The sequence below is a fragment of the Lynx canadensis genome, chromosome E2 (genome assembly GCF_007474595.2).
Source record: "Lynx canadensis isolate LIC74 chromosome E2, mLynCan4.pri.v2, whole genome shotgun sequence".
Classification (NCBI taxonomy): domain Eukaryota; kingdom Metazoa; phylum Chordata; class Mammalia; order Carnivora; family Felidae; genus Lynx; species Lynx canadensis.
In genome coordinates, this window is record NC_044317.1 from 12,518,547 (window position 1) to 12,579,494 (window position 60,948).

General features: G+C 50.6%; 1 protein-coding gene across 1 annotated transcript; it reads left to right on the forward strand.

Moving 5' to 3' along the window:
* Nucleotides 1–4,854: 4,854 nt before the first annotated feature.
* On the forward strand, nt 4,855–60,079 carry FA2H (fatty acid 2-hydroxylase). Its single transcript, XM_030299237.1, has 7 exons — nt 4,855–5,195; nt 32,421–32,513; nt 44,668–44,810; nt 45,621–45,727; nt 54,020–54,192; nt 55,490–55,742; nt 58,554–60,079. Exons 1-7 carry the CDS (start codon nt 4,926–4,928, stop codon nt 58,631–58,633), a joined length of 1,119 nt encoding a protein of 372 aa, XP_030155097.1. The 5' UTR covers nt 4,855–4,925; the 3' UTR covers nt 58,634–60,079.
* The last annotated feature ends 869 nt before the right edge of the window (nt 60,080–60,948 follow it).

Here is a 60,948-nt window from a genome sequence, read left to right on the forward strand (position 1 = left end):
GGACGCTGTATGCTGAGAATACTCTCTGGAGAGGTGGTCCTGGAATGGCGGGGTCAGGCCAGCCAGGTGGAGAGATAGAAGGATCTCTCCCTCTGAAGGAGAGGGAGGCGAGTTTGAGGAGGTACTTCGGGATTACACCCCAGGTCGAATTCGAATCTCACGGTGTTTGCCAGAGGGAACCTCTGGCAGGTTCTGAGCAGGGCGATGCCATGCACTGAATGAAATGTCCGTTCTTCGTGGTGTTGAAGGTGGACTGGAAGGGCTGGGGCTTGGAGGAAAAGAGACTGTCAGAGCCATTGCAGGAGTCAGCGTGAGGGGAGAATCTGAGTTAGAGAGTGAAGTTCAGTTTCGGCAAATATTTACTATGCGCCTCCAGCGTCAGAAGCTCTGTTCGGAGCAAAGCAACAACCACGTAGGCGAGACGGGGCCTTGAGCTGCTCATGTCTAGTGGCAATGAAAGAATGAGCATTTAACCTTAAAGCGAAAGAGAACTCGGCTCCTAGCTGTACTCCTCATTAGCAGTGTGATTTGGGGTCTCGTTTTCCTCATCTACCAAAGAATTAAGATTGAGCCATGGTCCTTCTCTTGGGCCACTTTTAACTTTAACATTTCTTTGCTTTTTAAAAATTTTTAAGTGTTTACCCATTTAAAAAAAATGTTTTAATGTTTATTTTTGAGAGAGAGAGACAGAGACAGAGACAGAGTATGAGCGGCAGAGGGGCAGAGAGAGGGGGAGACACAGAATCCAAAGCAGGCTCCAGGCTCTGAGCTGTCAGCACAGAGCCCGATGCGGGGCTTGAACTCACAAACCGTGAGATTATGAGTTGAGCCGAAGTTGGATGCTTAATCGACTGAGGCACTCAGGTGCCCCTTAACTTTAACATTTCTAAAATGAAAAGGAAGTGAGAGGCACCTGGCTGGCTCAGTTGGAGCTGTGAGCAACTCTTGATCTCAGGGTCATGACTTCGAGTCCCACATTGGGTATAGAGATTACTTGAATAAAATAAACCAACTTTAAAAAAAAAATAAAAGGAAAAGGAAAAATAGGAGATGCCTTTTAAAGGGGGAGGGTGTGGGGGCGCCTGGGTGGCGCAGTTGGTTAAGCGCCCGACTTCAGCCAGGTCACGATCTCACGGTCCGTGAGTTCGAGCCCCGCGTCGGGCTCTGGGCTGATGGCTCGGAGCCTGGAGCCTGTTTCCGATTCTGTGTCTCCCTCTCTCTCTGCCCCTCCCCCGTTCATGCTCTGTCTCTCCCTGTCCCAAAAATAAATAAGCGTTGAAAAAAAATTAAAAAAAAAAAAAAGGAGGAGGGTGTGGCATAGGTGTTGGGTGACTCTAAGGTTTTGGATGTTGGGGCCAGGTGAGCAGTAATATCATGATCTTGGGTGGCTCAGTTGGTTAATAAGAAGAAATAAGGCAGTCCGGAAGGGGCTGCTGACCTAAGGGAAAGCTGAATTCAACTTTTCCTTTGCAATAATTTTTTTAAGCTTCCCAATCTTTAAAAGACAAAAGCTGTCAGTCAAAAACGTTTTAAAAGCACACTGTTCACTGATTACAAGAGAGAAAGCTAAACATATGATTATGGAAAAAGTAAAAGTAAAAAAAAAAAAAAGAGCACGAACAAATATACTAGACTTGTGCTTGCCAAAATACAGCTGGTTTAGGAATACTAAATAGACAGAAAAGCAGAAATCATTAAAAGAGATGAACAGAGGGGCGCCTGGGTGGCGCAGTCGGTTAAGCATCCGACTTCAGCCAGGTCACGATCTCGCGGTCCGTGAGTTCGAGCCCCGCGTCGGGCTCTGGGCTGATGGCTCAGAGCCTGGAGCCTGTTTCCGATTCTGTGTCCCCCTCTCTCTCTGCCCCTCCCCCGTTCATGCTCTGTCTCTCTCTGTCCCAAAAATAAATAAAAAACGTTGAAAAAAAAAAAAAAAAGAGATGAACAGATTTACTCTGTAATGATAAAAGGTTAAATTCACAGGGAAGGTGTCACAACTTTGCATTTTTTTTGCAACTAATAATAAGGCCATATATATATATATATATATATATATATACACTATATGCATATATTTTTTAATTGAATTTATTTTTTAATTTACATCCAAGTTAGTTAGCATATAGTGCAACAATGATTTCAGGAGTAGATTCCTTGCCCCTCCCCAACTTGTGCTCTGTCTCTCTAAGTCTCTGAAAAAATAAATAAATGTAAAAAAAAAATTTTAAAGAATGCTCATAATAGAAAAGAAAAAGAAAAAAAACTCAAGTAAAGAAAATGGGTAAATAAATTCATATAGTGGAATATGACGCTGCTCTGAAAAACTGGTGAACTACAGTGACCCTAAACAACATGGATAAATCTTTTTTTTTAATTTGTTTAAATTTATTCATTTTTGAGAGACAGAGAGACAGAGCACGAACAGGGAAGGGGCGGAGAGAGAGGGAGACAGAGAATCTGAAGCAGGCTCCAGGCTCTGAGCTGTCAGCACAGAGCCCGACGTGGGGCTCAAACTCACGAACTGTGAGATCATGACCTAAGCCGAAGTTGGACACTCAACCGACTGAGCCACCCAGGCGCCCCCAACATGGATAAATCTTAAAATGATATTGAGTCAAACATGCAAGGCCACATAAAGTAAAATACAGTATCATGTGATTTTCATAAAACTCAAAACTAAGCTAATCTAAATAACATATTGTATAGGCATATACACAGATGTGATAAAATATTTTAAAATATTTTTTAAGTTCATTTATTTATTTTGACAGCGAGAGTGAGGAAGGGGCAGAGAGAGGGAGAGAGAGAGAATCCTAAGCAGGCTCCGCACTGTCAGCGCAGAGCCCTATGTGGGGCTCGAACTCACGAACCACAAGATCATGACCTGAATTGAAGTCAGACGGTTAACCGACTGAGCCACCTAGGTGCCCCAGACGTGATAAAAATATTAAAAATAAAAAGCAACGGAAGGATAAGCACAAAAGCCAGCACCGTGATTACCTCTTGGGGAGAGGCAGAGAGATGAAAGTTTTGGAGTACAGAGGTACGTGCAGGTGTTTTATAATGTCCCAGCTCCCGGGTTGGGAGGCAAATTCACTGAGTTGAATACATTCTTTTTGCTTTGAAATTTACATACACTCTTTTGTTTGCTTTCAGAATATTTTTAAAGATTAAAGAATTAAAAATAGCAAAATAATGTTTAGCCCACCATGCACACTATTTTTTTTTTCCACTGAAAATGTCCTGGAGATTATTCCCTATCAGTACATACAGATCTACCTGGTTCTTCCTAATGGCTACATAGCCTTTCACAGTGGGAATGCATCATCGGTTATTCAGTTAGTCCTCCATTATGATGAACACTGGGGTTGTTTCTAACCTGTAAGCAGTGTTGCAATTAATACTATTACATACACATCCTTATACAGTATATCTGTAAGGTCAAATTTCTATCATTGGAATTACTATGGTAAGTGTGTTACGATTCTGAGTAGATGCCTTAAACTACTTGGTCAACTTCAGGTGTTTAAGGCAATGGTGTAAAATGCAAATGGCGAAGTCCCGCAGACTGCTTTTGCACAGGCAAGGTATTTGGAACAGAAGAGGTGTGGAAATGGGGTGAGGGTGACTATGCATTCACCACTTGAGAAAAACATTTGTGACCTAAGGCCTCCAGGCCTGTTGGACAGCGGTTCCACCCAGGCTAAGCCCAACTCTTGCCTACTCCCTGAGGACGCACCAGGAGAGAAGTAGAAGGGAGAGAAGAAAGGGACAAGTGTCCTGAGCTTGGATGCCTCTACTGTTCGGGTGGCCCCTAAGGCCTCTGGGCCAGGCTTTCTCACAGGGCCAGCTGGGCACAGGTGCCCAGTCCCAGGAGAGCACAAAGGTGACCCTGAAAATAACTTCCTGAGAGAGACAGATGCTAGCTGGATTCTCTGTTCTCCCCTCAGGGTCCTCCTCCCTCTCCCCAGGACAAGATTAGAATGAGGCAGTCACTCTGGGTGCACGATTTATGTCTGTGCCCACAACACTTCACAATCAAGGTAAAGAATATTTTAACGCAGTGTTTTTAAAACTTTGAAATTAATGCAAAAAGTCCACGGTGAACACAATACCAGAAATTTAAATATTGAAGACAAGATCCAATCCTGCACTTAACCAGCTTGCTTCTCTCGCCTCACTAGCCCTGGTTCCAATAAAACTTTATTTACAAAAACATGATTTAAAAAACGATTCTATATTGTTGTGATAAAATATGCACAATGTAAAAGTTACCATCTTAATCATGTTTAAGTGTACAGTGGTATTAAATAGTACATTCACGTTGTTGTGAACATCTTTTAAATATTACGTTAAAATATTATATTGTGATTACCGGCTTCGAGGGCGTCCGAGCCCAGAGCCTCACTCGACTTACTCGAGTCCTCGCCCTGCCTCCCCCACTCCTCGCCCCCTCTAGGAGCCTGAGAATCGAAAGCTGCAAATTTCTCCCAAAAAGACAGCAGCGGAAGAGTTATTCCAGTAGCGATCACGCCACCGAGGATGTCCGTCCAGGCAGCCACCCGCGACAGGAAGAGTTGCTCCGCCTGCATCCGCCCGTCCCCTTCGGTCTCTTGCGACGGGACACACCTGGCCGGCGCGCCCTCTACCTGCCCGGGGCCACCTGCCTGCGCCCCCCTCCTCCCCCCGCAGCGGGTGGCCAGCCCCGCACGCGTCGCCCAAGCTTCCTGCGGGCCAATGGGGAAGAGGGCGCCTCCGGGCTCGAGCAGCGTCCGGCCGAGCGGCCAATAGGAGAGCGGCATGCAAATGAGCAGGTGCGGTGGCGGCCGGCCCGTCAAGGCGGCCGCGGCTCCGGGGATGTTAGAAGCAAGCTGGGCTGCCGCCGAGCAGAAGCCCGGGCTTCCAGCTGCGAGCTCCGCTCTCCCGCCATGGCCCCCGCTCCGCCCCCCGCCGCCTCCTTCTCACCCGCCGAGGTCCAGCGGCGCCTGGCGGCCGGCGACTGCTGGGTCCGCTGCGGGGCCCGCCTCTACGACCTCACTGGCTTCGTGCGGCACCACCCGGGGGGCGAGCAGCTGCTGCGGGCGCGGGCTGGAGAGGATGTTAGCGCCGACCTGGACGGGCCGCCGCACCGGCACTCGGCCAACGCGCGCCGCTGGCTCGAGCAGTACTACGTGGGCGAGCTGCAAGGAGACCCTCAGGTACAGCCCGGCCCGGGGTCGCACCCCTCGACTCGCCTTCCCCCCTCCCCCACTCTCCCCTCGCCGGCAAGCCAGGTTCACCTGCCCTCTAGGAGGACCCAAGGTGACAGCCTCCGCCCTCACCTTCGCTTCCCCCTTCTCTCCAGGTAACAGGTCACGACCGGTCCCCCTCACCAGGACTTGCCCTTGCTCTCCAGCATTTCCCCTGACCGGCTTCTATCTGCTCCCTCCTTCCTACTTGTTCCTTCTGCAGCCCCTGCCATCTGACAGTTTGGATCACCTTTTACCAGCCGCGCACACTCTCAATCTTTCCTTTCTTTCCTGTTCCCTTATCAGCCTCTCCCCCTTTGCATCCGTCCTTCACTTCTGTTGAATAATTGCTTCATCCTCACCTGTGCTCCCCTCCCCACCTCACCCTGCTCCTGCTTCCAAAAGTTACGGGTCCGTTACCCTTCTCAGCCAGTTTGGATTTCCTGGTGCTGCCCTATCGGGCACTAGGGCTTCCCTGGATCGCTAGAGGTTAGGGCAGTGTCCGGGGTGGACTATGTCCTTCCATCCCTCAGCATTGCTTGTCTTGCATGCGGGCATGGGGGTCCAAAAGATCGAAATGACAAGACTAAGCTAGTTTTTTAGAGGAGGGGGGATTAGCACCGTGAACAGCATGCTGCCATGCGGTGCAGCCTCATTACGGTAGTTAAACCTCCAACTGATCCTGGGGTAGATTTGTTATCCCTATTTTACGATGTGGAAACTGAGGCTCGAGCAGGCTCTGTAATTTGCCCAAAGTCAAAGAGCTAGTTAACGCCAAAGCCAAATGTACCTGGCTGCAAAATCGATTCCATCTCCATCCCAAGGATCTCGGGATATGGGAGATGGCCCCTATCCACAGGGCTGCAGGTAGGCCGAGCCAGAGGCAAACTGCCTCCTTGGGCCTTCCCCAGGTTCAGCTGTAGGACTGGTGACAGCGGGGCCGTCATGCTTGGGCATTACGCTGACAGCCCCTCCCTGCCTCTAGCTCTTGCTTTCAGGGTGGGCCCAGCAAATGCTTTTAGATCTTTGGATAAAAGGACTTGCCTCTCACTGTTCCTGGCGGCTCTGCACTGGACCACCTTGTTTAAAACTTCAGTCACTTCTTCACCCACTGGCTTGGTCCCTTGCTGGTTATCAGCATTGAGCTGGGTAGGCCTGGGGAGGCGCCAGTAATCAACACAAATACAGTCTTCGTAGAGCAAACAGGCTAATGAGGGAACATACTAACTGCATAGTAATTAATTACCTAGTGCTATCAGAATATGGATTTGGAGGTGAGAAGTTGAAGGAGAGCTTTCTTGAGAAAGTAACATTTGGACTGAGAGCTAACCATAAATAGGGTATTAGCCTGGTGACGTGTGGTGGGAAGAGCATTCCAGACAGAGGGAACAGCATGTGCCAAGAAGGCTTTGAAGGGTAAGGGCTCAGCAGTCAAGGGACAGAAATAAACCCAGTGTGGCCAGAGGCTGGTGGGCATGGAGAGAGAAGGGGGAGGAGGCCAGAGGTCAGCCAGGGCTACATCATGCAGGGCCTCCTAGGTTGTGGGCAGGATTTGGGACTTGATTCTAAGAAATGACAGAAAGCCAGGGAAGGGATTCAGGAAGGGGTGTGGTGTGGTCAGATTTGCATCTTTGGAAGATCGCCCTGGCTCCAGTGTCAAAAAGGAATGCAGGGAGCCCAAGTGGGTGTGAGGAGGCCAGGCAGGAGGCCACCGCGTGGACTGGGCAAGAGGAGAAGGCACGATGGTGGCTGTGACCAAGGGCAGAACGGGGTTGAATTGGAGAGATTTCATAGGTAAAGCACCAGGGCTCAGCGTTCTGCAATGGGAGCCCAGCTGAATCTTGGAAGTTGGCGTTTGGTGCCAGGTCCTGAATGGGCAGAGGTTTAGCCGTGGATACAACTGAAGGTGAGTACAGGAAATGAGAGGTTGGGACCAGAATACTAGAGACTTCCAGGCTTGTGATGGCTACTGGGAGCCACCCTCCAAACTCCCAACCCCCCCCCTTCCCCAACAGCTGCCCTAGATGGCCCCACCCCCCATGCTTTTGCTTTGCTTTGCCCTACCTCACCCTCAGGGAGGAGTCAGAGAAGACAGCGACCAAATTTGATTCCTACCCCTACACTCCCCTGTTACCCCAAGGGTCCCAATGTGGCCATGTTGCAGGCATCTTTATATCTGGGCCCCAGTCTGAGGATGTGGGAAAAAAACCTAAAAACTAATAACACACTTAAAAACCCATGGCTCAGTTTCCATAGTGTAGTGGTTGTCACGTTCGCATCACAAACCCATGGTCAAACTTGACCAGGAGCCGTACTTACCCCATACTGCAGTGGCCTGTCGGCTTCTGTCTGTAGATTTCTTTTTTTTTTTTTTTATAATTTTTTTTTCAACGTTTATTTATTTTGGGACAGAGAGAGACAGAGCATGAACGGGGGGGGCAGAGAGAGAGGGAGACACAGAATCAGAAACAGGCTCCAGGCTCTGAGCCATCAGCCCAGAGCCCGACGCGGGGCTCGAACCCACGGACCGCGAGATCGTGACCTGGCTGAAGTCGGACGCCCAACCGACTGCGCCACCCAGGCGCCCCTGTCTGTAGATTTCTATCCTGGAGACTAGTATAATGTTGTCTTTAAACTGAGGGAGAAAGGTAGTCAGAGGAGAAATCTGGAACGTACCTGTACCTGTACTGAGAGAAGCCCTCTTCTTAAAGCCTGAACGGAGACTTTCTGTTCTTTTTTCTGGCTAAGCCCTTCAAGCACCCCCTATATCACTTTCTTCACCTCCCTTCTCTCCTCCTGCCAGGCCATGGATGCTGACTTCTGTTGAGCTCAGAGCCTAGCTTCTGTAATGTGAGGACCAGGTGCGGTGATGGGAAAGGAAATGTCATGACCCAGCTGTTTGTTTGGAGTTCATTTCTGAATTGTGCCCCTTGGAGGGGTCCTTGAAGGAGAGTGTCCTGGGGCTCTGCTGTGAAATCTCCAGAGAGAAGTCCCGGTCCCTTTCATTTCCCCTGTTCCCCAATTTGCCACACAGCCCTTCACACACCCGTATGTACTCTGACACACACATTCACACTCACGCAAAGGCACACACACACACACACACACACACACACACACACACACACATAAAACAAGTCAAACTCGTTTGAGCCAACATACTGTGGGGATGAAACAAAGTCTGCTGTGGCCGTGGTCTTGGACTTGAGAAAGCTGAGCTGCCTGCCCTGAGCAAGTGACAGAGCTATGGCTGAGCAGAGAAGTCAGGCCCCCTTCTCCTCCTGGGCCCTCAGGGGCTAACAGGGTCAAGCTGCTCAGTCCAAGCTCAGATACAAGCAGTGCTCTTCCAACTGGAGCTCATGTTGTTAGTGGCACATGAGGTCCATTTACTGAGCTGCCACCAGCATTTAAAAGGAATAAATAGGAAAGGAAGGAACTTTGGGTTCAAATCTCCTCCCAAGATCATAGATACTGTGTTTCCCAGACTTGCATCATCCATGAATCACTGTCAAGTTTTTTTTTTCTGAATTCGTATACCCCTCGAAGTATTATATGTAATATTTAAGTAGACTCACTCTTTATTTTACCATTTACTCACCCTAAGCAATAATACCAGTGAAACCACAAGTTCTACATGCAATTTAAAATAGAGAGCTATTGGGGCGCCTGGGTGGCGCAGTCGGTTAGGTGTCCGACTTTGGCCAGGTCACCATCTCGCGGTCCGTGAGTTCGAGCCCCGCGTCGGGCTCTGGGCTGATGGCTCAGAGCCTGGAGCCTGTTTCTGATTCTGTGTCTCCCTCTCTCTCTGCCCCTCCCCCGTTCATGCTCTGTCTCTCTCTGTCCCAAAAATAAATAAAAACGTTGAAAAAATAAAATAAAATAAAATAGAGAGCTATTAAGGTAGGAAAGGCTCATCCCTTGTATTCCCTAAAACCATCTTGGGTACCATCAGTGGAGTGGATATCATACTTCGGAAAACATCCAAAGAATAGCTTCTCCTTTTTTAAAAAAAATTAATTAATTTATTTTGAGAGACAACAGGGGAAGGGAGAGGGGAAAGAGAATCCCAAGCAGGTTCCGTGCTGTCAGCGCAGAGCCCAACTCAGGACTCGATTTCACAAACCATGAGATCATGACCTGAGCCGAAATCAAGAGTCAGATGTTTAACAGACTGAGCCACCGAGGCACCTGGGGTTCTGTGGGTCATTTTCTGGGACTGGTGAAAGAGATGAATTTGTGTGTAAAGTATATACATGGTTGTGCCTTTTTCTCGTGAGAGAGCTACAGCTTTTATGATAGTCCAGCCAGGGTCCTCCCCTCCCTCTGAACCTGCCGTCAAGAGGCTAATAACTGGGAAAGGGTGGTTCCTACCTCCCCATCTTACACACACGGATGCCCCAGCCACTGTTGTCAGGTAACCCGGATGTCTGAGCATCTCTGGGTGCCGTGTCCTAATGCCACAGGGTGCACCCATCTCTGAGCGGCTGAGAAGTCTTCGGACTCTGCCTTGTGTGGTTCTGCCAGCCTTTGGAGGCTGGCCACTCAGAGCTCCAGGGCTTGAGTAACTCACTGGGTAGGATATCTGAGTGCAGGAGGACTCAGAGTTCCCACCCCGCCGCCGAAACTGCCCTTGTCGAGGTCATGGGGACCTTCGCCTCACTAAAGCCGGTCACCAGTTTGCACCTTGCCTCACCTGGCCTGGCAGCAGCTTTTGATGTGGTCACCAATTTCCTTCCTTGACACGCTTTCTTCATGGGCTTCCCGAGACCACACCCTTTCGTTTTCCACTATCATTTCCTGTGGTTGCTGTAACAAATTGCCATAAACTCCGTGACTTAAAGCAACACGAATGTATTCTGTCACAGTTCTAGAGTTCAGAAGTCAAAAATAAGTCAGTAGGGCAGACTTCCTTCTGAAGGTTCGAGGGAAGAATCCATTTTCTTACCTTTCCCAGCTTTTAGAAGCTGCTGGTATTCCCTGGCTCGTGGCCCCCTCCCAGCAATTGCATTGCCCCAACCTTTGTTCTCATGTCTCTTCTCTGACTCTCGTGCCTCCATATTTTACTTCTAAGGACCCTTGTGATCACACTAAGCCCACCAGAATCATCCAGAAAACCTCCCCATCTCAGGGTCCTAAATTTAATCATATCTGTGAAGTCCCTTTTGCCACGTAAGGTAACATATCCACGGGTTCCAGGTATTGGGACACAGACTGGGGAGGGGGGTTACTCTACCTACCTCGCCACCTGTACCCCCCTCCCTGGTTGTTACTTCTCAGTCTCCGTTGCTCATTTCTCTTGCTCCTCATTTCAAAGAAACATTTGCAAAGTTGAAACGGAATCATACAACGTGCCCTCTGCTGGATGGCTGCTTCCCCTCGACACTATGTCACGGGAGATTATCTGTGTTTTCCTTCCTCTGAACAGCAACTATCCCCATTCTGTCCTGGAGAATCCAGGGCCGTAGAAGGGGGGGAAACGGGGACTAACTAGAAGGACAGAGCGGATGGCTTGCACAGACCACACACTGATCCGCATGAATTTCCTGGTCTTCCTTCCAGGATGTCTCCCCACGACTCCCCTACTTTGGCCAGAGCCCCGCTCTGCTCATTCTTACAGCAAAATCTCCCAGGCAGGTCTCTCCCTGCCAGTACTCCCTACACCCTACCGCCTGGGACCTTTTCATGTTACAGCAGGATTCCTAAGCCCTCGAGGGCTCCTCACTGCCACCCGGTTTAAGTCCGGTTCCAATGCTGCTGCTTCCACAGAGCTCCCCGCACTTTGCCCATACCTGTGTTACAGTGCTCATGATGTTCTTCCTCATTTACTGTATTTTCACTATGTGTCTTATCTCCTCAACTAAACTATATACCCCCATCCCCAGAACTGGACTCGTCTGATTCATCTGGGTTTCTTTAGGACACAGTAGCACACTGACGAATGCCAACAGAAACTAATCAATGTTTGAATAAATGAATGACTGCGCTGCTTGGAAAACTGAGGCATGTGCACTATTGAAAAGGAAAGCGGGTGGTGGGGGCGGGGAGGTGGGGGCGGCGCCTGGGTGACTCAGTCGGTCGACTTTCTGACTCTTGATCTGGGCTCAGGTCATGCATGATTGCGCGGTTCGTGGGCTTGAGCCCCGCATTGGGCTCCATGCTGACAGCATGGCACCTGCTTGAGATTCTCTCTCTCCCTCTCTCTCTGCCCCTCCCCCACTTGTGCATGCTCGTTCTCTCTCTCTCTCTCTCTCTTCTCTCTCTCTCCTCTCTCTCTCTCAAACTAAATAAACTAAAAAAGAAAATGAAAATGAAAGGAAAGTGGTAATATTAGCACACACAAGATACTTCAAGAATTACAAAGTTAAGTCTCTTTCCAGTTCCTCTTTTTGGCTAAAAGAGTTGGGAGTTTGATGGGAAGGATGGAGGGCTATCAAGTGAATCACTCATTTCTGCCTTCGCCCTCAGTTATTCTCAGCCAGAGAGAGTTGACAAAATGTCTTCCGTACCAGGCTACTGCCATTCACCCATGCCCATGAGTCTGCCTACAAGACATGAAGTGAACCATAGACAATGCCAGTCAAGGGGCGCCTGGGTGGCTCAGTCGGTTAAGCATCTGACTCTTAATTTCAGCTCAGGTCATGATCCCGTGGTTTGTGAGTTCATGCCCCACCTGGGGCTCTGCACTGACGGTGCAGAGCCTGCTTGGGATTCTTTCTCTCTCCCTCTCTCTCTGCCCCTCCCCTGCTCACTCTCCCTCTCTCTCAAAAATGAATAAATAAACTTTAAAAAAAAAGAAAAAAGAAAAGAAAATGTCAGTCAAAAGCCTCCTTTGCTGTCAAGGCTGTGACCAGCCCCATGTGGCTGTAAGTGCCTGTACGACGTGCTCAGGCAGGACCTGGGCTGCCTGGATTTCCAGTTCCGTTTACTCTTTCCTGTGTCTTGTCATGCAAATCTCTCTAAAGTGTGTGTCTCGGAACAGTAGTTCCCAATCTTCTCTAATCGCCACTCATCTTGCACGATATGATGTATAAACCTCGGATTCAAGATTTTTTGTTGTAAAGCATAATTCTCCAAATACTTTGTTTTCTTGTCTTGATTGTATATTGCAAAATATTTAAATACTGGTACCAGATAATCAATTTGGGGGGATTTAAAGTATTTGAACTGTGATTCCTATAGATACATCGTAAAGTCCTGTCATAGGAAAACTAGTAGCCAGAAATTCCGTTGATAAAGAACATGTGACTACACACATAGACTAAACCATGCAATCTACAACAAACTTGACTGATAATTACCAACATGAAGTAGTCTTAATTTCTCCTTTAAAGGGAACAGAATTTCAAAGGAGTAGAGTTCTGGTTCTCTACATTTTTTCTGTGCCCATTAGAACCTTCTCAACATTGCTTAGCATTGCATGATGCTCAGATTTCCCCCTGGAAAGTGGAATCAGGGTTTTTAGGGATCTCTAGTAATGGCTAGTTTTAGTTTTATAAGTTCCAGATGTTAATGGTCCATAATAACCCACTTAGTTCCTAAGATCTAGTCCTTAGTCTTATATCATAATGAAAGTCTATGAAACGGGCATCGTTTATCCACAAGGATGAAAGATAGACCTCCAATCTTTAAGTCAATTCAAGGCCCCCACTGTGAGACTGACTGCTATGGAGGAATATTAAGGGTCACTTATATGGGGCTGAATCAAGACTCTGTGATCCTGTACACCACCCCCCACAGGCCAGCAAAAGATCAGACTAACCTGATTTAGTGGTTATCCCAGCAAGACCCATTGGCCTGCCAAGTGTAATGGCTTTTGCAGGTTGGAAAACAGGGTGTCATAAAAAATTCAGTTGTTCCTTAGACCTACATGGGAAAGTCTTTGACTCCTAGGAAGGAAGGTCACTTGAAATGAATCTACTTTTTTTTTTTTTAATGTTTATTTTTGAGAGAGAGAGAGAGAGAGAAGAGTGCAAGCAGGGGAGGTGCAGAGAGAGAGGGAGACACAGAATCTGAAGCAGGCTCCAGGCTCCGAGCAATCAGCACAGAGCCCATCACAGAGCTCAAACCCACGAACAGTGAGATCATGACCTGAGCCGAAGTTGGATGCTTAACCGACTGAGCCACCCAGACACCCCAAAATGAATCTACTTTAAATGAAGACCAAACTTTCATAGAAAACAGAGCAGGGGTTTGGGAGAGGGGAAGCGATTCTTTTTTTAAAATGAAACGGAAGGGGTGCCTGGCTGGCTCAGTTGGTAGAGCGTGCAACTCTTGGTCTCGGGGTCATGAGTTTGAGCCCCACATTGGGTGTGGAGATTACTTTTTTAAAAAGGAAAAATCTAATAACAATTAAAAAATAAAAATGAAACTGAAAATTGTTTTAGTTTATTTTAACCTGACAGCAAAATTAAGATTGCATTCATGGGCAGGTCCTTTAATTGAGCAAATACCGAATCAAGCGGTGTGTTTTTTGTGCACATGTGTGGTTTTTCTGACAAAACTGTATGAAAGTGATAGTGGGACATTCCAAACTTCACATTGACTGTTCACAGCATGATCGTAAAGAGAGTCATTTTAGCTAGAGTATTTAAGAGCTGAGGATCTTTCTTTTTTTTTTTTTTTTAATTTTTTTTTTAATGTTTATTTATTTTTGAGACAGAGAGAGACAGAGCATGAACGGGGGAGGGGCAGAGAGAAAGGGAGACACAGAATAGGAAGCAGGCTCCAGGCTCTGAGCCATCAGCCCAGAGCCCGACGCGGGGCTCGAACTCACAAACCATGAGATCGTGACCTGAGCTGAAGTCGGACGCTCAACCGACTGAGCCACCCAGGCGCCCCCTGAGGATCTTTCTTGATCCTGTGATAAACAGGTCATTCATTCATTCTCTTTTGAAGAGCCTCGTCCTTTGTGGGTTACCTGTGTTTCAGCGTTAAACAGCCCAACTTTGCCAAATCCTTATTTTGCAGTAGAATTGTGAGCAAAACAGTTTTCTTCAGTTTCACTGACTTCATTAAACTCTTTGTATTTTGGCATTAATTTTTTTTAATTTTTTTCATTTTTACCATTTATTTATTTTTGAGAGACAGAGAGACAGAGCATGAGCAGGGGAGGGGCAGAGAGAGGGAGACATAGAGTCTGAAGCAGGCTCCAGGCTCTGAGCTGTCAGCACAGAGCCCAATGCGGGACTTGAACTCACAAACTGCGAGATCATGACCTGAGCTGAAGTCAGACACTTAACTAACTGAGCCACCCAGGCGCCCCTTGGCATTGATTTTCAATTTCACTTTGCAGTGAGCTTGCATTTCGTTACACTGTATATTGTCAGATAGCAACCCCAACCATCACTTTGCCTAGGTAGACTGGGGATTTGGGGGAGGCGGTGGTCAATCTGAGCAGGAATCAAATTCACAAATGGTCAGTTGACTTGTGAATAGCTGTACGTTCAGAGGATTTTTGCCATTCTTTGCAACTTGGATGTTCAGAGACTCAGATAAAGAACACTTGGATAATAACGATGCCTCTAGGACTAATAGTAACACATCCAAATTTGTATAGCGATTTACATTTTTCTAGATATTTCTCATAGATTTCTAGTTGAACCCTCAAGGTAGGTGGGGCAGATATCCATTCTCCCATTTCATAGATGAGAGACCTATAGTTCTGAGAGATCCCGCAATGTGGCTGGTCTCTAGGTGCCCAGTATTTCCAGTGCATACACATTAGGGACAAATTTTAGGCATGAGATTAAACCAAGGGGCATCTTTTTCTTACTGATTGATAATCACTCCTTACATGTAAAGGATATTAACCACTTCCCATCATATGTATTACTATATTTCCTTCAGTTATTTGTCTTTTGACTTGTCTAATGTTTTTTTCTCTATTTAAATCTTTAAAATTAAACCTTTAAAACATAAAACATTGTCTTATCATTCTTAGAAAGGACACCTCTACTTTATGATTTTGTAGTTGCCTAAATTTATTATCTACCTGAAATTTTTTTGATATCAGGAAAAAAATAGAGATTATTTTAGGTTTATATTTTTCAGATGACCAGCCGGTTATCCCAATAGATTTATGAAATAGTTGTTTTTCCCACTGGCTGAAAAAACACCTTTATCACACATCAACCATTCACAGATATACTTCGGTCCATGTGGGGGCTTTATTCTGTTCCAATGAAATCATTCGTTTTTCTTTAGGTTTTAACCATTAGGGTTTCCTCCCTCCACCGCCTTCCTTCTGTTCCATTCCAGCCAGGATTTTGCTGTCACATGTTCCACCAGAGAAAGCAAAGGGCAGGACAGGGGCTGAGCATCATTTCTGGGCCATGTTGCTGGTGCTGGGGAAACAGTCTGACTTTCAGGGGCTGGGGCTGCCTGGCATGCCCTGGACCCTGAGGTCGTGTGGCGAGAGCCCGGAGGGAGTTCAAGGAAGCTCACGCAGGCGACAGGCCCCAGGCACCAATACTGGAAGGGAGGGAGGCGTCCAAAGTGGGTGTCCAAGCGGTCATGGAATGGTAGCGATTTCAGCGGGGAATGCAGGGGCGGGGAGGGGTGTGGTGAAAGCAGCATTGCCGCTGGAGCTCTGCACACGGATGGGTCCTGTGTGCCCACCCTCAGTGTGTCCGCAGCCCGTGGCCGGAGGCTGGAAGAGCAGTGAAACAGCTGTATTTGCTAACAGGGAACCTGGTGTCTTTCTTGCAAAGCGCCGTAAATCTCCAACTCTTGTCCCTCCGGCCAAGGGACATGGATGCTTTTGCCCCCACCTTCCTTCATCAAGATCAAGTGAGAAGCTTATTAAAAAAAGATTCCTGGGTCTTTCTGGACTGATGGAAATGTCCTGCATCTTGACTTGGACATTGGCTGCCAGGAGGCATGTAATTGTCAAAACTTATCAAACTACACGCTGAAGATCAGTAGTTTTTTTGTTGTTTCGTTTTGTTTTGTTTTTGTTTTTACTCTATGAGAATTAGACCCAATTTTTTTAAAGGGAAGTAAATAAATTTAATACTTATTTAGTAACTCACTCCTGTAGATACGACCTCATGATGACAAAAGCTAGTGTTGGTACATACAAAGCTTTAAAGATTGCTTTTACAATAAGACCCTGTGGAATGTAAATGGTAGGACTTTAGGTAGTGGAGATACTACTCGGTGTTCACGGGAGATTCTTTCAGCTGGACTGCAGTTTAAAATGTTTCATTAAGAAAACATTGGAGGGGCGCCTGGGTGGCGCAGTCGGTTAAGCGTCCGACTTCCGCTCAGGTCATGATCTCGCGGTCCGTGAGTTCGAGCCCCACGTTGGGCTCTGTGCTGACAGCCCGGAGCCTGGAGCCTGTTTCGGATTCTGTGTCTCCCTCTCTCTCTGCCCCTCCCCCGTTCATGCTCTCTCTCTCTCTCTCTCTCTCTCTCTCTCTCTGTCTCAAAAATAAATAAACGTTAAAAAAAAAAATTAAAAAAAAAAAAAAGAAAACATTGGAAAAAATACTAAGTAGTTACATTGTAGACATCACACAGAGAAAACTTCTTAAAGGAACAGTGGAAAACTAAAAGAAAAATCCACAGCACATGCACATTTAAGAGCAACAAAACATTACATTTCTAGTAATATTGTATTGCTTTCTCAAGAAGCTGTAACAAAGTACCACAAACTAGGTGGCTTAAAAGGAGACATTAATCATCTCACAGTTCTAGAGACTAGCAGTCTGACTTCAAGGTATGGGCAGAGTCGTTTCCTCCTGGAGGCTCTGAAGGAGAATCTGTTCCTTGCCCCTTTCCTGGCTTCTGGTGGGGCGGGCATGTCTTGGCTTGTAGATTATACCACTCCAATTTCTGCCTCCATCCTCACAAACGCGTCCTTGCCTGTATCTCTGTGTCTGCATCTCCAAATTTCCCCACTTCTTTTGAGGACACCAGTCATATTGGACTCACAGCCCCCTTTAATCCAGTAGGACCTTAAATTAACTGCATGACGGCTGCAGGTACCCTCTTTCCAAATAAAGTCGCATTCACAGGTTCTAGGTAAACATGAATTTGGTTGGGGGTGGGGGGGTGGGGGCGGGGGACACCATTCCACCCGGTACAGATGTCACTAAACAACTCTACCACTCGAACAACCTAGATGGAAGCAAGTGTGGTATGCACTACAGAACTGTGTTAGATTTCAGGAAAATTACTCTAGTAGCAACAGAGGTCCAAAGATTGAAGACTTGGATGACAAGTTTGATGTTTCATTTGAATGAAAAAACATGCATGTAAACTAACTCAAAGATTTACTTAGCATAGTATATTATAATATGTAATTATTATATGTGATATAATTATTATTATTATATATAATATAATAGTATATATACTATATATACTATATATAGTATATATATAATATATAATATAATATAATAGTATATTATAATATGTAATTATTATATGTAATATAATATATATATTATATATATATTTTTTTTCTCCTGGGGGGCACCCCTCAAATCTATAAAATTAAAATCTCTGGAAGCGAGATTCCAGAAATCCGTATTTTTAACAAATACTGTGTGTGGCTCAGAAGCACTGGAAAGTTTGCAGCCCACTGCCCTAGAAGGCTCAGGGCAGAGGGAAAATAGGGATGGAAAACTGGGAACATGAAAGTTTCTCGGTGGGCAGGTCTCTTGGGAGTCCTAAAGAATCGGCATCCCCAGGCTCCTGGTGTGGGGCTTGTCACAGAGCAGTTGTGCAGACAGACCACCCTCTCACCCACCCATCCAGAAAGAGGAGGAGGCTGGGGTCTGCAGTCCAAGACCTGTGCCCTGGCTGTGTGATGCTGTGTGACTCACGCAAACGCTCGTGGCCTCGGTTCCCTTATTCCCTGCGTCCCTACCAGATTTTTGTGGCCACAGTGAAATCACGTGAGATCTGTAAGACAGAAACATGTAGATTAAACCAAAACAGGGTGATAATAAGCCCCTTCGGCCCCAGCTTCTGCCAAGAAAAGGTAGATTTCTCTTAGGCGGCAAGAGATAGATGTTTTCAGAACCCGAGTTGCTACGTAGCTCAGATCCTCTTGGGCAAAGCCATGCACCCCCCAGAGGAGCTGGAGATTGGTGACATCCTAATCTCCCAGTGTGGCCCCTTCCCCCAGCTAGGGCCTGTGGGGTCTGTTCCGACCTGCTGCCCTCATTCTATCTTCACCTGGACAAGTGAACTGGGCCGAGGAACTGACCACGGTTAGGACGGGATGTCTCCAAAGATGAGGCTGGCAAAAGCCTCAAGTGGCCCCGGGGACCTTCAGGCCTGCCTTCCTCTGCCTACCATTCCTTTCCCTGTTCAGGCACAAACATAGATGACGTCTCCTCATGCTCAGACTGAGTTCAGTGCTGAGGATAAAAAGACAACTGATGACTGCCTTCATGGGGTATACCTGCCAGTGGAGGGCAGGAGACAGATAGGACAGTTAGAGGTGGTGACAAGAGCTACAACAGAATACCCTATTTTATATAGACTGTTATAGTCTATGTGTATATACATATACATATGTGCATATATCATACAACAAAATAGATCATGTATTTTAGAACAGGGGCTGTGACAGAGTAACAGCTACAGCTTCTGACAGGAGTAGTCTGGCAAGTCTTCTCTGAAGAACTGATATCTGATGGAAACAAAGGAGTCGTCATAAAGGAGAACTGGGTAAAAAAACAAAAAAAATTCTAAGCAGAAGGAACAGCAAGTGCAAAGGTCCTGGGGTATGTGGCATCAGGAATCCAAAAGGAGGCTCTTCTGCTGCTACAGCATTGCAGGTGAAGAGGAGTGTGGTGTGGGGTGGAGTGGGGAGGGAAGCAGGAGCCCTGCCTCTGTGGAGCTCACAGTCATCGTCGGGGAGGTTCGATTTTATTTCGAGACTAGGCTGGAAGATTTTAAGTGGAAGACCGACAAAGTTGGTCTGTATTTTACTAGATTGTTCCTGCTCCCTTGTGGAGGGTAGGTTGCAGGGGGCCAAGAGGAGGAGCAGGAAGAGAGCTAAGAAGACATCGCTATTGTCCAGATGACAGAGGGAGGTTGCCTGGACTGAGCGGCTATTGAGACAGAGGAAGTGTCTAGGAATTGGAAATGTCTTGGAAGTAGAACCACTACAACTTGCTGATGGACCAAACGCTGAGAGTAAGAGAAAGAGTTGAGGATGATGCCAAGGTGACTTGAGTAACTGGGTGGTTTGATATATGGGAAGTGAATGCTTGGGTGTAAGCCCAGATTTGGGGTGGGGTAATCAAAGTCCCTTGGGGCCACATTGCGTCTGAAATGCCAAGGAAACACTCGGGTAGAGATTTTAAGTGGTAGTTGAATATATGAGTCCAGAGCTATGCTCTCCAATATGGTAGCCCCTTGCCACATGTGGCTTTGTAATTTAAAATTAATTAAAATGCCATAAAATCAAAGTTCAGTACTTCAGTTACATGAGCCACATTTCAAGTGCTCAGTAGACATAGGGGACCATATTGGACAGCACAGATCTAGAACATTTCCATTATTGCAGAAAGCTCTCTGGGGTAGCACTGGTCTAGCTAGAGCTGTGACCCAGAGTTGAAAGGTATTTCTCTCTAGGATAATGGTATCCTAATCTGGTGACTCTTTCCAGGAAGTTGGTATCCCTGTGTTGTTCAACAAATAGTTCCTTCTTGCCCTTGACCACACCAGATTGTGTATTAAGTGATGTCCCTGAGCGGTAGCTATATCAAAGAGGCACTGAATACCCAGAAGGACAGTTTGTCCCAGGACTGTTCAAGGACATCATCCCTTAAAGCACCTTATAGCGACGAGTATAAACATGATGTTTAATGAGCGTAAAACATGGATTACAGGCTGTAGCTCACCAGGAGACACCAGTTCTCGGACTCGCCATGGCAATTTTCTTAGTTTAAGAGACGTGCCCTGAGTTTGGAACTAGGTTAAATGAGAGTGGAAAAGAAGACACAGGCTCAGAACCCAACAGTCTTGTGTTCTAGAACTAATCATACCCCTGGAGACAAGCCAGTCAACCTCTCTGAACATAAACATCCTCGACTGTAAATGGGAGAAGATTCCATGTCCGGGCATGGAGAGAGAGAATAGTTTGCATCAGTAGATTGGAATCCGTAAAAAGTAGCAGGTATAAGGCAGGTTGATTTTTGTCGTTGTTATTGTTTTGTTTTGCTTGCAAAACAGTTCAGTGCCTTCTATTATTTTTGGCAATATAATCATCTGTAACCAACGTTGACAATAGCAGTGAATTATCTCTCTTAAACTAGTAGATCGTAAAAGGAAAATTTGGGAATATTATTTCTGGGATAGCGAGATATGAGGTCATTTGTAAACAGTGGTCTTGTTTCTTCTTTTAAAAACAGCAAAACATAGGGGCACCTGGGGGGCTCAGTCAGTTGAGCGGCCGACTTCAGTTCAAGTCATGAGCTCATGGTTCATGGGTTCGAGCCCCGCAATGAGCTCTGTGCTGACAGCTCAGAGCCTGGAGCCTGCTTCCGATTCTGTGTCTTCTTCTCTCTCTCTCTGCCTCTCCCCCATCTGTGCTCTCTTTCTCAAAAATAAATAAATAAAAAGATTTAAAAAAAAACAGCAAAACATAGGGGCACCTGGGGGGCTCAGTCAGTTGAGCGTTCAACTCTTTATTTCAGCTCAGGTCTTGATCTCACAGTTGTGAGTTAAAGCCCCACATTGGGCTTTGTACTGGGTATGAAGCTTCCTTAAAACAAAACAAACAAAATCAGCAGAATATAGTATTTTCAGCATACTCCTTATAGGACTGGAGCATTCCATGATAAGTCCAAAATGTATTTTAACATAGAAGTTGGGCCAGTGAGGAGATAATGTATGTTAGATGGTTTAAATGTATTTTCCTTGCACATAGCACATTCTATAAGCCTGCCTGAGGTGCTTTGAGGCCTAAGTCTTGAGAAACTACAGTCTAGAAGTGTCCTATCCAGTCCTGCAGGCTGTTGGTGCCGCTCATTGGGGTTAAAAGTCGGGTGCTGTAGTGCCCACCAGGACTTCGTAAGGCGGGACTGAGGAGGTGAGCCTCAGATCTCCTCCTGTCCGCCCTGACCAAGCCCAGGCCCCACCCCCACCCCAACCTCGGGCTCCCAGCTGCCCCAAATCCCAGAGTCAGGCTTCCATTGGAAGAAAAAAAAAAACACGTGTCCACTTGACTCAGTGCGTTCCTGGGTGTGGTGCCCAATCTGAGGTTAGAGGTAGAGAAGAGAGGCTCCCTGTGGATGCAGATGGTCCATGGCAGGCAGAGCCAAGTAGAGAATCAAGTTAATAGCCTGAAAAGTTGTGGGTGTATTCTGGAGAGATCTGAGTAGTGATTTAGTATTTTTAATCCACTGTCTCCCTTTTCTGATGTCCTGGATTGCCCACCTATATAGGCTTCTGCCTCTGGTGACAAGGTGGCTCGTGACGTGCTCCATGGGGGATTGTGTCATCAGGGGAAGCAATACCAGGTCCACAGCGAACCGATGGCAAGGACCCTGGAGGCTGGGGTGGTCTGGTCCATGCCCCCACACCTCCTGAGCGGGATAAGTTGGTCACACCCCAGGCACACGTTTGCCACTCGCTCTCTTTTCCTTTCTTCTTCCTATCGTGAATCCAGGGACAGTGGCCAGCAGAGTTCATCACCTTGCAGCCATCGTGGGTGGCTAACAAGTGGGGGTGTTTGGGGGGTGCCTTGTCACCTGCCAGGTATTATTGTCGTGTTTTAGTTTTGCACAGGGAGGCTTTATTTTAAATGTTTTAAGGAGAGGATGGGCCCCAGGGCTTCTGGTTTGGACCTAGTCTGGCAGAGGGCAGCTCGTTAGAAATGAAAGCAAGCAGATCCTGCTGCCTTCCTTTTAGCCCTAAATTTCTAGCTACTGAAAGCAACCAGTGGTCCCCTACAGGCCTCAGGGGTGGGCTTGTTAACACAGAAGGCTTCCCCCAAGGGAGACTCTTGGTGCAGCTGTGGTTCTGGGTCTGCACCCGCCCCCCACCCCGGCCTACCCCCTCCTACCTTCCCAGGACTGCATCGAGTCCAATGCGGACTGGAGTCCCCACCTTCCTTTGGGCCCCTAGAGGCCGGAGGCAGCTGGACACAGGGCCTGGGCACCATCTCGTTTCAGAGAAAGGGTTTTCAGGCCAAACCCAGGCTGCGGGATAAAAGGCCATCTGTCCATCCCTGGGTGCCCAGCCCCGGCTTTCCTGAACAACATTCCTTTATGCCAGCCCCCGCCTCCTGCGGCCCCCACCCTCAGCACACTGCTTCCTTTCACCGCCTCTGGGTCGGCTTGTTTGTTTACCCTGCAGAGTGCAGGCTTTCTGTTGTTCTTCTCTTTTCTCTCCCCCTTGTGCGCCCTTCAGGCAAGCCCTCCCTGGGGACAGCAGGGTCTGGGGGGCTAAGGCAGAGTCCCCGCCAGGGACCCGGGAGCCTCCCGGTGAGCCCTCCCAGAAGAGGCAGGGGTGGTGCGCGAAGAACCTTAGTGGGACCGCACTCGACGTGGCTTCCTGTCTGGCTGTCCCAGCAACCATTTGAGACTCCTGGAAGCGGTGACTTGGTCCCTCTGTGCCTTTGTTTCCCCCATCCGTGGAATACCTCATGCCAGTCTCTCAGGGACAACCGTGTCGATACCAATGAGATGCCGGCCACACATGTGGGGTGGGAAAGGCGCTCACCATGGAGGTGGCTCGTCTGTCCCAGAGCCACGTGCCCCAGTGGAGGGGGAACGGGGCAAAGCTGGCCACGGTTTCCACTGAAGAAGGCGGCAGTTTGCCCGACACCCGCCCCCCTCCCCAGTTCAGCCTGCCTCTTCCCTGTGGGGAAAACTAGGAGTGACTTTTCAGGCCCCGAGGAAGGGGAACCAGGCCAGCCCTGGCTGCCAGACAGCCAACAGCGGGCTAGGAAGGGGGCGGTGCCTGAACATCTTCCCCGCCGAGGGCTCTCTGTGCCGGCTGCCACGGCAGATCTGGTGGGAAGGCTGGGTTGGGCACGAGACCCTGGTTTTTGCCGCCTCCCCCGCAGAGGATGAGCGACAGACTCTCCACACGTCCCTGGATGCCTCTTCCAGTTGTTTTCTGGCTCAATTCCTTCTCCTTCCGTGGTCTTGTCTCCATCCCGGGGGAACCTGGTTCAGGCCTCGTGCTAGTTTGCTAGGGTCGCAAAGTCCCACAAACTGGGTGGCTTAGGCAACAGGGATTTATTGTCTTGTGGTTCTGCAGGCTAGAAGCTCTAGATCAAGCTGTCGGTAGTAGGGTTAGTCCCCGCTGAGAGCTGGGTGGGAGCACGGGTTCCAGGCCGCTCCCTAGCCCCTGGGGGATTTCTGGCAATCTTTGGAGTTTCTTGGCTTGTAGGTGCTTCACCCCCCGTCCCTGCCTTCACGTGGTGTCCTCCCTGCTCTTCAGATTTCACCTCTTTATAGGGACACAGATCGTATAGGATTAGAACCTCATTTTAACTAATCACCTCTACCATGGCCCTACTTTCAAATAAGGTCACGTTTTGAAATACTGGGGGTTAGCCCTCCAATATATGAATTGGGAGGGGGCATAGTTCAACCCGTACCAGACCTCTGTACTGGGAAAGGAGGCCCCGTAGGTCACACCGTTGGGGCCCGGCCCGTGTCTCCGCTGTGATTCCTTCACACCGTCACAGATTTTGTCTCCTTTCCAGCCACACATGGGGAAAGAGAACCAATAGTTGGCTTCCTCTTGGAGTCCGCTCTGCTAGACTGGAGGCGGGGAGGAGGCTGACGGTCACCCTGCAGTGAACCTTGCTGGGGCCCTGGCACCCAATCCACTCAGGGCCTTGATACAGCTGGCTGTAGGCCTGCCCCACGCGGGTGCAGAGTCCGTGTTCTGGGCCTTGCACGGGAGAACAAAACCCCTGCTCTTGGCTGTCCACGCGCATCCTTCTCTGTGGCTGTACCGTGAGGCGGAGGGCCGCAGCTCGCCCAGCACTTCAACCCGGCAGACCGGGGGCTGCGTTTGCACTCAGGGCGGTTTAGCCCACATCCTTTGTCTGTTGGTTTTAAATGCAAAACAAATCTTAAAATCTGGAAATTTCACACAAATATCTAGTTTTCCAGCTTTTCTTAGAAACGGGGAGGTCTGCAACACTCAGCTCCTTCCTCACCTGACCTGGACCTGAGTCACGGCTGCTCCCCCTTCGGTGGGGCGCACCCCCTCAGGCTTCCTGAGGTCCACTCCATTCAAGACCAAGTGACCATGACCCTTGGTTTCTGCTCCTGCTGCATTTCCCATGTTTCTTTCATCTCTAGCAAAAAGGTGCCTCACGGTTTTGTTTTTTGTTTGTTTGTGTCTCGGCACCTCATGTTTTAAAAATGAGAGTGAGCGTTTTTCCCTGTGGAGGTGAAGAATATCCCCACGTGTTTTTATGCAAACAAAATGAGTCTATGTTACGAACCACACTTTGCCCACTTCACTCATTGGTGTCACCGGCCCAACCTCTAAGGGCAGGGCAGGAACTCGGGATGCCCTGTCAGGCCTAAGCGGTTTCTTGTTGCTAGAGAAGGATCCTCAGGTCACATAGCAAGTTGGTAATGGAGCCTGGTCTAGAACCATGCCCCTTAGTCTAGAGGTGAATCTGCAGCCTCTAGAACTAGAGGCTGGCCCCAGATTGTTCCCCCGGTCCCAGGCTGCCCCCCAGGACTACCTCCCTGAGAGACGGGTGTCGCGGGCACTGGCTGGAACCTTAGGGAGCCGACAGGAGTGACTCCTGGGTCCTCTCTGAGTTGGGGTCTGAGATTGCTGAACTCAGTGTGAGAGAGGACGGAGGAGGATAGAACCCAGGAGGGGCAGTTGTGTCCATAGGACTCTCCACGAGAGGAGAGCCGAGGCTTGGATATAATGCCTCTTGATTAGCCAGGAACTGGCATTGCCCTGGGAGAAGCTAGGGCTGGCACTGCTGTCCCACCGGCTTCTCTCCTTGCAGCTTTGAACAGGGGCTGGAGGATCTGAGGAGATGGAAACGCCCTCCTGCCACTGCCGCCATATTTCCCAACACGTTCAGAGTTTCTCACCTCAGAATGGGCGGGGCCTGCCTACCGGGTCTCCTTGGCCGATCACATCAGCCATTCTTGAGCACGTTGACCATCTCTTGCTAAGTACACACAGGGTTTGGAAGGCATCGGGGAGCTCTCTTTCCACCTGCCCCGCCCACACTTCCGTGGCCTCTTCAGGCCTGGGCCCCTAGAGCCTCAGCAGGCCACCATGTACGCATTAATGTGTCATCCCACAAGCACGAATACTGACCCTGTGCCATCATCTGGGGACCTAGAGGTGAGCGAGACAGCGAACCTCTGCCCTCATGGAGCTCACGTTCTAGCTCGGGAGACCGTTACGGGGAAATGCAGGAGAGTGAGATGCTTTCACCACCGCTGGAGCACCACCCTGCTCCGGCCATCAGGCTCTTCTCAAACAGCCTTGGACCTGGCCATTAAAGTGCCTCTAGCCATGTCTCCTGCCCCCTTCACAGGGGGGGAAGGATGCCAGGACGAGGAGGCGGGTGTTCCACTCCATTCTTGCTGCCCCACAGCCACCCGTGTCCTCCAGGCAGACCCTCCGAGGAAGCTGTCGCCTTCCACAGGTGGGCCGCACACCCCCTGTCAAACTACACTCATTCGCACTTGCGCCGACCACTCTCACAAAAGCCACTGAGAGCCTGACTACCTACCTCTCCCCTCCTTTACCAAAACACTGAAACTTGTTCAGCCCAAAGGCAGAACGGTTTCCAAATACTGGAAAAGAACGCACGTGCTCTTCCCTCTCTGACGCATTTCGGTTTTTAAAGATCTCTCTGGCTTGCTTCCAGGAGCGGGAGAGTCTTTTAAATAATGCATTGTGGAAGTTTCCAAGAAACTTTTTAAAAAAAATATTTTTTAACGCTTCAGCTTGTACCCTAGTTCCCAGGAACGACCTTTACACACTTCTGATTCATGGATGGTGTTTGCCTGTGGAATTCAAGGGTGAGCCCGGCTCAACTATAAAATAAACACTGGGGCACGGAAGGCTGGAAAATGTGGCCCAGACCAGTGCGTGCGGGGCAGCGGCTCCCAGGAGGACCCGTTCCTGGAACCCCCGCGCCCAGGGTCAGATGGGAGCAGCCTCCAGAGTGGGGGTGGAAGCCCTTCTTCGGGAGGGTCTTTGTCCTGTTTGTGGGGGTAAAGGCGCTGAGGCCTTGGAAGTCTCACAGCTGGACTCGAGAAAAATAGTCGACGAAAGACACGCTAGAGGACACTTCCTGCTCCCCAAGTGTATCTGCTCCTGGTGCTACCAGCGTGCTGACTCCCCTTGAAGTCTCCTCCCGGACCAGAGGTGTGTACAGTCTTGTGATTAATAACCTGGGCGTCTGCCAAGGAGGGGTGTGGTCCTGAGGAGGCCACCCAGAGAGCACCTGGCTTATGCGTGGTCAGTCTGGAACTTATTTGCCGAGAGCATGTCACCCATGACATTGCTACCTGGTGGCTCCAGGACTCTCCAGTGGAGAGGAAGCTGGGGTCCCAGAAGGAGGGAGGAGATGGAAAGGAAGAAGGATGCCTGCTCCCTTTCCTCCCTCCCTCTTGCCCTCCTCCTCCATGGGCAGCGCACCCCCCCCCCCCTTGCCAGCCTTCACTGGCCTGATCCAGGGTTCAAGGGACCCATCTTTTTTTTTTTTTTTTTTTTACTTTAGAGAGGGAATGTAAACCAGGGAGAGAGGCAAAGAGGAGAGGGGGAGAAAGAGAGAGGGAATTAGAATGAATGAGAATCTTAAGCAGGCTCTAAGTTCAGCATGGAGCCCTATTCCCATGACCCTGGGATCATGACCTGAGCCGAAATCAAGAGCTGGGCACTCAACCGACTGAGCCACCCAGGCGCCCCTCGAGGGAATCCCCAGCCGCTGTGCTCTGGCCATGCCATGGGCGTGGCTCTCTCCCACTTCCCTATTTTCATCTAGGATTTTTCCAGTTGAATGAAAAAAAAAAAAGTAAAAGTTCTGTTTCCATTGGAAGCCCACACACCTGTCTGTGAAACTGGGTTTTTTCTAATTTTTAAGAAAACCTTGGAAGTGGAACGTGTAGACATTGAGTCTACTTCCTGTCACGTGTAGATGAGAGAGCCCCACACAGGCCAGTTTGAATCAAGAAAATAATTATGCACAATTAGTTCTCACAAAACAAAATTTTAGGTTGTAATTTTTCTGCATTAATAAATATTTATAAATAGGTCCCTTTAAAAAAAAAGTAAATGTAAAGTTGCCAAATGTCCTTCCTTAGGAAGAACTGTCTTTCATTATGAAAGTATGTGTTTCCTACCTATTTGGTGTTGAAATTTTCGTTCATTTATGAAATGCTGCTGATGGTACTTAAAAAAATTTTTTTAATTTTTTTTTTTTTTAACTTTTTTTTTTTTCAACGTTTATTTATTTTTGGGACAGAGAGAGACAGAGCATGAACGGGGGAGGGGCAGAGAGAGAGGGAGACACAGAATCGGAAACAGGCTCCAGGCTCTGAGCCATCAGCCCAGAGCCTGACGGGGGGCTCGAACTCACGGACCGCGAGATCGTGACCTGGCTGAAGTAGGACGCTTAACCGACTGCGCCACCCAGGCGCCCCTTTAATGTTTATTTTTAAGACAGAGAGAGAGAAAGAGAGAGAGCGGGGTAGGGGCAGAGAGACAGGGGACAGAGGATCCAAAGCAGGCTCTGCACTGACAGCACAGAGCCCAATGCTGGGCTTGAACTCACGAACTCTGAGATCATGCCCTGAGCTAAAGTCGGATGCTTAACAGACTGAGCCACCCAGGTACCCCTAAAAAATATTTTTATTTGGCAAAATAAAATGCTAGCACTCCTGTGTAAGTCTGACTCACTTTTAATTCTGCTTAACACGTGTACTTGGCCAAAGAGCGCCAAGAATATATGGCTCGGATTATTGTAATTTTGACCCTTGTATCTGGGCACTGCCCTATCCAGAGTGGCGTTTTAAGAAGGTGTGCTCAGTGTCCCGGGCCACTTGTCTCATCTAAGGTTTATTTTACATTCTCAGGAAGCAGGAGCCCTGTGGAGCCTCGGGACTTTATACCCAGCAGCCACGCCCCCGGCAGCCACGCCCCCGGTGGCCACGCCCCCCTACTGCCTGACCCTCAGGGAACCCTGGCCGTTTCGCAAAGAACATTGAAACGTGGTGCATTCAAGAAATAATGAGTGGAGCACCTAATATTTCCAGGAGCCCATCCTAGGCACCGTAAGAAAGAGGAAATATATCCTGCCCTATTGGGATCCATTGCACAAATGATATAATTGTCCAAACGTACGTTGCCCAAGCAGGAGGCAGGAAATTATAAGTACCGACTGAGGCAGGGGGGACACATCGACAGTATTTTTTTTTTAAATTGACAGATGAGAGGCGCCTGAGTGACTCAGTCTGTTGAGCGTCTGACTTGATTTCGGTTCAGGTCGTGACCTAATGGTGTGTGGGGGTTGAGCCCCGCGTCGGGTTCTGCACTGACAATGTGGAGCCTGCTTGGAATTGTCTCCCTTTCTCTCTCTGCGCTCTCTCTCTCTCTCTCTCTCTCTCTCTCTCTCTCTCTCTCTCTCTCTCAAAAATAAATAAATATTTACAAAAATAAGAAAAAGTTGGCAAATGAGAGATGATATAGTTGTTCATACAGTCGTTTTGAAGATTAAAGGACTGGGCACAGAGGAAGCATTTGTGAATATTCACCTTTGTCATCATCCTGGAAGGATGACATTCGAGAAGGAAAAAGCTGGCTAGAGGGGAAAATTAGAGTTAGATCGAAGGGCGTGACAGCAGAGCAGTTTGGAAATACAGGGGAAAGATTTTAAATATAGGGAAGTCAACCATAAGCCGATTTACAGGGGGTGATTCTCTGTTCGCTTTGGGGAAGTGGTGTCAGAGGGGACAGGGGACAGCAGGGCTTTGGGTTAGACCATAATGTGGGTAGTCGGGAACATCCTCCGGAGGCAAGGAGTGGGGCCAGGGTCAGAGAGATAGAGATGGGGAGTCTTCTGGGCTGACGCTGAGGCACATCGTGGATGCTCAGACGTGTGTGGCCGGATGAATGCATGAAAACGGTGGCTGTGGATGAGAGCCGCGTGGGAGGAAAGACGTGAGGGAAGAGGCAGGGGCCGCGGTGGTGCCGCGCTGAGACCATCAGCCCCGAAGAGGAAGCTGGTGAGGAGCCAGGGCTTCCGGTCCCTGCAAACTCCCCCTTGCAGGTCTTTCTCTGTTTCCTGCTGCCTGCTGCTTTGTCCTTCATTGCTCTTCTGGGCGTCCCGACCCTCATCACGTATCTTTTGGGGCCCTCCAGCGAACAGGTGTGCCGGTCCAAACCACCTCCCGGGCCACACCAGCTCTCCACACGATGCCAGCAGCAGACGTCCATACGAAAGGCTTCAAGGGGGGGTGGAAGCTAAGTGAACGTGTGTGCGTCGCATGGCAGTCCCCAAGGGCCGGCGGGAGCTCAGTCCCCCTCACGTTCCACACCAGGGAGGCGTGAACGCTGCTGGGTTCTGTGCTGGCCCCATCACATCTGCCTTAGACGAGGAACAGCCGGCCAACCCTTACGCTGAGAGACCCTGTTACGTGCTAAGAGGGTCTTGAGGAAAAGCAGATGACAGAGGGCTAGGGCGTTGCGTAGCCTCAAATAGGTGTGAGCCTCGCAGGTGAAAAGGAGAAAGCGTGCACAGTCCTAGAGGGAAGGAACCAGGAGCGACTCCTGGAAAATCGGAGGCAGCCAGTTGGGCAGAAAGAAGACTTCTCCAAGGACTGGAAATCTCAGGAAACAGTCCAGACTTGAGTGAGCAGAAACACGGGTTGGACACGGCCCAGGGCCGTGAGGGGGATGGCCCTTTCTTCTGCTTCCGGTTTGTGTCTGCCATTCAGGGATGTGTGAAAAGCGTAGCACAGAAACATTAAATGATAATACGTGTGCTGACTCGTTCCCTGTTTGAGATGGGCGGGCAGGTCCCCAAGACCAGCATTCTGTTTTATTGAGAGGGACCGATGGGGTTGCAGTGAGTGGATGTGGGGGTGCAGAGAAGGGTCAGATTATACAATTAAGAAAGGATTTGGGGGGGGGGGTGCCTGGGTGGCTCAGTCGGTTGAGCGTCTGACTTCAGCTCAGGTCACGATCTCACGGTCTGTGAGTTTGAGCCCCGCGTCGGGCTCTGGGCTGATGGCTCAGAGCCTGGAGCCTGCTTCCGATTCTGTGTCTCCCTCTCTCTCTGCCCCTCCCCTGTTCATGCTCTGTCTCTCTCTGTCTCAAATATAAATAAATGTTAAAAAAAATTTTAAGAAAGGATTTGGGGTGCCCTGGAGAAAATAACTATCAAGAGGAAGGGAGAATCAATAGCTCGGTGACTGGGGGTGCTCCAGGGTATTTTGAGGGTAGAACAGAACTAGAAGGGACGAGTTTATTATGTGACATTTGTATTGGATATTTAGGGAATTTCATTGTACAATATGCTATGAAATCCACTCTTCCTTGACCTTAAGAGGTCATTCGAGATCCTTTTTTATAATTTTTTAATGTTTATTTTTAAGAGAGAGCAAGTGGGGGAGGGGCAGGGAGAGAGGGAGACAGAGGATATGAAGCAGGCTCTGCACACTCAGCACAGAGCCCAATGGGGGGCTCAAACTCACAAACCGTGAGATCATGACCTGAGCCGAAGTCAGATGCTCAACCAACTGAACCACCCAGGTGCCCCAAGATCCTTTTCTAAGAATTCAAGGGGTGCCTGGGTGGCTCAGTCGGTTAGGCATCTGACTCCTGATTTTGGCTCAGGTCATGATGTCACAGTTCGTGAGTTCAAGCCCCGCATCCGGCTCTGTGCTGACCGCGCAGAGCCTGCTTGGGATTCTCTCTCTCTCCCTCTCTCTCTGCCCCACCACTGTGTGTGCTCTCTCTAAATAAATTAATAAATAAACTTTAAAAACATTGAAGGAAGGAAGGAAAGCAAAGAAAGGAAGGGAGAAATAAAGAGAACAGAAAAGAGAAAAGGAAAGGAAAGGAAAGGAAAGGAAAGGAAAGGAAAGGAAAGGAAAGGAAAGGAAAGGAAAGGAAAGGAAAGGAAAGGAAAGGAAAGGAAAGGAAAGAATTCAGGTATCAGTACGGTGACCCAGACTAAAAACACTGACATATCCACCCCAAGACAGGACCACAGAAGTCTACTTTTACTTGGGTTGATATGGGTTTCCCCAGAGAATTCCAGCTTCGCCGTCACCCCCAGTTTCTCTTGGTTCGTTTGGAAGCAAAAACGTAAGAACTGTGCCAATAGAAACCCCAGAGGGCTGCTTCGGCTCCTCAGTCCTTGCCAAGTACCCTGCTTCCGGGGTCCCCACCACGGTCACCAGCACCACAGTATGCTTTAGTCACAGGGCATCTGAGGGCAGGCCTCCCAGTGGCATTGCTCTCCCCACCTCTCTCCTGCCCTCCCCAGCCTCCTCACCACCACCCCATGACGTCAGGGCCAGCTGCAGCCATGTGACTTTCCTGGTACATTCCACAATTCCATTTCCTTCTGACTTGGCTTCTCTGCGACTTCGATTTCACCTTGAGCCCATCTGGGCACCTCTCTGCCAGTTCTGCCCCATGTACAGCTGCTGACCCACACATGGGAGCTCCTAGAGGGACCGTCTTCTTCTCTGGGCTGCATTTCTTATGGGCATGTGGACCTAGCTGCCCCAGCCTGTGACCCACGGGCTCTGCAATTCCTGGGAAGGGAGGGAGGTGCGGTGGTCACTGGAACGGCACAGTGAGCCTACCAGGTGCCCAGGGTGCCACCCTGTGCCTCCCTCTGCCTGACACCTGCCAGGGACCTAGAGAGAGAGGCTGGCGGGGACTCCCTTGCCCACAGCATACCCACTGATGGCTCTAACTTCCTACAGCCTCTCTGCCAGCTTTTTTTCTCTCCCATACCTTTCTGCCTCTTGTTCTTACAGAAATTATTCTTTAAAAGGAGGAGAAAATTGCGGAGAACGACCGACACAAGTAGCGTCTACCTATTTTCAGATGCACTCGGTGTCCTTGATTTCCGCCCACCCTGCCCCAGCAAGAGGCTCTCGTCACTGTGGGCTGCCTCGCCTTGGGCTGGCTCCCTGCTCCCTTCCCCCCACTCCCACCCCAGCACCATAGATAACCACCTGTATCTTCTCTCCCCAGGGCTCCATGGAGAATGGGACTGTGGCCTCTGTGAACACTCAGAAGACAGACCCTTTGATGGAGCCAAAGTTCAAAGTGGTGGACTGGGACAAGGTAGCTGGCAGAGGGCAGGGCTGGGAGATGATCGGGGGCTCCTGGGGCCGAGGCGGGAGTGTGTGGAGCCAGAGGCTGTGCGCGTTTGTGACATCCTCCCAGGAGGGTTGAGATGGGGAAGCAGACGTTCATAGCGCGAAAGCAAACCAGAGCCGAGGTGGTGGGTGTGGGGAAACTGCGCACACGGGGGTTCTTCAGACCAAACACCCCAGAGGGTGGTCTCCCACAGAGCCTGGGGCTGAGAAGAACACAATGACAAGTTCAGAAGGTCCAGACAAACCCAGCTTGACCGGCCTGCAGGGCAGAGCTGCCCCCAGGCGCTAATAATCACTCTCAGGGGTCACCAGCCCATGCAGGGGAGGGGTGGGGGGGGGAGCCTTGAGGCCCTGGGGGAGACAGCTGCCACCATTTACAACATCCATCTGCGGCACCTGACCTCTCCTGCTGTGATGAAGCGGGTCACACATGCCGGTTTGAGGAATCCTGGATGAGCTGACGGGTCACAGTGGAAGTGAGGTCGTTCAGTGGAACAGGGGTAGAAGCTGTATCACCTGGGAGATCTGGGGGGAACCAGACTTGAGCGCCGTTTCCCTCCAACCTGGGTTGTGGAACTGTCCCAAGCCTGGAATAGACACCACCGTGCACATCCATGAATGTCCCCTACCTGTGCTGGACACCGGGGTCAGGAGACAACAGGACAGGCCCCCGCCCCCAAGGAGCACACAACCTGCTGGGGAGGACCGAGCATCCCGGCCAACAGTTATTACAACTTGGGGAGATGTGAGAAGCACACCCAGAGAACATAGGTGGCCAGAGGTGGGGAGGATCCACAAAGCTGCTTGTTTCCTGGGCCCCTTTCAGGAAGGACCCCGGGAACCCGGAGACAGCAGCTGTCACATGGGAACTGCCACTGCCTCTGGGGGAGCCCCTCAGCCCATGGCAAAGACGCCCCTTGGGTGTCTTCTCTGGAAGTTTTGGGGGCTTGGACTTGTTCTGCACATGGGTAGGACAGATGGAGAGACAGCCAGCTTGAATGGGACAGGGACCCCGGAAGCTGTGGCGTCAGGGCCTCATCCTGGAAAAACAGGAGCAGCTGAAGGGGGGGAGGGTGTGGGGATGAGGGCAGGCCCAGAGAGTGAGCTGCGAGTGTCCAGCTCAGGGCTCAGCGGCCGGGTGGTCTGGAAAGGAGCAGCGAAGAGGGATGCTTGGGAACCGTGAGCTTGGCCTGGAGGGTTGAGTGTAGGAAAGGCAATAAAGAGAGAGCCAACCAGGACTGGATGGATGTGGGCAGCCCAGTGGCACCGCGGCAAGAGAGAATCAGAGAGAATGATCCTGGAAGGGAGGGGACTGCCAAGGGAGGCTGGCTGGGGACAAGGGGTTCTTTTTTTTTTTTTTTTTAAGTTTATTTATTTATTTGAAGAGAGAGCACGCGAGCGAGAGCCGGGGATGGGCAGAGAGAGGAGGAGTCCCGCCCCCCACCCCTACCCCGCCAAGCAGGCTCCACACTGTCAGCACAGAGCCCAACGCAGGCTCAAACTCACGAACCGGACCATGAACACACAACCCAAGGCAAAGTCTGACGCTTAACAGACTGGGCCACCCCGGCACCCCAGGGGACAAGGGGATCTTGTGTTGCCAGCCCCGCCCTGGGGCAGGGCCCTCTCAGTCTCCCCAGGCTGCAGGTTCAAGGCTGACTCCAGCCCTGTCACTGTACGTGGCAGGGGGAGGGGAAATCAAGTCCTGTTCCTCCGTGTGCCCCATGCCCGCTCCCCACCAGCCCCGCTCCCCACCAGCCCCGCTCCCCACCAGCCCCGCTCCCCACCAGAGTGGAAGAGAGGCCTCCCTCCTCCTCCCCTCCCAGGGCCTGCTCCTGGCTCCTGGCAGCCTAGCCTGACTCACCTTCCCTGCCCCTCTGTCATTCTTTCACACACTTTCTCTCTTCCTCCTCCCCCCTCCTCCTGTGTCTCCGGCTGAGAGAGGGCTTGGAGACCTGCCCTGGGAAGGGGCCCCCAGCCCCACTGGGAGCAGTGGGGGTCAGCCTGGAGAGCTGGGCTTCCCAGGGAGAGTGAACAGTGCCTGGCTTGCTTTTTCTTTTTTTTTTTTTTTAAGTTTATTTATTTATTTTGAGAGAGAGAGAAAGAAAAAGAGAACGTGAGCTGAGGAGGGGCAGAGAGAGAGAGAGGGAGAGAGAGAATCCCAAGCAGGCTCAGCGTTGTCACTGCAGAGCCCCACACGGGGCTTAATCTCACGAACCAGGTCAGATCATGACCTGAGCTGACATCAAGAGTCGGACGCTCATCTGACTGAACCAGGTGCCCCGCTTTTCCTTATTTTTGCATTCGTCTACCACAGGTTCAATCCCAGTCCCTTTGGGGGAGTGGAGAGGCTGGGCGAGCCCTTAAGCCCCTGGTCTGATTTAGACCCTACACCTGTTTCTGCCCCAGGCCAGGGGCTTGGGGGCGTCCGTTGGGTCTGGACCTTGAGGAGCTGAGGAGAGAGGCCCACAGGGCAGTCGCTTTGACTTAGCCGGGGTCCCGGGCCTGGCGGGGACTTGGACACCGCTCTTAGGGCAGGACTTGCCAAAGTTAACCCTTCGTGTTTTGCGTTCAAGGGAGCCCCTCTGGGGGGCTGCTAAGGAAGGGCCTGGAAGCTGGAGGACAGAGTGGGCTGTTCTGGAAAGAGTGAGGGGAAACTGAGGTGGGGGTACCTGGGCAAAGGGCGGAAGGTTCTGAAAGGGCCGGGAAGCAAGCCCAGGGTGCCTTGCCCTGCTTACAGGTGCAATATCGGCTGACTTTCAGGCTCTGCATGGGATTTTACTGGAACAATTTCTAAATCATTCACTGGATCACTCAGTCATGCCCAGCTTCCTTGTGGGATGAGAAACCACACTGTAGCTCCTCACCCTACACTAGCCCCTGCATGTCTCTCCCCGTGTTCTGGAACCCAGCCAGCCTGGAGCTTGTCTCCGTATAGACGGCTGGAGCCGCCCACTGCTCCTGGCTTCCAGATGCACCTGTCCTATTTGTTCCACTGCCTCTTTTCACCGCTCGACTGTGTCCATTTCAGTCTCTCTGCACCCCCAGCCTCCTCCACCCTCCCCACTTTGGGGGCCAGCCTCCCAAGAATCAGAACTGGAGGGATTCGAGGGGTTTGCAAAAGTTCCCAGCCCCAGATCCCCCCGGGGAAGCGGAGTTAGCCCTGAATTAACGCTTCTTCATTGAGCTCTTACCAAGTGCCAGATGCCGGGCTGAGCACTTTATATACATTGTCTTTTGTCTGATCCAATCATTTGAACACCAGGACAAGATAAGGATTAGAATGATCCTGCTTTGGAGCACCTGGGTAGCTCAGTCAGGTAAGCTCTGGCTCTTGATTTCAGCTCAGGTCATGATCTCATGGTTCGTGGGTTCGAGCCCTGTGTTGGGCTCTGTGCTGACTAGAGCCTGCTTGGGATTCTGTCTTTCTGACTGTCCCTCCCCTGCTCATGCTGTCTCTCTCTCTCTCTCTCTCTCTCTCTCTCTCTCTCTCTCTCTGTCTTTTTTCCTCTCTCTTTCAAAACAAATAAAGTTTAAAAAAAATGATCCTGGTTTTACTAATGAGGAAGAGCTGAGGGCTCCTGTCCCAAGTGACTCTGCTGGTTGGCTCAGTGGTCCTGCCTGTAACCATAGGGCTGTTGAGCCCCCTCCCCTGACCTGTTCCTTCCATGTGTCCTGGGCCCCTTCCACCCTGACAGCTGGCCAAGAATAAGACCCTGAGGCCTGTACTGGGGGAGGGGAGGGCAGAAGGGAGGGCGGAGGCTGAGGTATAGTCTTCCTTCCCATCTTGCCTTGAGCCGAGCCAGAAGTGCTCTAGCTCCACAGGCTACCAGGGGGTGAGGCCCACTCTCTTCCCCTAAGAAACCGGTAGAACCATCCATCCAGGTGTGTCACGAAGCAATAAGCACTGGGAAGCTCTCTAACCTTAGGTCTATACACACGTCCCCACACACATAACCCTCGGCATCAGGGGCTGCTCCGGGGTGCCCCTGCGCCTACAAAGATGTTGACGTTGGCTGCATGGGTTTAGCTTTTCAGCACACCCGGATATGTCACTGAGAACTGGGGAGAATAGCCCCTGGATCAGACAAGGGCCCCTTGGCCAGCCCACATCTGGGGAAGGGTCAACCTCAACACTGTGGGTGCAGGCCTGGCTCACCACCCAGCATTCTGTCCCCTGGTCACCTTGGGTCTCCTTGGGCCTCCTGTCTCACCTTGACCCTCCCCAGGATAGGTGTCAAGAAAGCCAGGCTGCCCAGAGTGTAGGAAAGGGTATAGAAAGGGTTAAAGAAGAGCCCAACTTGCTTTGGGATGGGGGTGGGGGCAGGGCAGGTCCCCTCTGGGTTCTTCAGCCTTGAGGATTGAGTTCCCATTGGCTTTCTGTATGACATGGCCAAACCTCTCTCCCTGGGGTCTGGCCCTCACCTCCTGCTCCCCAACCACTCTCATCTCTGAACCCTCATGGGGGAAGGCCACCACTTCCCCCGGGGGTATAGGGTGGAGGTGGGTGGTCCACAACTGCCTTTGTGGGTTTGAGCTTGTCCAGCTGGGAACCCCCAGTTAGACTGTACAGGACAGGCCTTCAGGCACCCCGTAAGGCCTCCTGTGGGACCCTCAAAGGCTCTGTGCTGACGAATTCACAGTCACCGCGGCGCCTAGCCAGCTGATAGGAGGCCTCCTGGCCCTTTGAGACCTCGGGCTCTGGAGCTGCGCTGGCTTGGGCGCACGTCCCCCCTGCAGCATATACCACTGAGCATCTGACCTCAGTCTCCTCACCTGTAAAATGGGACCATGTCAGGCTCCAGTTCTCAAAATCGCAACTTATGTAGGATAACGGACATGAAGTCTGAGCCCAGGGGACCTGTGACAAGGATAAAGGAACAGTGGCCAGGATTCTTGTAGAGCTTCTAGCCCTCACTCCCCTCCCCACTGGCCGCTGCTGGTTAGAAGCCCATCCCCCACCTTTCTGGCTCAGAAGCCATCCCTGGAGCTATGAGCTCAGCAGCTCTGTGGTTGGGGTGGACATTTCTTTAAACAATTGCCTTAGGTTATGGCTGCAGAGGTGGGAGGAGCTGCTTGCCGTCCCCTTTCCCCACATGTGCCCTGTCCGGGGAAGAGCAGATTCCCAGTTTGCCACTCCTGAGCTGGGGCTGGCCCTCAGAAGAGTTCTGTGCCAGCAGACCCCTGTGCTGCCTGGGGGGAGGGGGACCTGGGGAGCAGAGAAGGCTCCCTTCCAACCCTGGCAGCATGCAAACCCTTCCAGGCTCCCTCTGGGCAGCAGGCTGCCCTTTCCCCCTGCAGGCCTTGCTGCAGCTGCATTCCAGACATAGCCCGGGAGAGCCCTCCCCCACCCTTGGGTCAAGGGCAGAGCCGGGTGGGGGAGGGGCGTAGGACTCTGGGCCAAATTTATCCCGATTTACATGTGTTTTCCGGGGCCCAGGCTGTAGCTCAGGATTTTTGAGTTCATTAAATGACCACCCCCCTCCCCAACAAACAGTTTCTGGATACATCCTCACCCTCACCCATGCCGTCAGTTTTAGCTGGGCACCCCTGAGTGAACGACTTGCTGTCTCTGAGCATCAGGTTCCGCATTTGAAAAAGGATTTGTTATTGAGAAGGTTGCTATGGAAACCCCCAGATGCCTGGGAACTGGAAGTGTGGTCAGTGGTCTGTTCCCCCCTCCTTTCCCCACTCAGGACCAGACAAAGGCTGCAGATCTTTTTCCTTGTAGTTCCTTGTTTCGCAGAGCCCCAGGACATAGAGGTGGGGAGGGGCCAGGACCTGGGGCCAGCTTGGAAGGGGAAGGAAGAGAGCCATTTGTATGGGAGGATTAAGCGTCCTCTGCCAGGGAGAAGAGGAAGTGAAATTTACTTTGAGACCCTTCCCATCTCCCTGGATTCTGAGCTCTCCTCTCTACCATCCTCCCTTCTCAAGACCAGTTCGCAGCCAGCTGCCATGTTGGAAATGACCCAGTAAGTGAGAAGTGTTGGACGCATTAGCATCCAGCTGACACTTTCTCGGGCAGGGATTGGGGCTGGAAGAGAATTGAGAAAAGACACCCTGTCAGTGCATGTATATCTAACTGAAGGTTGAGCATATGGTGAATGTCCCAGCTCCTAGGAGATTGTGTGGAGGGAAGGGGGGGTGGCGGGGTCACCCCTGCCCCAGGACCAACCAGTCCCATCTCAAGAGTCACTTGTACCCTCTGGGCCACAGTGCCCTTACCCATAAAATGGGGAGGAGGGCAGTGGGCCTGGATTTCTATACTTGCATGGAAGGCTCGCTTTACTTCCCCTGGAATAGTGGCTAATGCTCCAGTAGTGGAAATATAGGTGTTGGCTATTGAGGACTGAGGGCGATGTTTGCAGAGGGGAAAATGAGCCTCCTTGGGATCCTTTCAGGGCAGTGCCTCAGCCCCCAGAGTGACATGGCCCTCCCTGGCACCAAGGAGGGCTCCCTCACAGAAATGTACTGTGGGCTAGACATGGAGCCAGGTTTGAGGTCCTCCAAGGCCAGTGATCAGGTCGGAGGCAGCCTTGTGACCAACTCTAGATAGCAAGTCTTCCATTCGTACATGGCCAGTGCCCACTGGCCTACCCAGGAAGGAACCTAAGTCATGTCCAAAGACCAGGTGGGCCACAGGACATCAAACAAGAGATGCCCATGTTGCGGGGGGGGGGGGGGGAATGAGGGAGCTGGCCCTATCTACCCCACCTGTAAACAACCAGCTCTCCACACCTGCTCTGTCCTTTTGTTCTGTTCCCTTTGCAATTGGGTATAAGATTCAGGCTAGATTCCCAGCTTGCTGCTCACCTAGACATTCTTCCTGTGTCTCAACTGAATTAAGCTTATAAATCCTATGCTGTTTTCTACTCACTTTATGAAATAAGGGCAAAATGGATCAACAGGCAAAAATTTGCCCAAACCACTGCTAGGCTGAGAGAGAGGCCTGCCCAGCCATACCCTTGTGTTCTATATAGCTAGAAACGTTCATTGTCTAAGGTAGCTAAGTCTGAACTAAGTGTACAGGCATAGAGTGTTGTGTGTAACATGCAAAAATGGAACATATAAAATCCAGGGGATTCGTTCAAGATAGATGGTGATAGGGGCACCTGGGTGGTTCAGTCGGTTGAGCGTCTGACTTTAGCTCAGGTCATGATCTCACACTCCGTGAGTTCGAGCCCCGCGTCGGGCTCTGTGCTGACAGCTCAGAGCCTGGAGCCCGCTTCAGATTCTGTGTCTCCCTCTCTCTCTGCCCCTCCCCCGTTCATGCTCTGTCTCTCTCTGTCCCAAAAATAAATAAACGTTGAAAAAAAAAAATTTAAAAAAAATAAAATAAAATAAATAAATAAACACATTAAAAAAAATTAAAAAAAAAAAGATAGATGGTGGTAGGTTAAATATGCATATTATCATCCTTAGAGCGTAGCTGGAGGAAAAATACAAAAACATAGCTAAAAAGCCAATAGAGATTATAATATAGCATATTTTTAAATACTTGATTAATGCAAACAAGACAAGAAAGAAAAGTGGAGGAGACAAATAGAAAACAAGGTAGTAAAGAAGGTAGTAGACCTACCCAGCATTAAATGTAAATAGACCAAACACTCCAATTAAGAGGCAGAGATTGTCTGACTAGATAAAAAAGCAAAACCCAACTATATGCTGTCTGCAAGAGATGCTCTTTAAATGTAAAGACAAATGCAAGAGGAAAGTAAAAGGGTAGGAAAAGATAGACCGTACAAACACCAAGCATAAAAAAGCCCAGTGTGCCTCTATTAAAATCAGACGAAGTGGGCTTTGGATAAAGGATATTACCAGGGACCAAAATGGCCATTTCCCAATGATAAAGGAGCCAACTCATCAAAAAGATGTAACTGGGCAACCTTGGGCAAGTTACCCACTTTCGTTTCCCATCTGCAAAATAACAATAATAATAGTAGCTACCTAGTTAGGGGTACGGCAAGGGCCAAATGATTTAATTCACGTAAGATGTTTAGAACCGTGCTTGGTACATGATGAATATACAGATGACAAATGCCCTGTGAATGTTAGTTCTAAGGTTATTGCAATTGGGACAAAGCCTCAAGCTCTCACCATGACCCCGGCTTAGCTTCCTCTGAGGTGGGGCTCTGGAGGCGCTGCAAGATAAGGTGTAAACAAAGGCCGCTAGCTGGTTCCTCCAGTTCTTTTTCCTGGTGGCGATGGTGCTGTGTACGTGCGTGTGTAGAGACCTAAGGCAGAGGAATGGAAGGAATGAGACAGTGTGTACCCAATGAATCTATCTGCTGCTAGAACCAAGGGAGAAAGTCAAGGAGACTTGGGGACTGGGGCCAGGAAGGGAGCTGGGGCCAGGTGAGGTTTGGGTGATCGCCAGGTATAACTGGTGCTGGATGGATGGCTCCAGGCTGACATGAGTCATCCTCTAGCCTAAGAAGCAGGAAGGCAGCCACCACCTGGGAATCACCAAGTTCACATGGCAGGAACCACAAAGATTTGGGGCCTTTCCTCCCTGGTCACAGGCACAGAAAGAAGGCCCAGTGAACTCCCTGCTGGCCCTGAGGCCCCTAAACCCTGTTCCAAGGCTGTGACAATGGGGCTCGTTTCGCCTCTGGCAGGGCTGGGATCTGCTGAAGCCACACCAGCTTTGGCATGGAGGCCTGTGCAAGGATGACGTTCCGGCCAGGGACGCGGGAAAGCAGGTCTCTGAATCACTGTTGACTCCTTGTCCCAGGCGCGAGTGCTCTTCCTCCACGTACACACTCTTAGTTTCCTGATACTGCCTAACTCCCTTATTTTGGAGATTTATTGATACCCACCATGCACTGGGCGCATCTGACCCCCTCTCCTATTGTGGGTGGAAGATCAGGGCACACCCAGCTTTACAGATGCCAGAGCCTAGGAGCTCCAAGAGGTAAAGGCACTTGCCCATGGCTGATACATGGCTGGCTTTGAAAGCGGTCTCTCACTACAAGTTCATTGTTCTTTACCGGTTGTGGTTTACTGATTTGCGCCCAGGTTAATCTTCTTCAATATGCGGACTCCTCAGAAATCTTCAAGGGCTTTGCGTTTCCTAGAGCTGCAGTTTCCGGGCTTTTTTGATCTTGCATCCCTATGAGTAAAACATTTAGAGCACCTTGTCCATTACATGTCTATTTTAATTATCTCTAAATTATTTGCAAGTGCTAATGTACTCTTGTATTGGAAAATATCCATACATGGTTTAAAGATGAGATAAATGTGTCACAAACAGAAAGAGTCTCTAAAATTTTCTCCCTGCATCTGTGGACCAGCCTTGAGTACCCCTAGGGGATGCATACATCCCCACCCTGGAGACAGTTGGCCTGGAGGATAAAGTACCAACTCCTGGACCTGGTACTGGGTGTTCTGTCATCTAAGACCATCAACAGATTTCTTCCTACTGCCCTGCAGACTGGTGTCAAAATACCAGATAGGCCACAGTCTCAACTCCATAGAGTTGACCTCCAGAGGTCATAGTCTCAACTCCATATCTCCTCCTGCACCCTTCCCCTCTTCTTTCCAAGTCTTCCAAGCTTTGTGGGCTCTAACCCAAACCCTAGGTTTTCTGCAAGGCCTTTCTCCTACCCTGGACCCAGGCGTTGGTACCAATCATTCTGCCTTCTAATCTCAGTCGGCTTGCATCACCACTAAACTACCTCACCTGGTGTGTTTGTTGTTGTTGTTGTTGTTGTTTAGAAAGTTTTACATTTATTTATTCTTGAGATACAGAGAGAGACAGAGCCCAAGTGGGGGAGGGGCAGAGAGAGAAGGAGACAGAGAATCCGAAGCAGGCTCCAGGCTCTGAGCAAGTGGTCAGCACAGAGCCTGATGTGGGGCTCGAACCCACAAACCGTGAGATCATGACCTGAACCAAAGTCAGACGTTTAACTGACTGAGCCACCCAGGCGCCCCTCCCCTGGCGTGTTTTAGCTTGCTGAACACTTTATGCAGGTATCATTACTTCCATCTCATAGCTGGGAAAACTGAGGCTCAGAGAAGTCAAGTAATTTGCCTAAGGTCACACAGTAAGTGATGGGGGCAGGAATTGCACCTAGGCCTGACTCTACAGTCAACTCTAATTAAGCACTAAGCTATATAAAGCAAAGATGGTCTCTTACATTTCCATTTCTTTTTCCCAGCTGCTTGCATAAAAATATACACATATATGAAATATCAAGCAAATTTTTGAATGAATAATAGTTTGAATGGGTGAATGAATGAATCATCCAGACCAATATCAAGAAGAAAGCCCATGGTAAAAGGGAAAAGGCCTATTTTATTGCTACTACAGGTTTTTTTTTTTAATTTTTAAACTTTTTTTTTTAACGTTTTTATTTATTTTTGAGACAGAGAGAGACAGAGCATGAACGGGGGAGGGGCAGAGAGAGAGGGAGACACAGAATCGGAAGCAGGCTCCAGGCTCTGAGCCATCAGCCCAGAGCCCGACGCGGGGCTCGAACTCGCAGACCGCGAGATCGTGACCTGAGCTGAAGTCGGACGCTTAACCGACTGAGCCACCCAGGCGCCCCTTTAATTTTTAAATGTTTATTTTTGAGAGAGAGAGAGAGAAAGAGAGAGAGAGAGAGAGAGAGAGAGAGAGAGAGAGAACGAGTGGGGGAGGGGCAGAAAGAGAGGGAGACACAGAATCCAAAGTAGGCTCCAGGCTCTGAGCTATAAGCACAGATCCCGATGTGAGGCTTGAATTCACAAACCACGAGATCATGACCTGAGCTGAAGTCGGACACTTAACCGAGTGAGCCACCCTGGTGCCCCACTAATATAGTTTTTTTTTTGTTTTTTATTGTTTTTGTTTTCATTTTTGCAGGGGCCAAATAATTTATTTTCTCTAGCTAACTTCATAAAATTGCAGACTTAATATGCCTATCATAGACCTTTTTTCCCATTCCTATCTAAAGTAAGTCCATGCCCACGACCCGGCCATGGGTTTGAGGGACTAAAGCTAGATGTGGAAGGCAAGTCATGCATCATTTGCTACAATGTGACATCAAGTGTTCATGCTCAAAATGTGCAAAGAAATAAAAATTACAGTGGAGAAGAGCAAAGATGTACAGAAAGCTTAGGGTCTCTCTCCTACCAAAATCTCATCGCAACTTCCGGCTTCAGCACTGCTGTGCTATCAGAAAAGACCTGTGTCGGGGCGCCTGGGTGGCGCAGTCGGTTAAGCGTCCGACTTCAGCCAGGTCACGATCTCGCGGTCCGGGAGTTCGAGCCCCGCGTCGGGCTCTGGGCTGATGGCTCGGAGCCTGGAGCCTGCTTCCGACTCTGTGTCTCCCTCTCTCTCTGCCCCTCCCCCGTTCATGCTCTGTCTCTCTCTGTCCCAAAAATAAATAAAAAACGTTGAAAAAAAAGAAAAGACCTGTGTCGGCTGCCAGCCATGACCTTCAAAACGGTGTCCAACAGCCTTCACTTTGTGTGAGGTTTACTGGGTTGCTGACCATAAAGGCTCCACAGCACTCTTGTCCCAATCGGATACAGAGTTCCAAAGTTAACACTGGAGAATTCCAACAGCACATCACCTCCAATTCATCAACATGCAGGCCTGGATTCTAAACATGCCTATACGATGCAGACACGGACCCTCACAGCTGTGTCCTCAGATTGATGCTGCACCTTTTGCCCCACCTTCAGCTGAGAGAGCAGGCCTGTTGTCTGAGGCTTCTGGACCTAAAGAGTCCTGAGCGAGACTTCAGTCTTCGGGTGTGGTTGAATCCGGGTGCTCGGGTGTCATGACCCAGATTCAGTGTCTCTAGCTCCTAGGTTGGCCATCCTCTGTGTTGACCAAGTCTGCTAGCAACTCCAGGGTCGTGCCGTGCCAGCTTAGCAACCCCAGCAGGAAGAAAGGGTGTCTGACAGCTCATTGCACCGGCTTAGGTCATGGACCTGTCCTGGATCCCGTTTCTGTGACTGGAAGGCTGAGATGAGTGTCTTGGTCAGTTCTAGGATCATTGAAGTGGAGGGGTGGGTACAGATCATGTGAGCTCAGGTGGGGAATGGAGATTGGGATGTCGTACCAGAAAATGGGAGAGTGAATGTGCACAGGTGTGAATATCAAGTCCACTTGACTTTGTCTCTTGCAGGATTTGGTAGACTGGCGGAAGCCCCTGCTGTGGCAGGTAGGCCACTTGGGAGAGAAGTATGACGAGTGGGTCCACCAGCCAGTGACCAGGCCCATCCGCCTCTTCCACTCCGACCTCATCGAGGCCCTCTCCAAGACTGCCTGGTGAGCCCTGCTCTGGGCCCATGGTGGGGCTGTCCTTCTCTCCTGCTGCCGCCAGTCGGATACAGAAGGGGAAGGGACAGTTGGGTCCCTCTCCAGAGCCCAGAGCTGTAGTGTCAACTCTTGGGGATAGTGGAACATGCCATAGATACAATCCATTCCTATGCATGGTTTATCCATTGAGTGAGTGGCAACCTAACATGTAGCCAGAAGCCACTTTAAATGTCACCTCATTCTTTTTTTTTAAGTTTATGTATTTATCTTAAGAGAGAGCATGAGTGGAGGAGGGGCATAGCGAGGGGGAGAGAGAATCCCAAGCAGGCTTCGTGCTAAGCCCAACACCACGATTGATCCCACAACCGTGAGATCATGACCTGAGCTGAAATGGAGTCAGATGCTTAACCAACGGAGCCACCCAGGCTCAATAGAACAGCCACCCCTGTTCTATTCCAGACTCTTAGGAGGGTTTTCCAGCCTGGAAAGCCCATGGGAACAATTTTGCCTGCAATTGGCTTCTTTGCCACAAGAGGTCGGCATCAATCCAGCGGCACAGAGTCTGGCCACAGGAATGCAATTCTCCTCTGCCAGTAACTCACTTCAGAGACAGAAGGAGATAGACTTACAGCCTCTCTCTTCTTTTCTTCTCCCCATCCCCAAAGCAGTGTCCCTTTGGCCCTATGTCTCCATATGCTTTCCGCACATGCTTTGGTATCATTTACTCCTTCCTCTAGTTGAGCGATGCGTCTCTGGGGAAGCTGAACCCTGTCGAGCCCCTGTGCATGTATTTTTCTCACCCTGAGGATCCTCCTGCAGGTACTCTGTCCCCCTCATCTGGACACCCCTGGTGCTGTACCTCAGCTGGTCCTACTACCGAACCTTTGCCCAGGGCAACGTTCGACTCTTTGCTTCCTTCTCCACAGGTAACGTTGGTTCCTTCCTGATTTGCTCCCCTGGGTCCTGGAGGCAGGAAATTTCAGTGGTGTCTCTGGTCCTGAGTTTTGAAGAACACAGAACCCCAAACCACCTCACAAACATTTGTAAATGAGACCTGTCTGTAGCAATAGACAAAGAAAACTGTCAGGCTCCCCCGACCGCAGCCCCAAATGGATAAAAACAACAACAACAACAACAACAACAACACGTGAGCAGAAACTAAACGAAATTATCTCATCAGGAGGCATAGCAATGAAGGAGAGGGCTTCTTGCTGAGTGTAATACTATAAAACGTATGACTTGGGACTGTCAAAGAAACCAAAATGAAATCATTTCACTAGATGCACAGCTGAGAGCTTAACTCAAAATGGCCCACTGAACACAGCACAGATTAGAACCTGGGAGAGAAAGATCTGGAAGTGTCCTACGGTGTCTCCTGAGCAAACGCTCATGCTACAGAACCCCTGACTTGGAGTACGAACCCCACTAACCACTATTGGGCGCTTACCACGTGTCAGGTTCCAGGGACCACCTCACTTAACCCTCCCAGCATCCCCATGAGAAAGGTACTATCATCATGCCCTTTTAGAAACAAGGACATAATGCCTCAGAAAAGTCAAGTGAGGATTCAGGGTCATATGGCTAGAATGTGAATGTCGGGTGCCCCCCCCCCGCTTTGAGGATCAGGGGACAGAGGGAAGGGCCGATGTGGGGCAACTTCCAAAGAGCCTATGTGACTGGGTCTCTAAGATTTGGGGGTGGCCACTTCTGCCTGCTGCCTCCCAAGCTTACCACCTACCTGTGTCCCCAGAAACATACCGCCTGCACAGATGGTCCCATGTCCTGTCACAGCCTGCCTCAGGGAGGTGCTAGCCCCTGGTGGGTGGCTCGGACCCAGGCAAGGTTAGGGGACAGGCAGGGGAGGGGTGCCGGGAGCGAGTGAGGTGGGCTTTCCTCTCCTGATCGCACGTCTCTCATTCCTGACTGTGCACCTTCAGAGCCTCCCTCTCTCTGCCAGACACAGGCTCCTTCTCCCCACACTCCAACGTCTCTTCCCAGCCCACCTTTGCGGGGTGGGGGACAAGTTGAGGGCCTGAATGGCTTAGGTGAGAGGGGCCCTGGCCACAGCGATGGGAGCTTCAGTTTTCCCACCTGGCCCAGGTTGGGATGGGGGACGAACAAGTGCAGGAAGTCCCCCTGAGCCCCAAACTGTTCCCGGTCACCAAGGGTTAATATGCACGCCCCACATGCCAAGGTTACCCTTTTCTGCCCACGCTGAATAGCTCAGGCACAGCACAAGGCTTGTTGCTCAGAAGGCCTGCTCGCTGAATCGCCCACTGTCCACCCGGCGCTCCCCTAACAATCACCAACAGTGGCTGGGCCGCCGGGGCTGGCAGCCGGAGGGGGAAGGGGATGCCAGAGCTTTGGCCCGGGTCCCTCTGCAGGAGCCCTCCAGAGATGCCACTCGGTACCAGCTCCGGCCGGATGGGCCGACAGGGGTGATGCTGGGGTGAGGGGGCGGGCAGAGACTTGACCTATAGGAGGGGACTCTTCTGCGTGGCAGGGAGGGTGACCTGGGGGCTTGGCCTGAAGGCAGACCTCTGCGGAGCGCTGAAATGCGCTAATAGAGGCCCAGTGTAGAGTCTGTGACCGTGATGCCAGTGATGATGGCGTGAGAGAGATGTGTCCTCATCCCTCCCTCCTCCCCAAGCTCATCAGGCAAGGCACGGGCGCCAGCAGAGAAACTAAGAGCCAGCGAAGTGAGGCAGGGGGTGCTCAGCAGGGTCCCGGTGCAGCTGGTGGACAGAGGGCGCGCTGGAATAGAGGCAGAGGACTCGGGAGGCCGAGAGGCAGTGGAAGCTGAACGGAGACACCAGTGCGATGCTGAGGTGCCTAGATGCGTGAATGAGAATGCTCTGAAAGGCAGAGGGGTTCTGGAAACTGAGGATGGCCCCTAGAGCGGTTCCTGGGAGCAGATGAGAGGGAGTGCTGAGCCAGAACCATTGCCCAGCGGCACCCCAGGTGGCGCTGCAGGCCTCCAATGGGCTCTGTCGTGGGAGTCCGAGCCAAGGTCAAGACCAAAGTCTGTGGCCACAGAATGTTCCTGTGTGTCCTGTCCTCTCCCTGCTGATGGGAGAGCTGAGCACCGAGGTGGGGCTCCTGCACTGTGGGCAGGGGGAGGCGGGGGGCTGGGGAACTTCTTCAACCAGGGACCCTCCAGAGCTCTACAAGGAGAATCAAGAGAAGATGGGCACAGTAGGACCACAAGTTAGAACTCAGATGTATTTTGCCTCATATTTAAATGTGAATGGTCCCATTTAAAAATTATAGTAGCTAAATAAATAAATAAATATTATAGTAGCTACTTATTATATATGAGGAGCATTATATTATCAGTATTACTATCTGAAAATATATTATTCTTACTGTGTATTGTCTATACTTATCATATCATTAGGTGGTCTATTCCCTCCATCCTAACAACAGCCTTTCACAATGCGTAGGATATTTTACTGTTGAGAAAACACCGAGGTAGGTGGTACAGAGCTAGGATTTGAACCCACGTCTGCAAAGCCAAAGCCCAAAACCAGCGTGTTTTGAAGGACCCCAAAGGTGTCAGGACCTCCCTAGAAGCAGGGTTCCTCGCCTACCAGAGCAGCTCAGCCAAGGTCAGGCGGCCACTCGCACAGAGCTGTTAGGGAAGCATCTTGTACCAAATGTGGACGTGGCGTAGGTTGATGTCCTGATAAATTGCCACCCACTGAGCCCACCACAGTGGGACAGTAACCTGCAGAGCTGCAGGTCAGGAACTGTAGAGAGGAGGAAGCCAGCCTCCTCTCAGTGCCCGTTCTTAGGGATCTGGCTCTAAATTACCACTCTGTGGCTGGTAGGCCCTGTGTGGGGGAGGGGTTTTAGAAAGCCACTGCTCCCTCCCCACTGAGCCAACAGTCATCACTACGGTCCCATTTGAGAAGCTTTCAAGCCAAGGTCATGATTATTGCCCACCCTTCCCCCCACCCTCAGCTCAGCCTGGTACAGAAGGTCAGGTTCACCTTGGTCTTTCATTGTTTTGTCAGAATGGGGCTGGGCCTAGATTCTGTTCCAAAGAGCTAGAAGCTCACCTCCTCCTCCCTGCCTTCCTGGGCTTTCTTCCTTCCTCAGCAGCCACCTGTGGCCATCCACGCTTCCTTCAACAGAACCCGAAGCTGCCTTCCTCTAGGCCCAGTTCTACCCTTAGAATGACACAGATCAGACCTCACCTGGGTACAGCCCTTCAGAGGGGCTTGCTTCCAACCACCCATCTCTCAAGTATCCAAGCGCCTGCTGTGTGAAGGCCTGGAGATATCAAATGAAAGGCCTCCCTTGCCATAAAATGGGGACCAATGATAAAACCTGCAAGCCAGGGTGCAGCACGGTAGCTGTGATATGATATGAAGGGTGGGGCAGGAGCTTCAAAACCAGCCCCAGTGGGGATGAGGGGTGTCTGCGGAGGCTTTTCGCAGGAGACACATGGGCTGAATCTCCGAGGATAAGGGAGCAGGGAGGGAATCCCAGTAAAGAAAATATGAACAAAATTAGGGATAAGATGGGTAGGTGGGAGGATGTGGTGCATCGAAGGAGCCACACATGCTTTGGTTTGGTCCCACTACCAGGCAACAGGGAACCGAGGCGGGATGTGGCTGGCTGGGCGGGTCTCAAGGGACTCTGAGTGCCTCGTTGGGTGTTTCACTTTACCTAAAGGTAACAAGGCGCCGTGGAAGGGTTTGAACATGCACGGAGGCAGGGGACTGGGATGGGAGGCAGATGCCATTACTGGGCAAGAAGTAATAAGGTAGTAGGGGATTAAGAGCAAAGAATCGACCAGAGAGAGATTTTTTTTTTTAATTGAGATGAGATTCACATAACAAAATTAACCATTTCACAGCGAGCAATTCAGTGCCATTTAGTACATCCACAACATTGTGCAACTGCCGCCTCTGTCTAGTTCCAGAACATTCTCATCACCCCAAAAGGAAATCCCATTGCTCTCCATTTCCCACGCCCCAAGCCCTTGGCAACCACCACATCTACCTTCTGTCTCTACACATTTGCCACTTCTAGACACTCCATACAAATGGAATCATACAGAACATGGATTTTTGTGTCTGGCTTCTTTTGCTTTGCCAAGACATGTTAAAGAGGGGGAGCCTACAGGTGCCTGGATGGATGCGAGAGAAAGGGATAAGTTAAGCCTTTGGTCACATGTGGATATTGGTGCCTCTGGCAGAGGAAAGAACCCAAGAGGAGCATTGTGGGGTGATACGATGGGCACGAAGAAGAGGAAGAAGATTGGTCTCGTCTGGTCACTGTTGACTTTGGGGGCCTGTGGACAGCCATGTGGAGGTTCCCCTGTAGCAAGTGGCTGTCCGGGGCTGGGGTGAAGTGTGGGTCTGGGGTGGGGGGTGGTCAGCCTGTGGGTGTGGCCACCTTCCCACATCGAGCAGGGAGTATGGGAGAGTGGAGCAGGAAGGCTTTGACGCTGGGGACTGAGGCAGCATTTCCATGATGGAACCTGACAAGGGGCATCTAGAGAAGAGGAGAAAAGCCAAGCTTTGTATTCTAACCATACTGGTCGTAGATCCTTCGAGATATTCTGAGAAGCTGTGGACTCGCTTTCCTGAAAAATCGTACAAAGAGGCATCATTTGGGTTACCATTTCAGGAGTTTCACAGACACCCTGGAATCCGGCTGAGGACTCTGGGTGTTCAACAACCTCAGGTTAGGAACTCGTGGGGGCTCCAGATTCAAGAAGAGACTGGTCACTAATATCATATGCCACAGCCAAGCAGGGGATGAATTGAAAAGCTTACTAGATCTGGCAAGAAGTACATCCTGAATAGCCTTTGCAATTCCAGTGGCTTGGGGCAGAAGACGGACTGTAGGGGCTTGAGAATCAAATGGGAAGCAATCAAGTAGAGATATGAGTCTAGTCTGTCTTTCCCATAGGCTTGGCTATGAATCAGGGACAGAGTCTATGACGGGAAAGCCCACTAGAGAAGAAGTTGAAGATGCCCAGAGAGGAGTTGGTTGGGATGGAGGGGCTCGGGATGGAGGGGGTGGGGGAAGCAGGCTGTGGCCTCTGCACTCCCTAGTGGGTTGAGCCTGGCAAGTAACTTAAGTTGTCTGTATCTCCATATCCTCACCCATATGGGTAATGTCAGGGCTTCCCTCATAAGGTTGCAGTGAAGGGAAACATGAAGTAATCCATGTAAATCACTTACTTGGTGCTCGGTATGTAGTTACTGGTCAGTATACACCTGCTATTATGATTATTGCCACCATCCAGTACCCAGGTGCCTGGGTGCCTCTCTCTTCCCTGAGGAGCAGGAAAGAAGTTCAAGGGCGGGGGCAGAATTGGGTATGGTTAAAGGTGGAAGGGAAGGTGTGGAGGAAGTCTGAAGTAGGAGGCTGGGTGGACGGAGGGGGCAGTGTTTGAGAGCAGCAGGAAGGGATCTAAGCCTGGAGACATAAAAGGATCACCGCGCAAGAGCTGAGGTTGAAGCTTCCAGACCCGTGTCTACACAGCTGTCCCTCTGTGCTCAGCAGCTTGCATATGCAGAGGACAGACAGGTTCTTGTACTGGGTTGAGGATTCATGGGGGTGGGTAAGGGAGATGGAGGAAAGATCAAAAGAGAACGGTTATCTTTAGAAAACAGTTTGGTGGTTCCTCAAAAGAGTAAACATAGTTACAATACGACCCAGCAATTTCATTCCTAGGCTTATCCCCAGGACAACTGAAGCATGCCCCCACAAAAACTTGTCCATGAACGCTCATAGCAGCATTATTCGTCACAGCCCCAAAATAGAAATAATCCAGATGCCCATCAACTGAGGAATGGATAAACGGAGACGGTCTATGCATAACATGGAAAAATATTCAGTCTTAAAAAGGAAGGAAGTCCTGATACATACGACAACATGGATGAACCTTCTTAAAAAATGTTTATTTTTGGGGCGCCTGGGTGGCGCAGTCGGTTAAGCGTCCGACTTCAGCCAGGTCACGATCTTGCGGTCCGTGAGTTCGAGCCCCGCGTCGGGCTCTGGGCTGATGGCTCAGAGCCTGGAGCCTGTTTCCGATTCTGTGTCTCCCTCTCTCTCTGCTCCTCCCCCGTTCATGCTCTGTCTCTCTCTGTCCCAAAAATAAATAAACGTTGAAAAAAAAAATGTTTATTTTTGACATATATAGAGAGAGTGGCGGCAGTGGGGGAGGGCAGAGACACAGAGAGAGAGAGAGAGAGAGACAGAGGATCCAAAGCGGGCTCTGCGCTGTCAGCAGCAAGCCCAACACGGGACTGGAACTCATAAACTGTGACATCATGACCTGAGCTGAAATCAGACGCTCAACCGACTGAGCCGTCCATGGGCCTTGAGAGAGAGAGAGAGAGAGAGAGAGAGCAGGGGAGGGGCAAAAAGAGAGGGAGACAGAGAATTCCAAGCGGGCTCTGAGCTGTCAGCAGAGAGCCCCACGCAGGGCTCGATCTCATGCACCGTGAGATTAATACCTAAACAGAAATCAAGAGTCAGACACTTAACCGACTGAGCCACCCAGGCACCCGATATCAGTGAACCTTCAAAATAGTGTATGTAAAAGAAGCCAGTCATAAAAGACCACGTATTTTATGAGTCCATTTATATCAACTGTCCTGAATAGGCAAATCCATAGAACATAGATTTGTGGTTTCCATGGGTTGCAAAGTGGCAGGGGTGTGGAAGGAAGTGGGGAGTGACTGGTAATGGATACAGGGTTTCTTTTTGGGGTGATGAAAATGTTCTAAAATTGACTAGTGATGGTGGCACAATCCTGAGTATACTAGAAACCACTGAATTATGCACTTTAAGTGGGTAAATTGTACGGCATGTGAATTATATTTCAGTGAGACTATTATGTTTAAAAAGGGAGAGGAAGTCTGGCCAAAGGAGTGGCTTGTGGGGAAAAGTAAAGCTAAGAGGGTGAGGTTAGGCTTGGAGAAAACAGTGACCAGAGCTGACGTCACCATGAAGTCAAAGAATGAATGGGGAAAGGGAAGGAGACCCTCAGCGACTGCAGGCTGTCCTCAGACCACTGGGTGTTGGGAACTCGCACCTGATGACAGTTACATCTCTGAAGTCTTCTGGTCTCCGAGCGAATCATCTTCGGTTTTTTCACGTCTCCCTCACAGCTGTGATTTTAAGTCTTGTCTGCTAAGATTTCTCTGCTTGGGTTTCCTGTCCCTCCTGCCCTACCCCCAGCCCCACCGATCCTGGGTTGTTCACAGTTTTCATCAATAACCCCCAGGCTCTGCTGGCTTCATTGGGATCATCCCTCCCTCTCCCTTATGCCACCGAAACAAAGTCACCCTTCCCAGAAGCGTCAGCCATTTGGACCGTTTTAATCAAACATCACAGCTTGGGTGACTTATAAAAAATAGGAAATGTATTACTCACAGTTCAAAAGACTAAAAGTCCCAGATCAGGATGCCAGCCTGGTCAGGGAGTCCTCTCTTGCAGGTCTCAAATATCTTATCGTGTCCTCACATGGCCAAAAGGGGAAGGAGCTAGGTGCAGTCTCTGTCCTTTTTTTCTCGCCCCCCCCCCCCGCTTTTTTTTTAATGTTTATTTATTTTTGAGAGAGAGAGACAGAGCATGAGTGGAGGAGGGGCAGAGAGAGAGAGGGAGACACAGAATCCTAAACAGGCTCTAGGCTCTGAGCTGTCCGCACAGAGCCTGAAGAAACACGAGATTATGACCTGATCCGAAGTCAGACGCTTCACCGACTGAGCCACCCACGCGCCCCGTGCAGTCTCTTTTATAAGGACACTAGTCCTGTTCAGGAGGGTTCCCGTTTCATGACCCAATCACCTCCCAAAGGCCCCACCTCCTAATCCCATCGCATTGGCAGTGATGTTTCTGTTCACCTATGAATTTGGGGGGGGGGGGACACATTCAGAACATAGCACCAGAGAAATTTCCAGCACTGGCAACAGCTGCTCCCCTCAGTCCCCCTAAGGAAGATCTCAGACCTCTGGCCAGCAGCCCCATTGTTCCCGGGGAGGACCCCTCTGAGCGCCGCAGCCCCTCACGGCCTCCTTCCCATTTTGACCCAAGAGTCCCATCAGTGTGGCCCGGCCCCATAGCTGCTGGATGGAGAGCAGCAGCCCCCAAGGTGACGGGGCCGTGAGATGGCGTGTCTGGAGCCACCAGGCCTTAGCGCCCACTGGGGCCGTCTGCCCTGACTTTGCCTCTGTCTGGCCATTCCGCAGAGTACTCGGTGGCCATGCCGAAGTCCGTGTTCCCGGGCCTCTTCGTGCTGGGGCTGCTCCTCTGGAGCCTCACGGAGTACCTCATCCACCGCTTCCTGTTCCACATGAAGCCCCCCGGGGACAGCTATTACCTTATCCTGCTGCACTTCGTCCTGCATGGTCAGCACCACAAGGTGAGCAGGGCAGGCTCCTGCCCGGGGCCTGGCAACCGTGACCCGCTCGGGGGAGCTGCCGATCTTTCTGGGAGTCAGGCCGGGAACAAGTGGCCATCAGGGCATTTGCTGCTGCTCAGAGGGGTGACTGGGTCCTAACTGGAAGCGGGCGTGGACAGAGTGAGCATGCGTGTCTGCACACCATTCATTATCGACACCAGGCACGCTGCAGGTACATTTCAGCCGTCATCTTTAATCCTCACAGCATCTCATTCATTTGTTCGTTCGTTCAACAGACGTTCACTGAGCGCTCACTACCTGCGGGCACTGTTCTAGATACAACAGAACAAAACTAAAAACTCACTGTCCTGGTGGAGCTTCCTTCTGAGGGTGGTGCTACAGTTCTCCCCATTCCGCAGAGCCGCAAACTGAGGCTTAGTGAAATTAAGAAACTGAGGAACTTGTCCAAAGTCACACCTGGCACAGCCAGGATGTTGGGCCCCATTCTGTGAACCCCAGAGTCTGTGCTCTCAACTGTCTTTCTTCTTTTCTCCCTCCCCGCTTCCCTCCCTTCCTGCCTTTTGCTTCCAGGAGCTGGTCCTGGGGGGGTGGGGGGGTGGGGAGGCGCACACCCGCGCATTGCTCTGTGGCTATTACCTGCTTTCTCTCTCTCTTCTCCTCCAGCCCAGAGAGGGTCTGTCCCTTCTCAGAACACTCACCGAGCAGTCTCTAAAACCTTACCTCTATGCCAGGCCCTTGGCTCTTGAAGCTGGAGTCTAAGGCTTGGCTCTCTTATCTGCTTCACTGTGACCACACCCCCTTGGAACGCCCCCTAGGAGGTGGGGACAGGGAGACCGCATCCGCTCACACTTCTGGTACCGGTCTACCCTGTGAGCCTGCGTTAACCTCCTCTTGCTGGTGTGCTGGTCCCCCAGACAACATCAGGCCTCCGTCCGGGTACCCCGCATGGTATCTGGCGGTGAGGCTCCTCTCTAGCACCTAACAAGTTCCAGGGCCACCGTGGCCTCGTGGGCTGGGAGCCCGCCGCCCACATCACGTCCGCCGCCCTGTTCTTGGACAGGTCTCCAGGGCCCGTCCTGGCTTGGAAATCGGGAGCGGGACAGTCTCTCAAGGGCCTTCAAGCATGGTGGCCTGCCCTCCCCAAAGCCACCGAAGGTGCCAAGCCCACCCGTGACAGGTTGCTGCCGCCTCACTGGAACGCGCGGGCGGCTCTGCCCCTGTCCTCTGCGGTGCTGGGACCACAGGCAGGCCGCCCGGGCCCGGCCGTCTGCTGACGCGTGAGCCTCTCCCTCCGCAGGCACCCTTCGACGAGTCCCGCCTGGTCTTTCCCCCGGTGCCGGCTTCTCTGGGGATTGCCTTCTTCTACGCGTTGCTACAGCTCCTCCTGCCGGAGGCGGTGGGGGGCACTGTGTTCACTGGGGGCCTCCTGGGGTACATCCTCTACGACATGACACATTACTACCTGCACTTCGGCTCGCCGCACAAGGGCTCCTACCTGTACAACATGAAGGCTCACCACGTCAAGCATCACTTTGCACATCAGCAGTCAGGTGAGGCCGCCCACTCCCAGCCTCCCTCATTCGTTCTCGTATTTATTTTACAGCCACCAGTGAGCCCCTACCAAGGGTCGGGTACTGTTCTGGGTGCTGGGGATACACAGGAAGGCAAGCCGGGGGCTCCCACCCTACCCACTGGGAGACAAACAGGGAAATCAACAAATAGCAAAGATAACTTTAGACAGTGATAAGGGCCACAAAGAAAAGAAACCACGAGATGTCGGGGAGGGTCCGGCTCTGTGTCATAAAAACAACGCGAGTCACAGATATGATTTCAAATTTTCTAGTAGCCACGTTAACAAGCAAAATTAAACAGATATAGTTAGTTTTAATAATATATTTTACAGGTGCCTGGGTGGCTCAGTGGGTTAAGCGCCTAACATCGGCTCATGGGTTCCAGCCCTGCATCAGGCTCTGTGCTAACAGCTTGGAGCCTGGGCATGCTTCAGATTCTGTCTCTGTCTCTCTGCCCCTCCCCCATTCAAGCTCGCTTTCTCTCTCTGTCTCTCTCTCTCTCTCAAATATAAATAAAAACATTTAAAAAAATTTTTTTATTATATATTTTATTAAGGGGCGCTGGGTGGCTTGGTCGGTTGGACATCTGACTTCAGCTCAGGTCATGATCTCCTGGTTCATGGGTTCAAGCCCCATGTCAGGCTCTGTGTTGACAGGTTGGAGCCTGGAGCCTACTTTGGATTCTGTGTCTCCCTCTCTCTCTCTGCCCCTCCCCTGCTTGCACTCTGTCTCTCTCTCAAAAAAAAAAAAAAAAAAAAAAATTAACATTAAAAAAAGTAAAAAAACCAATGTATTTTATTAAGCCAAATACAACCAAAATATTACCATTTCTGCCTGTAACCAATATAAAAAATCGCTAATGAGATATTTTACATTATTTTTCTTATGTTACATCTTCACAACATCTAGTGTGTACTTTGTACTTACGGCACATCTCAATTCAAGTGCTAAGTTTTCATTAGAAATGCTTTAAAAAAATTTTTAATGCTTATTTATTTTTGAGAGAGACATAGAGCATGAGCAGGGGAGGGGCAGAGAGAGAGGGAGGTACAGAATCCGAAGCAGGCTCCAGGCTCCAAGCTGTCAGCACAGAGCCTGATGCGGGGCTCGAACTCACAAACCACGAGATCATGACCTGAGCCAAAGTCAGACGCTTAATCGACTGAGTCACCCAGGCTCCCCTTATTAGAAATACTTGATCTATATTTAGAGTTTATAAAATTGACTGTTTAAAAAAGTGAATTCACATTAGGTGAGTTGTCCTAAACATGCCTAAAAGTTTTTCAGTAGATCGGGGTGCCTGGGTGGCTCAGTTGGTTGAATAATCACTCAACTCATGACTCTTGATTTCGGCTCAGGTCATGATCCCACAGTTTGTGAGTTTGAGCCCCGAGTCAGGCTTCATGCTGACAGTGCAAAGCCTGCTTGGGATTCTTGCTTGCTCACTCTGTCTCCCTCTCAAAATAAATAAATAGGGGTGCCTGGGTGGCTCAGTTGTTAAGTTTCTGACTCTTAATTTCAATTCAGGTCATGATCTCGCAGTTCAGGAGATCACGCCCTGTGTGGGGCTCTGTGCTGACAGCAGGGAACCTGCTTGGGATTCTCTCTCTGCCCCCCCTTCAAAATAAATAAATAAACGTAAAAAATTAATTAATTAAAAAAAGTTTTCCAGTAACTCAGTCAACTATAAATTTTTAAATTGGAATTAGAGTTATTTAAAATGAAATTGGGGCACCTGGGTGGCTCAGTCTGTTGGGCGTCCAACTTCGGCTCAGATCGTGATCTCGTGGTCTGTGAGTTCGAGCCCCGCGTCGGGCTCTGTGCTGACAGCTCAGAGCCTGGAGCCCGTTTTAGATTCTGTGTCTCCCTCTCTCTCTGCCCCTCCCCTGCTCATGCTCTGTATCTGTGTCAAAAATAAATAAACATTAAAAAAAATTTTTTTTTAATAAAATGAAATTAAAACTTACAAAGGTGGGGGGGGTGCACCTGGGTAGCTCAGTAGGTTAAGCCTCCAACTTTGGCTCAGGTCATGATCTTGTGGTTCACAAGTTCCAGCCTCATATCGGGCTCTGTGCTAACAGCTCAGAGCCTGGAGCCTGCTTTGGATTCTGTGTCTCCCTCTCTCTCTGCCCCTCCCCCACTCATGCTCTGTCTCTGTCTCTATCTCTCTCAAAAGTAAATAAGCATTAAAAAAAAAAAAAACAACTTAAAAAACTGAAATGAAATGAAATTAGGAATCGAGTGCCTCCGTAGCTCCAGCCACATTCTCGGGGCTCAGCAGCCACACAGGTCAGTGGCTACCGCATTGGATGAAACAGCACTGGGTAAAGTGGTCTAGGAACGTATCATTGCAGAAGTGTCTTTACAGCTGAGGCCTAAGCTAAGAGAAGCCAGCATCCAACGTCTGGGGAAAGAACATCCCAGAAGCAACAGGTGCAAAGCCTCTGTTCCAGCCTCTGCAGCAGGAATGAACTTGACATCTCCAAAGAGAAGGAAGAGGCTGAAGTGTGAGACAGAGGGGAAGAGACTCAGGCAAGGGCCAGGCTCTCCCACCAAACACAGGCTGGATAAGGAACTTGGGTTTATTCCAGTGGCATCCTTGGGAGACTACAAACACAAGTACTCTGCTCTCAACCTCTGCCAGGAGGGCCCTGAGAGTTGGGAAGGCCAGCGGGGACAGATGTTCAAACCCTGCCTGCGTGCTAGCCCTCCCCAGGCTCCCTTCCCGAGGAAATTTCTCCCACGCCTTCACCGGTCCCTCATCTTCTCCCCATTTCTCTCCTTCTCTAGGATTTGGCATCAGCACTAAATTGTGGGATCATTTCTTCCACACCCTTATGCCGGAAGAGCCCCACCTGAAGATGCAGTGACAACTCCCAGCCCCACCGTCCTGCCTTCAGCCCAGCCGTGGCCCCTGCCTCACCCCCACCCCCCATCCAGACCCTGCAAAAGAAGGTTTGCTTGGCCAGGCGGGACAGGCTTTGTCGGGCCTTTGGGCTTGGTGGGGGTATGCTGGAGAGACCCGGAAGACTGAGACAGACCCTGAGACTGCCCTCCTGACCCCCCACTGGAGGGTCATGTCCACGAGGTGCCCAGGTGGCTCTCAGGGTCTAGCTCTTTTCTAGAGCATCCTGGCCTCTCCATTAGCTTCCCTGCCCAGAGCCTTAGCCCACAGGATGGCTTCAGGACCTGGCCAATGGGGAATTTCCCAAGGGGAATGAAGGAAACTGACCCCTGGGGCCAGGCCTGTGACCCACCTGTGTCTCAGCACCTTGGGCCACCTGGGAGAACCACCCCCCCACCCCCCAGCGGTGGAGCTGCCGGTGTTAACAGCAAAGTGAGTCTACGGGGCCTGGGGTCCTCGTCTTCCTCTTCCTCCCTTCCCGGGGAGGGTTTGGTGGCTCTGGCTGTTCTCCTGATGAGAGGAGAACACTGAGGTGGATGAAGGGCTCTCACAAAGAGAGAGACAACATGATGCCTCCCATGGGCCACCTCCAGACCCGGGGCAGTGCCTTTGTCCCCTGCCCCCAATCACAAATGCCAGCTGCACCGCCGGATGCCTCAGGCTGCCACACGTGCCCCACCCACACGCCCGGCCCTTACCGCCTGTGCAGAGGGGCGGGGGGCCTCTGGCATGGCCTCCTAGCTGGCGGGACCCCGGGCCCCTTTCTTGAGGAACCGCCAGCTCCTCTAGCCACCTCCCCACCTGCCTTCAGAATCACACAGCTTTTCCCGGGGGAGGCGACCGGGGCCTCTCGGTGGGCAGGAGCCCCACCCCGTCTCTGGCCATTCTTGACCTCCGCCTGGCACCGGTGGGCCTCTGCCGCCCCACTCAGGACCCTTCCAGCCAGCACCTCCTCACGCCGAGAAGGAGCCTTCATGCGGTGCCTTACCCCCTCCCCAGCTGCTTCCCTGCACCTCCCCCAGCAGATGAGGTTCCCACCCCCGCCTCGTAACCAAAACCCTCACTGCTCATGAGAGGGTCTTATTTATCAACTATATACATGCCCTTAGTCTGGCCCCCGACCGAGTAGCTGCTCAGATCGCCGTATCTAATCCCACACGTCAGGCTTATGTAAGACATTTTGTCCCGTTTTTGTTCTCTTCTCACCCAGAAACCGTTACTACTTGAAACATTTTAGAATCTCTAAGAGTGTAAAGGCTACAGAGAAGCAGCTTGACGGATCCTGTGATTTGTACTGTTTACTGTGGAGTTATTTAAAGATTTTGGAATAAATATACAAACTACAGTTGTGACATAAAGGTGTAAATAAATTGTATATTTTGAAAAATAAAAACCTTGAAAAAGAAATCAACAAAAGTTTGTTGGCCCTTGTTGATTGGGGCCTCACCAAACTTCATGGCAGGGGGTGGAGGGGAGAGTGGGGGAGGGGTGACGGGGGGGGGGATGGTGAAGGCAGTTGGTCCAGCAGGGAAGGGTGTTTATGTGACTACTGACCAGGCTGTGTGGACTTGCTGGAGCACAGTGATGATAAAAAGCTTGCCGACTCTTTCTTTTTTCAAGTTTATTCTACTTATTTTGAGAGAGCAGGCAGGCGCAGGGGAGGGGCAGAGAAAGAGGGAGAGAGAGAATCCCAGGCAGGCTCCATGCTGCAAAGCTTGCCAACTCTTATCCTCTTATTCGGTCTTATTACTGTCTTAAAATTCTCCGCAGACCACATCTCCCCTCACTGCTGGGACGTGGGCTGGAGCTGGAGGGTCGGCATTCTTACCAGCCGCCTTGATGCACCACTGGGGAGGTGTTTCTTCTGGAATTTATCAGATCTCAAATGAGGTTCCAGTCGACTTTCCTAAAATGAAGGGGGAAAGGCTGTAACAACAAATGCCCGCAGTGGGAACTAGAATTTCAGGCCAGTTGGGTCTAGATGTAACGTAGTTTCCTGGGATGCCTTCTCAGCCACGTCAGTTCCCACCTGGGGAACCTGTCGAAGTACAGATCCAAGTCCTCCACCCTCAGTGTCTAATTCAATCGGTCCGGCGGAGGTGGGCTCTGAATTTGCCTGCCTAACGATGGGGAAGCGGATAGAAAGCTAACGTTGGTGAGACTCTGGCAACGAGGCGAGAGCCCCCACCCCTGCTGCCTCTCCCTGCTCCAGCAGCCACGCGGTGACTTTGTCCTTGTGGCTCCCAGCCTGAAGACAGGTGTGACCTGTCTGAGCCACCC

What these genes read in the sequence shown, in the direction of transcription:
- FA2H (XM_030299237.1), top strand. Translation starts at nt 4,926, where the DNA reads ATGGCCCCCGCTCCGCCCCCCGCCGCCTCCTTCTCACCCGCCGAGGTC. An exon ending in TGCATGGTCAGCACCACAAG is followed by an intron (nt 54,193 to 55,489) that starts GTGAGCAGGGCA and finishes CTCCCTCCGCAG; the next exon opens with GCACCCTTCGACGAGTCCCG. An exon ending in CTTTGCACATCAGCAGTCAG is followed by an intron (nt 55,743 to 58,553) that starts GTGAGGCCGCCC and finishes CTCCTTCTCTAG; the next exon opens with GATTTGGCATCAGCACTAAA.